The following is a 60,948-nucleotide window of genomic DNA, read 5'->3' as shown; positions in this document are numbered from 1 at the left end:
CATCTCATTGCCTGTCGACAGGCCTTCAGTAACTATGATGACCCGTTGTGGACATTCTACCATCATCATCAATCATGATCATTGACTGGTAATGTTGGTGACATCGTTTCAGAACGTACAGCTGTTTGTAGTGGGACCGTCTACGTTATTACACGACGCGACGCTGTGCTGCCGCAGCAGCGGCGCAGTGGTAGACGCATGCACATCTCAACCAAGGGAGAGAACCTCTATCTAGCTCTATAAAGGCATATTCTCTTTGGATACTTGGATTCATTTCTACGGTTGTCCATGTGTATTGAGGATGCTTATTTTCAGCATTCATCCATAGGCAGCTACTGCTTCCTAGACTCCTTATGGCGTACTACGAGTATTTATATGGGCCATTATGAGCAAGTACGGATCCAAGGCGAGAGCCAGCGGCACCTCGCTCCTGTCCTAAATCAGGTGCAGTTTGGGAATAACATTCATTGACAAGCTGTATCTGGCCTTGGGGGAAGAAATGGTATACGGTATAATCATAGAATTCGGTACCCAGGAAATATTAGTCTTTTGCCGGTTTGGTGCCTGTAAAGACGGATGGAGGATGTCCATAACTTTGTACTGAAAATGCTGAAGTTGATTTTGTTTACCATGGTGGATGAACTTTGACATGCGACACTGTCGCTAGTGTCGGTACTTTACTACTAAACTAGTCTACATTTAGTGAGCCAGTTAATCAGCCAACTGACCTGATGAGTGCTACTGAACATTTGTCCATTTTCCCTACTGGTAGTTGGTTCTAAGTTTGCATGATTTAGAAATGTGATAAAATTATATAAACTGTGGTGTGGATAAATATACTGTCAGTAGTTTAAAAGACATGCAAACTTACATAATCACGTACACTGTACATGTACTTTTGACCATGCAGCAGAAAATCAGCAGAGAACCATGGCATACTGCACATGCTCAAACGCTCCAGCCTGTCTGCTGATAAATGTTCAGCCCAGCTGTGTCTGTGTACATCTAGTGTGGTGAATTTTTAATTGAAAAATTCATGTAAGGAACAACGAAACTGGGCCCAAACTGTTGACAACCAGTCAATACATCTCAGTTCAGCTGGGCTTTTATTTACATCGCTTCTTACACAACCGCTGCACAGTCATCAACATGAGCATGCAAGGAGTGAACAGAATGGATTCACGGCAGATTCATCCTAACGAGGTAATGACCCAGAATAAATGTGCTCCAACAGAACAGCCATTCTGGCTTACTGACATTCATTTACAGTATATTGCATAATTACAATGTACAACATGTACATGTACAAGGTGCAGATTTTTGTATAGCAGCTTGTCATATGTTGTAACAGTCCCAGTAATGTACTACCATGACTGTAGTACATTTGTAGCGAGGTGTGGCCTTCGAGGTAAATTCAAAGTAAATGTTTCTTTATGAAGATTTCAGCTTTACTTTTCCTCTGCAGTCACGCCTGATCTATTTATTTTTTTCTCTTGCAGAATATAACAGCAAGTATCAAATACACACAAACAAGTGTATTCAGTATGATGTGAGTCTTTCATATTGCATGTGCGTAATTGACATTGGTATTTACTTACTGTACTTCTAAACATACAGTGTAATACCTGAGTGTATAAATGTCATGCAGTTGCAATCCCTGGTCAATTCTAACTCAGTTGAGCAACTCTAAGACTTTTTTATAGGTCATCTCACGAGCTCACATCAGGTTCTTTGTAGGACCATGTTCATCCTCTAAACAAGCACATACCAGTAAGCCAGATTTATCTTTATGATAGGCTGTGATAGTTTGTTCAGGATTACTGAAAAAGAAGATGCACATCAGCATCTCAGAAAGTGGGAAAATTATTCTATATTTCTTATCAAAGATAAGAAACTAAAAAAGGGGATTACAGTATTAGCTGCCAAAATCTTATTTTGTGCTATAAACAACATTCTAACTGTACTGTACAGTACACATGTACCCCCTCTAGTATTCTGACTTCGAAGAAATCTATTCAATGATTTACATTTGAACAAAACTGGCTTACCCATAGGGCAATCTGAGTTCCTTCTTGGACAGCCACAGAAAAATCTGAAATACTGCCTCTTGCCACATACAGTGTGTGTGTGCATCCTTGTTTTAAAAGCTAACAAGGGTAGGGCAGTGTGTGGCTATCCCAAAAGAAATTCTTTTTGCCCCCTGACATAAAAGTGTACATGTACAATTCTGTTCTTGTATCTACAGCTGTACACCTGTTTTAGATGATGACTCCTGCTAATGTGATAAGGCCTTTAGTGAAAAAGCCTTTACAGTTGTACATTACAGATTCAGGGATAGTTTGATTGAAATGTATGATATCAGTTCGATTTAAATAATCATATTACAATTTCATATTAATTTGTGAATACCAGCTTTTCTGCAGCATCTAGGCCTACAGTATGTTTGTTCAGCATACTGTTGTAAGCGCCATCCCTCAAAAATCTTTCTTGTCTACCGATATCAAATTTGTCATGTTATCAATGATGAAGTCGGCTGAAATAAGCATGTCCAAACTGCCAAATGGTACATGTATGCACCTTGCCATAGTGCGAGTGTAATGTTTTATGATAAGACATGTTTTGTGTGATAGTAATAATACAATTTCACACCTTTTCTGGCCATACTCCATATCTTTAAACATTTCCCACCTCACAGTACCGTAACTACAGTATCATACTTTCGTCAGGAAGAGTGAAGAGAGAACTCAAACCTCCCTGCTTATAATCTTATACTACCCGAGGTGTAAAATTTCAAATGTAAGATATGTCTTGCTATTGGAAGTTTGTACATCAGTTGAGGTACAATGTAAGGTGCATGACATTACATTGTTTATTAGGTATAGTCATGCTTGTCAATATGTCAGCTGACATGAAAGTTTTTTATATATGTTTTTCATGGGGATAGAGCTTATTGGGTACAAAAAAAAAAGAAAAAGAAATAGAAAAATGAAATTGTTGCAAGACTTTTTTTTTCACATTTGGTCTTATAGTTCCAGAATTTGTGATTAAAAATGTATTTACATCAGCAGAAGTCAATATGTAATGGGGGACCTTTTAAGTTTAGGTGTGGTCATATTTTTTAATTGCTTTGAAACATTATGCAATAATATCTGTTTACTCTTGCTATTGGTCTGCATTGCATCTGAATGTACCGAGTAGTGACATGACCAAGCCATAGCTCAGGAGATACAATATCACTGTTATGTACCTACAAAAATGTATGTGCATTGAGAATTGTTATGTTTTGTGGGATAGCAAAAGAACATCAAGGTTCGTTTGAGTTTCTTTTTGTGTGCATGCACTGCTTTATCAGGAGCATCGACTTCAATCAATCTGGTAAGATCGCTAATCAAAATGTGAAAGAATCAGTTCAGATTTATTATTGTTGCACAATCCCTGTAACCATTGTATAGTGCACCAGCAAATACTGTACCAGGTACAATGTAATATTGGCTTTGTATAGAACTTTGTTAATACTTGGTATTGTTGGTCTCTTTTGAATGGAAGGTTGTTCAGCAATATGACTGAAATGAGCCAGGTCTTCATTCGTCAAAAGAGATCTTTCAATCTCATTTTTTTTTTTCTTACAGACTATAAGAGTTGTGATGAAGAGAAATAAGGTGCTTGTTATATTCTTTCAGGGTAAAAGGTCATCAGTCATACAATACATTGTATGGCACAGTCATTGAATGACATTGATCGACTGTTACAGGCCATCGTCATTGATGTCTTTTGAATAGAAACACAAAAGCCTGTCCCATGGTGTCAGTTTCTGCCTTTCAGTGAATAGAAATAAGGGACATCAAGGATACCATTCACAGGCTTGTGAATGCTGCACAGTCAATAAAATATCCTAGGATTTTTATACTGTTGCAGAGATTGTTGAATAAATACATTGTATTGTTTCACATGCTTCGCTGACTTGAAGTTCAGGCCATGTTCAAGTGGGCTCTGATAGGCCTACAAATATCTTAAAGGTATTTTCTGAAATGAATAGTACGGAAAAAGATTAATCAAAATCTGACCTTGAATAAGAAAGTCATGGAATATTCACTGTCACATCCCCACCCCACCCCCCCCCCCAAAAAAAAAACCCTCAGTGTTATCAGGAGCAAACGCCTGCAGTGTATTATGCAAACTACAATCTTACATTGTAGAAGAGATAATGATTTGAAATCATTTGGCAACTCCCACATTGGTTAATAGTAAGAAACACAGTACATGTGTACAACATAGGCCTACTATGTTTTGTTTTTGTTTTTTGTGGTTGAAAATCTAATTGACTGTGATGAAACATGGCAAGTTTTGATTTTACTCTGTTCATCAAAGCCAACTTGAACATGGTGTGGAATTGCACTTTTAGATGTTCGAGTAAAAACAGACACTGCCAGCCTCAATGAATGTACTGTACAATGTACTGTACATTGTACAGTATGCAACCAAAATTTTGTATTTGTACTTCTCACATTGTTCAAGCATACAATAATACTTGTATGTTGCAAATTGGACCTGAGAGACGATGAACACAAGTGGTTAAAGTTGTAATGAAGAAAACATTGGAATATTAAAGAAATTATAAAATCGAATTTCAGTATCCTTTCACCATAAGCAAAGGTACAATGTAGTAAATTCCAAACTTGGAGACAGTTATGCAGTGCATTTTTGTCATGGGTGGCAGTATATTAGTGTTTTGCTAATTTTGTAATCAGTTGCCTGGCAAAATTAGCACAAATGCTAGACTAAAACAACCGTGTACATACACGTACATTGCAGTATACATGTACAACTGTACATACAGAATAACAAAAAGAAGAATGATTGAAAAGGAGAATATGATTGCCATGTCTTCCGATGATCAGTGATCAGTTTTTTTTTTGTTTTTTTTTTTAATTCTTTGAGTACCTCAGCATTGCATTAATTTTGAACAGGAATTTGAAGTCAAACTTCTGGCAACATATCAGTGAAAGGCAATGGTGAAGAAAAAAAAAAATACTGGTATGCACTCATCCTGACTTTGTGACTGGATGATGGAGATCAAAATGCCATTAGTGTGTCAAACATGGTATACCTACAGTACAATTATAACTACTACAGTGCATGCATCATGTATCAATGCATGAACATGCAGGACCCTATCCTGTACCTCAAGACAAAATAAATGCAACTCAACAGTCACTGTCATAATACTCCATGGACAAAGGTACCTTTGTCTGTTCTCTCAAATTTTGCAGATTATGTTGGGAAAGGGATAGTGTTCTCCAATGCAGTCCCCCCCCCCCCCTTTTTTTATCAGAGTGAGGTCCTACAAATGATACTGTAATGTCTTGACACACCCATGTTTCACATAATCTTTCCCTGCAGCTCCACCTGGCTGCGCTGGCATCATTAAAGGGGGAGATCCTCGAGCTCAGCGGCAGACTCCAAAAAGTAACCACAGAGAGGGATTCTTTTGAGAAGCGAGTCACTAAGGCCCAGGTGAGTTTCTGTGGGTTCACTTGATATATTGTGGACTTCGTGAAATGCAAATTTGTTTTCAAGGCTTGTTTCCCAGAAAACATTTTCATGTCAAATTATTGCTCTGTAGAATATTTGTGTATTTACAATTCAAATACAATCACTACAGGAGGAGGACCTCTGCAAAGTGCAGAGTAAATGTTGAGAAGTATTATTGTGGTAGCAATGAATTACTGTTTATATGCCGTGACTTTCTCCATGGTTTACCCGTTAACATCTATAGACATGACATGTACATGTATAAAGGTCTATTTACGAAGGAAATCATTCATGAACCTACAACATACAGTACATCATATATTGTTATCAAATGGGACCTTCTTGATAGTCTGTAATCCTCTGTAGAGGAATACAATTTGTATATATTACTTTAACTTTAGGAAGTCTGTTCTACTGCCCTATATACTGCCTGAATCATTATGTTTTTATTTTGTCACTCTGTCCATTGGTAACATACCATTACTTGTGTGAAGGTTGTTTACAAAACTGTAGAGTGATGATTTTTTTTTCCCCTGGGGGTGGGGGGGGGGGAACTATACATTTTGTATGAACAATCTTGAAAGATGGCCTTAATTGAAGTCACAAGTCATGGGTCATATCCAAAAGAAATGTATTTAACCAAAATAGCCAACTTTTCCACAAACAGAAGATACAATGTACCGTATAACACTTAACAGAGTGGTTTGTTGAAGTAATTCTGGTCTTTTTAAGGTCAGAAAATACATACGTGTGTGTCAAATTCTTGGAGGCTTATGACTGAGCTTATTCAAGACAATTTTGAAGAGAATTGTGTGGCATTCATGTGAACTTGGTTTTAAGAAGAATGACTAGTGTCTGACAGTGAGTTGGCTATCAAATGAATAATCGACTCAATTACCTTATAATGAGTTCAAAATATGAATTGAAGTGAAGAGACAGACAATAGAAAGAATATTTTATTCAGTGACAAATTTGAGTGGCAGTTTGTCTTGGTGCAAAAAAAAAAAAAAAAGAAAGAAAGAGGTATTATATCTCTTTTATGACCATATACAGTATAGTGCTCTGACAAACTTAAAATACATGTACAATGTACATTGTACAGTATATTGGTAAGTTACTGTGTATGTACAGTATAGGCATAAACTTAATCTTCAAAGCAAACTGACCACATCAATGATTGTTAAATGATCATAACAGTACCCTTTTCTTTGCATAGATCTGTGTTTATCCGTACAATGTATTTTCTTTGAATTTGGGGATTTACAAACTGTACATGTGTGCGAGTGGTTATGGAAGATGCATACATAGTATGTACTGTATGTCATGTGTGTACACAGTATACTTAGTCTTCTCTTTTATACAGTTAGCTCCCTCAAAAAGGACATTTGTACCCTTTACTGATTTTTTACTATTAACATGACACAGTGTGTGCACCACTCCTTTAAACTTGTGTTTGTACAGAACTTGCACAGTCAGATGGATTTCAATGCAGAGGGGACAACATTGTACGCATATTTTGGAATGCTTGTCGGTGACGACAGACAGCTCTTGCATTGCAGCCATTAATGTTTGTTCAAAGTCTAGAAAATTAAGAAGAAAAAGCAGAACTGGTTTTGAATGTAAGGCTGAAAGAGATACTTTTTGCATTGCAGTGGTTATCTCAATTACCTGTGAAGTAGCTTAGTGTCTAGACAGAAATGCTGCCATGCAAACAACTAAAGTATAACAATCAAGCTTTCCCACAGTCTGTCAAGCATACTAGTATTCAACATCTTTATTTGCCATTTGCCTCCCAATATGTGGCGCTCTTAATTTAATGATGTTCAATTACGGATATTGGAAAGCCCATTTGGCTTGCTATCTAGGGTAATTGAGGGAGAGACAGATGTCCTGTGTTGAAATTCTGTGGGGAAATCTTCTGTAAATTGGAAATTCTCAAATATCAAAATGCGCTGACTTGCCTCGGCTGAGTTCATTCTTCCTTTTTTTGTTAGCCGACTCTGATAAAGATATCAAAAGAGAACATTATGTTGGTTGTTAATGAGTGATTTCTCAGTTTGTGTAGATTGAGTTTATAGAAACTCTGGAAAATGATTTTTTGTTTAACATTTAAGGAATGGTGGAGGTCTGGTTTCTCTTTTCCTCCATACATACAGTAGCACACTTGCATTAATCGGAAGTAAAAATCTTGTTAGACATCACAACTGTCAGACAGGATAAAATTACCCAAATTTATGGTTCAGAAACTCAAACACAGGTAGTGATTTAAACCAAAACAAAGGCATTTACAAATACATACAATACATACATTGTATTGCAGTCCTTCATGTACATGAAAGTAATCATTCTTGGGAGTGACTTTTCAGAATGCAATTATTAGATTACATCTTATCATGGGAAGAAGAGTACAATTGTAAGTTAATAAAGCGTTCTAGTGGGTTTACACGTATTATCAGTAGCTTTCTACAGTTGGCTTTTGAAGAATTCAGGTCAAAATATGTGAATTTCAGATGAAGAGCAATTTTTGAGGAGAGGTGGGTCAACTGTGTTTGTTTTCATTTGTGTTGGTTTTTTGAAGCTGTAAAAGTAGATTAGTTTGAAATTGCATAAAATGGGTGGTAATGCCCTCTTTACTATTTTAGTGCACATACATGTGTACAAGCATGTATGTTACATAGTGATGTTTACATGTATGCAGTAATTGATATACAGTACCATTTTCATTGTGTACAGTATACATGTACAGTATACAGCCTCAGTAATTGCAAACCGGTCAGTTTTCCTGAAATGCACCTCTCCTCAATTTGTGGCACTAACAGTATTTTACACTCCAAGATATACATGTGTGTGTGTTTGTGTGAGTGTGTGTGTGCATGTATTTGTCAGTGTACATTTCAGGTTGGGGCGCAGTAGGGGTATGGCAATATGCCTCTTGATCAGTTGAACAAACAAGCAAGAGCATTTTCAAGCATCTAAGGATGCAGATACATCTCCACTCTGGTGATCTGAAGTCATGCAAATATGCGATGAGTGGCAGATGCTATCTTTTGACCCCCAGGATTGTGTTTACATCGTAGTCCCCACACACTGCAATGTATGATTATGGCCTAACCGTGTACATTGTAGATTAGCTGCTGGCAGTGTGAAGTATTACATGTAATTGAGATATGAATGGGAAGGAAGATTTTTTTTATAAAAACAAGACAAAGTATAGTTACACATAATTATGCAGGTTGACATGTTTCATTCAGAAAAAACAGAAAAAACTATTATCTCTAACACACAGACATATTTACTGATTTCGTGATTTCAAATGTTCTGTCTAGTTGGAGAAGGCGCGGTTGATGCAGGAGAATGATGACCGTCTGGATCAGCAAGCGGTGCGTTATGAGGAGCGGATTACTGAACTACACAGCGTTATTGCCGAACTCAACAAGAAGATTGACAGGACACATGGCAACACCATCAAGTAAGTCCTGTGGCACTTTTGGTAGTGCATTACCATCAAGGGCAGTCATATTGATAAGATCACTGTCCTTTTTCGTGCATGTTTTTTTTTTTTTTTTTTATCTTTCATCTTCACATTACAAAACTTTAACAGAAGGCTCATTCACGAACATTGACAAAGCATTAATTGAATCATGATTCAAATCACACTTTTTGCGCTCTGGTTCAAATGTCCTACACAGTGTGCACAGGCAAGTAAAAAAGGGTTACCTAAATTGCAACACAAGGAAAAATCAAGGCTCAAGTTGCGCTGGTTTGAGCGAGGCCAAAAACTGCACGTGGGTGAATCTCAGAGTTTTATCCAACTTTGACTTGACGGTCCTGTGCACCTTGCATTATGGGATATGAAAAAAAAAAAAAAAAACAGTGCAATTTTTCACTTCATGCTGCAAATAATTGTGACTATTTCAGAAATGTCGCTCTTATGTAGTAGTGTGCAGATCATGATTTGAATCTCCCTAACAGCCATATTATCATATCAACACACAACTAAATGGTCTTTGTGTCGTGATTCAAATGACCCAAATAAGCAAAAATATTGGTGACTGTGTGAGTGGGCCTAGAGTGTGTCTGACCAGAAGAATGGATTTATCCACACAGAGGGAGTAAATAGACTTCATTGTGACCTGATAAAATGCAATGACATAGACATTCAAATAATAAGCAGGATTCATCATCAGTCTTTGTTGGTATTCCCCTGCTCTTGTGTGTATATATATTCATCAACTCCATATCCTGAAGCTGCGGTAGCTGACTGGTGATGTCAACCTTTTATTCATCAGTTTACTTTACCACGTGCTGGGGCATTACATTTCCTAGTCATCCATTTCTTCTGTCTGTGCATAATTGTGTTTTGTTTCCATGGTGATGCAAGCATGACTTGCAGAAAGGTTAGCACACTTCTTTATAAACATACAAAGGTGAACTGCATATATATCATAGGCCATTTGGCTATTCAGGAGCATTCACCTGCAGAGTGTTATAGCTCATTCACTCTGCCTCTTGGTCTGGGTTGAGTCTGGGTCTAGTCTGGAGTTTTTCATGGCTTACAGTGCAGGATGCATTCTCAGGGATTGTAGCATCCATGTACGGTATGCATCAAAAGACAAGGCTCGTGCCATATATGTTACTGTATACATTAGAGACCTCCTTGCCATTGGCTTTGATGCTGTTGAACCCATATTGTGCTTTATGCACTGATTGGGGCACATCCTCTGGATCTTGTTCCTGGCCTATTGTCATGGATGTCTGAAACTGAACTGTCAAATGAATAGAGATTTCCTAATCCCCTAGAAGATCCCTTTGTATCTGCAATGGCTTTGCCCATTGGACTAGATGCATTGTTATGCCTGAGTGAGCTGCCTCACTAACAACAAGGTCAAGTTTGAGGGGATTAATTGAAAGCTAATAAAGAGCTTGGCAAGTACCTATTCACATAAAGGGTGGAGCATGAATTTGTACAAGCCCTGTATTCTGTTTGCTGTCTTCCAAGCTGTGGCAGTTGTAGGGATCTAAATGTACCCTGTAGTACACAGAGAAAATTACTGTACGAGCTGAAATTTTCGCGGTGGTGTTATTTTCGCGAATTTTGCGAATCGCCTTTGAACCGCGAAAATAACAACACGCGAAAATAACAATGCGCGAATAACTAAGTTCAGTTAGAGCCTCGCAACAACGAAATTAACAACACGCGAAAATGTTCTCCAAGTAGCAATTCGTGAAAATATCTGCACGCGAAAATTTCAGCTCGTACAGTATAGGCAATATTTAGCACTGCCACAAACATATTTCCAAAAAATCAGAATTGACCATTTCCACGTCATGTAAAGATATACAAATGTATGCCATTCAAATTTATGTGCTTTGTAATAAGCAGAAAAAAAGGGAAAGTCACATTACATGCAGGTTTACACCCTAATCCAATAGCACAAGCTTTATTGGACTGGCAGAGCAGGGGCAGAGGATGCAAGTTTCAGCTTGAGTTTAGCCAAAACAAAGCAGATTTGCAAACAAGCCTTGGCTTCTGATTGACAAATTGCCCTTCATTTGAACAAACCAGGCATGTTTTCCTATGTGGGTTCAATGTACGCTTCTCTGTGTCCAAGCTCAAATAGAACTGAGACTGAGCTTACAGTATTGCTCTAACCCAGATGGAGGCATCATGTTTGGACTAGGCCTGACTTTTAGTTCAGACTTACACTTTGTAGTGGCAGCAATTTCCTCTTTCTTCTGTTATGAGGATGACAAAAGTGGGAAGAGTGCATGTTTTATAAAGAGTTCTCTTCTAAAAGAGGCAAGATGTAACATGTCTTCTGCCCATTTATCTATAAGAATGACTGGATGAGGTTGATTTCTTTTAATATCATCAAGTACATTGTTTGTCAGTGAACATTCTTCCTTTATCCTAATTTTTTACTCTGGGTTCTGTTTAATCATAAACTGCAATTACAGGAGTTGATAAATTCATGAACAGTTTCAAATGACACTTACAGTTAAAGTTGAAACAGAATTTGGACATGTGTACGTACTCTCCTGTATGTTTGTTTGTCATATCATGTGATATCAGGGGGATATCACTAATTTTCTTAATAAACTGTGGTGACGACTTTTATTCTAGAAACAGTTTGTAATTTGTCATTCACATTTTGTATACTTAACAATAGTTTACAGTACATTGATTATACTGATTAACATTTTCTTGTTGGTCATATTTATCCCTACCTCACATTCTAGAACTATTTTGGAGCACTAAAGCTGTTTTGTTTTTGTTTTTTTCAATAGAGTGATCTGGAAATGTTAGCAAGGGTATGGAGGATTACCGGTAGTTGTTACTGCAATAGGTACAATCGGCAGATTTGGTGAAAAAGAGAATATTTATATACGTAATATGTGTATATTTTGCAGGTTATAGCTAGGAAAGCTAAGAAAGTTGGGATTCAAGTAGGAAACAGGTTGAGTAAAGAAAAGGGGAAAGTATTCAAGCCATGAGTCTGAGAGACTAGACTCCAAACAGCTGACTATAAGCAGTCCAAACAATAATTGTTCATTTCTGTCACTAAGGTAACAATGATGATAAATCTGTTGACCATCTTGGGAAAAGTCCGTATACAAATGTAAGTGCTGTTCATCTCTGAAAAAAAAGCTTCCCAGGTTCATTTGTCTATTTCCACAGTATGTGACTTGTGAGCAACACAGGATACAGATTGTAAACAATAGAAGTAGGAAGGATTTTGACTGGGAAGACAATTTGTGCTCTTGATTATATGTGGATGCAACGATAGGTGCATGGAGACTCCGGTAAAATCGCACTGTATTTTTTTTTTTCTTTTTTTTTTGGTGATATATCACAATGTCTGGTTTCAAAATTTCTGAAAAGGCTGTCTCTTAATGTAGCAAAAATGAAATATGAATTTTCATATTTCCTTTTATTTTGGGCCACTTTATTTCTTTTTGAGGCTACCAAAATGTCAAGTTTGAAGATTTTAGGAGCCCAAATGGGCCACTAGGGGGAAAAAATGTGTATGTATGGGGATAGAGGAAGTACACTGTACATGTAGCATTTTCAGATACAGAAATTATCATTTTAAGTGCATGTGTACAACTGTGAAGTCATGGCATTGAGAAGCATTTTGCAATGCTCTTCCTTCAATCTGAAATTTATGTTACTGTATGAGCTGAAATTTTCGTTGTGGTTTTATTTTCGCAAATTTCGTGAATCACCTTTGAACCGCGAAAATAACAACGCGCGAATAACTAAGCTCAGTTAGACCCTTGCAACCGCGAAATGAACAACACGCAAAAATGTCCTCCAAGTAGCAGTTCGCGAAAATATCTGTATGCAAAAATTTCAGCTCGTACAGTATACTAAATCCATTTTCCAATTTAAATCCACACTTGTACATTATATTAATTAGGCTTCCACAGGGCACTTTCAAATATAAATACAAATTTTATTCACCACTTCAGAGTTCTGGATAGCTTGTGTAATTGCAAATTGGTGAAGTTTACTTTAAGAATATCTTGTAGTACCAAATACATTCATTCACTTTGCCAGGTGAAGTTGAGAAGGAAGATTGTGTAAGTTACTTTATTGCATTGTACCAAAACAGTTGGAAGTAAGAACACATGACTGTTTTAGTGTATGGTTGAACACAGCATGTTTCCAATTTACTGTAGTTTGTATCTATTTTTTTTTCTTTTTTTGGCCACGATAAGAAAAGAGATGAAGATGCATGAAAACAAAGCCTAGGGAGGGAAGGAGAGAAGGGGAGATTTTCCTGCCAGTTTGAGGTTCACGTATTTGACATCAAGATGAATGATTAATGACAGTAGTACTCGATGTACAATCGCAGCCAAAGACACCAGGGATCGCTCCAGTGTATGTGAGAGAATAGACGAGGCGTTTTGCATGCCTGACATATCTTCTCACATACAGCTTCTGCCATTTGGTCCGCTATGCTTGTCTGTTTGTCCTGGACTCCAGATATGCCTTTGTCATTAAAGGGCCACTCTGATCTGGGCCCTCTACACCATGTAACTGAGAGCATGGTGGAGGCAGTCTTCTTTATCTGCAGCATGATTTGTCTTTCGCTGTCAAAAGTTTGAATGAGAAACAGCAACATGACCATAGTTAAGTGTATTAATGACTTCAGAGTTTTCAATCCTTGTCAATTAACCAAGGTTTTGCTATCATAGAAAAGTGAAACCCAAGGAGTCTGTGATGTTTAAAATGGGTGTCTTTATTGTTCAGACCCAAGGCACAAATTGCATATGGTGACAGTTGTATGTTGCATATTGTAGCCTCATGTTTCTAAATGAAATTGGTATGGAACTCCCCCCCGTGAGTAATCAATAAATTGATATGTCCTATGTGCACACAGTACAGATTTTGTGCAAGTAAATTCGACTATCTGCATTGTGATCCCCTCATATCAATGATGTGAGCCTGAACAGGGTTGCAAGAAGAGGGAGAAGCTAGGTGATGAAGAGTGACACAGGCCTTGATAACATTAGTGAACTTTGGATAGCCATGCTAAATGGATAGATCTGGAGGAATTGTGAACTTCGGTTCATGGAACCGAGATGACATAGGCTAAAGTCAATGAAGTCATGATGATGATGATGATGAAGAAGAAGAAGAAGAAGAAGAAGGAGGAGGAGGAGGAGGAGGAGGAGGAGGAGGAGGAGGAGGAGGAGATGATAATGATGATATTTCAATTTATAAAGTGCAGTATCTGTTGTCTAATATCTAAAAAAGCTGTAAGGTCATGACAAATGAGGAACTGCTTCTAACATCACTTCAACTAGAATTCAGTGTATTTCACAAGATCCACCGAGTGCAAGTCATTACAACATTAACACAAATAGAACATTAGTTTAGACTGAAAGTGATGTGTAGTTATAGATTGACAAATATGATTGTAAGTGATGAGATCATTAATCAGAATAATGAAAATGAATAGGGACAGCGAGGAATGAATAATGAGCATCTATTAGTCATTACCAGAATGGACTTTTGTAAGCAGACAAACTATAAAAAAAAACAATTATGTATGAGGGTCTCACCATGAAATTGCTATTAGTGGTGTCACTTTTGTGGCAAATGTAGATGATGTGTCTTACGTGGTGTAAGTATGCACATCAATTTATTTGTAGATGATGTGTTTTATAAGGTGTAAGTACGCACATTAGCTTACTTGTATCTGCAGATTTTTCGCATGAGATCAAATCCTTATCCTAGACATAATGGCATACCTCCAGATACAATATACCGCATTGCTCATATGTACCTTCCCAAAATGGGACGTGAAAAGTAATGACATTATCAAAATCTTCCAATACTTCATTAATTACCATCAATTGTATGGTCACACAGAATGAATAATGTTCTACAAGATACACATACTGTATGAGCTGTTATTTCGCGAGGGTTTAATTTTCGTGAATTTCGCGATTCACAGTTGGATCGCGAATTTAACAACACGCGAAAATGACTCCATGCGCTTTGTTGATAGAGCATTAATGTAAGCGTCGGCGTCAATTCGCGCAAACAACATCTCGCGAAAATGTCCGTGACCTTGTCATTCGCAAAAATATCTGTACGCAGAAATAACAGCGTATACAGTAGCATGTGGATTCAGGTTACACCAAAGGAACATTTTATTTTATGGCCGATAATAAAGATATTTGTTGAACTGCACTTGATATACACTGCTGTTTGATGATGCAGTACTCAAAAAATGTGTGTATCATGTACAGGATACTATATCTTATATATATATGTATATATATATATATATATATGAGATTAAAACCTAAAATGGCATTAAAACGCTTTATCCTGGCGAGGAAAGCGCATGTTTTTGAAACAAGACACCAAACAGGTTAGTCATCGCATTCTTCATCAGCGACCAGGATGCGATGTGATGTTAGATTAAAAATCCGTTTCTGAAGCAGAACATACACACAAGGGTATACGTCTGCTCCTGGTCGGACGGATTTCAAAACTAACCTGCTTGTGATGGAATGCGTCTAAACTGGTGGTAGTTGTTGCCACAGTGATGGTAACCGCGCAGTTTGTATGTGCGCGTTTGGCGTAGCAACGACGCATCCATGGACTGGTTCCCTCCACGAAGAGCCAAAGATGAAAGGATGAAATCAGTTTAAAAAACATGACAAACATGAATCCCTGATAGCTTTTCAATGGACTTACATTGCCAACGTCATGCTCCGATTTACTATCACGAAGATAAACGGTTCAGAGACCCACCTCATCTTGTCTTTCACTGACGCAAACTCACACCTCCGGCCCCCATAGAGACATCCCAGCCAGTAGTTGTGCCTTGTCCGTGATGGAATACTGTATCAGACTTTCCTGATAGTCAACGGTCTTTCCCGTAGTCAATCAGACTTTTCCTGATAGTCAATCAGACTTTACCTGATAGTCAACCAGCCTTTCCTGGTAGTCACTGATCAATAATGAACAGAAGTGAATGAGATTAAAACCTAAAATGGCATTAAAACGCTTTATCCTGGCGAGGAAAGCGCATGTTTTTGAAACAAGACACCAAACAGGTTAGTCATCGCATTCTTCATCAGCGACCAGGATGCGATGTGATGTTAGATTAAAAATCCGTTTCTGAAGCAGAACATACACACAAGGGTATACGTCTGCTCCTGGTCGGACGGATTTCAAAACTAACCTGCTTGTGATGGAATGCGTCTAAACTGGTGGTAGTTGTTGCCACAGTGATGGTAACCGCGCAGTTTGTATGTGCGCGTTTGGCGTAGCAACGACGCATCCATGGACTGGTTCCCTCCACGAAGAGCCAAAGATGAAAGGATGAAATCAGTTTAAAAAACATGACAAACATGAATCCCTGATAGCTTTTCAATGGACTTACATTGCCAACGTCATGCTCCGATTTACTATCACGAAGATAAACGGTTCAGAGACCCACCTCATCTTGTCTTTCACTGACGCAAACTCACACCTCCGGCCCCCATAGAGACATCCCAGCCAGTAGTTGTGCCTTGTCCGTGATGGAATACTGTATCAGACTTTCCTGATAGTCAACGGTCTTTCCCGTAGTCAATCAGACTTTTCCTGATAGTCAATCAGACTTTACCTGATAGTCAACCAGCCTTTCCTGGTAGTCACTGATCAATAATGAACAGAAGTGAATGAGATTAAAACCTAAAATGGCATTAAAACGCTTTATCCTGGCGAGGAAAGCGCATGTTTTTGAAACAAGACACCAAACAGGTTAGTCATCGCATTCTTCATCAGCGACCAGGATGCGATGTGATGTTAGATTAAAAATCCGTTTCTGAAGCAGAACATACACACAAGGGTATACGTCTGCTCCTGGTCGGACGGATTTCAAAACTAACCTGCTTGTGATGGAATGCGTCTAAACTGGTGGTAGTTGTTGCCACAGTGATGGTAACCGCGCAGTTTGTATGTGCGCGTTTGGCGTAGCAACGACGCATCCATGGACTGGTTCCCTCCACGAAGAGCCAAAGATGAAAGGATGAAATCAGTTTAAAAAACATGACAAACATGAATCCCTGATAGCTTTTCAATGGACTTACATTGCCAACGTCATGCTCCGATTTACTATCACGAAGATAAACGGTTCAGAGACCCACCTCATCTTGTCTTTCACTGACGCAAACTCACACCTCCGGCCCCCATAGAGACATCCCAGCCAGTAGTTGTGCCTTGTCCGTGATGGAATACTGTATCAGACTTTCCTGATAGTCAACGGTCTTTCCCGTAGTCAATCAGACTTTTCCTGATAGTCAATCAGACTTTACCTGATAGTCAACCAGCCTTTCCTGGTAGTCACTGATCAATAATGAACAGAAGTGAATGAGATTAAAACCTAAAATGGCATTAAAACGCTTTATCCTGGCGAGGAAAGCGCATGTTTTTGAAACAAGACACCAAACAGGTTAGTCATCGCATTCTTCATCAGCGACCAGGATGCGATGTGATGTTAGATTAAAAATCCGTTTCTGAAGCAGAACATACACACAAGGGTATACGTCTGCTCCTGGTCGGACGGATTTCAAAACTAACCTGCTTGTGATGGAATGCGTCTAAACTGGTGGTAGTTGTTGCCACAGTGATGGTAACCGCGCAGTTTGTATGTGCGCGTTTGGCGTAGCAACGACGCATCCATGGACTGGTTCCCTCCACGAAGAGCCAAAGATGAAAGGATGAAATCAGTTTAAAAAACATGACAAACATGAATCCCTGATAGCTTTTCAATGGACTTACATTGCCAACGTCATGCTCCGATTTACTATCACGAAGATAAACGGTTCAGAGACCCACCTCATCTTGTCTTTCACTGACGCAAACTCACACCTCCGGCCCCCATAGAGACAAGTGTGTATATATATATATATATATATATATATATATATATATATATATATATATATATATATATATATATATATATATATATATATATATATATATATATATATATATATATATATATATATATATGTTGATTAGGTAATCCACGTGTTGGCAAGATAAAAATATAAATAACAAAACTGGAACAAAGTTCATGCTGTATCACCAGGGTTTTTTTTATGTATGCTTTATACTCATTGTCATTTCCTTATGACGTAACATTGCACTGTTGCCAGGATGCGCGCTGAGTGCATAGGATGACTAGCATTGATGCGTTAAAGCGCGCATCCTTGGTAACACAGTTGCAATATATTGTTATGGCTTAATTTTGTTATTGTTCTCTCAGTATCAACACTTGAGAAAGGGCGGCGAGATGCTCGAAAATTTGTGTGCAGAAATAAACCGTTGGTGATACAGCTAAACTTTGTTCCAGTTTCGTTATTTATAATATACATGTATATATTTATTATTTTTATAAAGCAGAACTACAGTTACAAAGATGCAAGCTAAAAGGAAATTATAAAACAAAGGCAACAGATGCTAGGAAAGTTGATGGAATTCAATTATGAAGAAAACCCACACAAGCTTAATGTTAGTGGATTGATAAGACATGATGTCACTTTGGGCATCTTTCAAAAGCTGCATGATATTATTTGATTAAATTGCTCCTCAAAAATACTAGACACTGATGCTGTAGGAAAATACCAGTTTAACAAAATATGGAAGCATTTAGCTATTTCTCCAATTTTGAGATAATGAAGACCTACAAGCTCTAATATTCATTTTGCAATTTGCCAAATTCATCAGTAATTGAAGATGAAATACTGTATGAGCCCTGCCATTTTTGACAGCAACGTCCACAGAGGCAAATTTGTGTTAAATTGGGAATGCGTGAGGAAAGAGGAGTGTCCCCCTTTAAATCATCTCCTGGTCTAAGATGTTATCCTCCTGGTCATCCAGGGAGACAGAGATTGGGTCAGGGGATTGTGGGGACTGCATGCTTGAGATAGGTTCCTGTCTGCGGGTAACATTAAAAATGACGTGGCAGGCTGGAGGAAGTCAGTTACACCATCTTAAAAAAGTACTGCTAGCCCAAAAGGATTGCCTCATTGTATAGAAGCCAGTTGTCTTCCATAAAATCATGGTAGAACTCGGCCCTCCTGCCCATATTGCCCTGGAGTGCTTTTGAAGGGAGGAAGCTTTTGGAATTTTGTCTGTTTTTTGACCGTCCAAGTGATGCATGCTTTATTTGGTATCAATTTTTGATATAACAGCTTTAAGATGAAAATGCGATAGCATAGGTGTAGAATTTCTCTTCCCCTAGTATGATAGGCCTATGCTAGATAGTGCTGTATTTGAGCATATCTCTCTAATATCCAGCCAAATTGATTATCCGGATGCCCGCCAGTCCAGACGTGGCCGGATAATCGAGGTCCTACAGTACTGTATGGCTTAGGTACACATCATATAGCACACGCTCACTCATCCACAATGGAGGTTGCTGGGGACAGGGTTTTCTTCCCAGATATTTTTAGATTTATGAGGGTAGAGGTCAGGCTGCTTCAATTTTTGGTTCGAAATACAAGGTATGTGGCCATGAAATTGGTTGAGCTGGGGCAGAAGGTAGAGCAGGCGCAAAGGAGAATGCCCCAATATACGGCATCTTTGCAGTGTGCCCAGTTCTCAGTGTTTGTATTAATAATGGACCTTCCTTGATGCGAATTCGCATAATGAAACCTTTATGGGCTGCTGTTATATCCTCAATCAATCAAGCTTAATAAGTATTTCATACTCATAAATGGGGCCCTAGCAATTCGTTTTCATAATGGGAATCCATCACTTTTAAGGAAAGGGAAAGGATGAAAACATTGTTATATCAAAATGGATGCACAAACGATAGGCAGAACCTTAACAGTTTTCATGAAAGAATTAACAAAATTGACAAAGTTTGAATTGTATGTGCTTATGGACGTCTTTTTTTTCCTCCTGCTTTTACAAGACCTATGAGTGCAGGTAAAGTGTACAATGATTGCATTATATTGGCTGCATTATATTGGCCTTGGAATTGTATTGACAGGCAATTAAACATGATTGCATTGAAATTCTTTTGTATTTCAGATTAATGTTGTTAAACCTGAGACCCCCAATCATAAACACTTAGTGGAGATAGTAACTTTGAAGTGAGTTAACTATGCTCTGGATTTGTGTTATACTGTAACACTATGATAACATTGTATATGAACACTTGTCATTTAAAGGGAAGATAAACCCCAAGAACAATGTGGATTGAGTGAAAGCAGCAACATTAGTAGAACACATCAGTGAAAGTTTGAAGAAAATCGGACAATCGATGCAAAAGTTATGAATTTTTAAAGTTTTGGTGTTGGAACTGCTGGATGAGGAGACTACTAGAGGTTATGACGTATGAGTGGACAACAATGCCAAGAAAATATAGAGAAAATACTACAAAAATCCATTTTTCATGAAAATGACAAATTCCATCAACTTGATATTGACATATGTTAAGGGTAGCAATTATTCCCCCTGCTTTCTGAAAGCGGTTGGTCCACTGCTCTTTCATAATTCTAGAAAAGTGAATTTTTGTTGAATTTCCTTTATATTTTCTTTGTATTGTTGTCCACTCATACGTCATATCCTCTAGTAGTCTCCTCATCCAGCGGTTCCAACACTAAAACTTTAAAAATTCATAACTTTTGCATCGACTGTCCGATTTTCCTCAAACTTTCACTGATGTGTTCTACTAACGTTGCTGCTTTCACTCAATCCACATTGTTCTTGGGGTTTATCTTCCCTTTAAGGGCAATTCCATGGGAATGTGGACATGGCACTAAAATTTCAAGTTTATCATATTGCAAAAGAATTATTCATTATGTATTACCCATATATTGAAGTTAAAGATAATAAAAAGTTTTGGTACCTCAAAAGTGTCCTTGAATTTCCTTGTCTTAGTTTGTGTTTCAGGTTAAAGTACCTTTCATATAACTAACACTGTGAGACTTACTCGCCCCAAAGTGCTCTTCATGTCTTAGTAATCATGCAATTAACTGCGATCAGCAGCCCCATACGCATAGCGACCAGCAGTCCCATACGCATAGCGTAATCGGGCTTCGCATTGTAGCATTCAGGATCATGACAGATTTAGTATCGCAGGGTAAATGTCAACTTAAAATCCCATAAATTCTTCAATTTGAAGACTTACCAATTAAGTTAAAGTATTGAAAACAGGCTTCGAACAACGTTTGGTTCTGCCTATAGTCCCTTTCTGTTCGAATTGATGACTGAATGTGACTCGGTCGACAGGACCTTAGGAGAGCTACATACAGTACACTGAATACTACAGCCAGTGCATGCGAACACATCACATGCACACAAATTTCAAATCCATGAACGGATAAGATGTTTGTGTACGCATGCGCTGGCCATGGTATCCAGTGTATGTAGCTCTCCCAAGGTCCTCTCGACCGAGTCACATTCAGTCATCAATTCGAACAGAAAGGGACTATTGGCAGAACCAAACGTTGTTCGAAGCCTGTTTTCAATACTTTAACTTAATTGGTAAGTCTTCAAATCGAAGAAATTTTTGGATTTTAAGTTGACATTTACCCGCGATACTAATTCTGTCATGATCCTGAATGCTACAATGCGAAGCTCCATTACGCTATGCGTATGGGGCTGCTGGTCGCAGTTAGCTATGCGTACAATGGGCTGCACGCTGCTGGTCGCAGTCAGTGGTTTCGTACAATATTTATCGACGCTGGACAGCATCGGCTCTGGTACGAAACCATTATTGCATGATTACTAAGACATGAGAGCACTTTGGGGCGAGTAATTCTCACAGACAACGTACTTTAACCTGAAACACAAACCAAGACAAGGAAATTCAGGGAAGCTTTTGAGGTACCAAAACTTTTTATTATCTTTAAAGAAACTCAAAGAATTATATCAATCGGTCAAATATTTCCCGAGAAACAGCCACAAATGTTGATGACAATTTTTCAGTCATACAAATTGCTAAAATGCATGCTTAACTTAATATACATTTTTTTAATAGAAAAATTCTGCTAGCACTTCAATTAATTCATTTTAAAGAAGCAAATTGGTTCTACTTCAGTCTCCCTTGAGGAAATTTTTATGCCACCTTCAAAAAGTTTTAATCACCACATGAAAGTTCAGCCATTGAGCCATGTAACGCGAGTTACCGAAACAAGAAATATTTTTCATTCTGAAGGAAGCAGTGGAGGTAATTTGTTGGGAATCATAATTTTCTAAATTCATCATACCCTGATACTGTACACTGGATGTTGACTTGAATAAACACTGTCATCACATTAAAAAATGTCAATGAAAAGTGTAACGCGAGTTACCGACTATAAACACAAGTTTCCACCAACATAAGCAAATTTTAACTTTTAATTGAGCTAGATTGTGGTGAAAACAATCAAATGCAGTGTTATACACACTATGCTGGACTGAAACAAAGGAAGGCAGCCTAATAAACTGTGATTGTATAATACTAGCATCAAGGCCACTGATCACATGCCACATTGAAGAGTCTAGCCAGGCTTTCACTGCATGTGTACATGTACAAGTACATCCAGCAGTGAATGAGAACATAAAATCTATCTTCTGAATTTCCTGCATCAGTATTACAGAAGTTTTATTACAGAATGCTATAAAGCAGCAAGTGTTGGTTCTAATCCTTATTCTGTGGTCTAGTGAAGATGACGCCTGTCCGCAGATCAGGAGGTTGTGGGTTTGAATCCTGCTCGAGTACATTATGCCCATGATTTTTTATCATGGCTGCTACTAAAACACTGATCAATTCAGTGCTTATTTACGTTGATGTAGGGTAATTTGTCAATCAGTTGCAATGAAAACATCTCAATGAGATGAAAAGAGATGAAAAGAATTTTGTGAATTTGAATAATAAAATATGCAGTACCCGCTGCATGATATAAGGATTAGAACCAACGCTTCCTGTCAGGCGGAAGTTCGGTGGTGTAGTGGAGATGACGCCTGTCTGGAGATCAGGAGGTTGTGGGTTCGAATTCTGCTCAAGTATGTACGCCCATGACTTTTTTATCACGGCTACTACTAAAACACTGATCAATTCAGTGCTTACAACTGTATTTACGTCGATGTAGGGTAATAAGCCAGTTCCTAATTACATTGTAGCTCATGTACACATTGGTACAAATAACCTTTCTTTTTTTTTTCAGTTGGTTCGGCACTTCACTCATTTTCAAAGTGGCATAATGCATAAGCTTGCCCGATATAACAATTTATGGAATTCATGTTCAAAAAAGGAATGAACTTGCGTTTAGATCAGGGGATCAGAATACTCCCATCAGTTTATAATTTAGCAGCCTTCAACATTTTTCATCTTTACACTCTGAAAATTACAATGTACTTTAATATACACCTAAATCATCTGGGTATATATTCAAACATATTCAAGGTCTCTATGAGGAGTGAAGCCCTTATTAGTCTTAAACACATTCTTCTCTATCAATTGGGTTTATTAGTAAAATGTTTGTTTTACATTTATTCATTTTACTATCTATAAAACTAAGCATCTCTCAAAATATTCAACACAAGATTCAGTGCCATCAGAATAGTTGAATGTCATCAATTTGTGTCACCCTGTGTTAGTGGACATAATGTAACGCGAGTTACCGTAACGCGAGTTACCGACATAAAGGCTCCCTACATTTTACCAGGTCATTGTTACTCAACTTTGATAGTGTTATTTTATGAGTCCTAACCCTCTATCAATTCAAGGTAGGAAAACTTTTATCAAGATTGTCTAGTATGAGGAGACTTTCCAAAAAGAGGTCTTTATAGAATTGACCATGTCCTTTTTGTGTAACGCGAGTTACCAAAATTAAATGATTCAAGAATCCCAACATGTTTGTCCTTTATTTTTCTTTTTGGATTCATTTGGTTGGTGTATGTCTACTTAACCCATGATGAAAAAAGTAACTTGTAGATCCTACCAATTACAAAGACATTGGCACATTATCCCATAAATGTACCCATTATTTGTAACGCGAGTTACCGTGGAATTGCCCTTAAACATCCGCAGCTATTGAACATCATGTGAAATATGATGGAAATAGGGTTCTCTTTCTTTGCATACTTTTTTTTTCAGCATTTGGAGGGAGCTAACATCAAAAGCTTTGTTATTAGTACGTCAAGGTGCAGTGTGTTGTGTGTTGTGGTTGAGTTAAGCATTGATTTTGTCATTTGCAACGTGTTCATCAATTCAAGAATGTCTCCATTCTCTGTTAAAATGGAGTATTTAGGGCAACTTAGAGAGATTCAGGGCAAATAATGGTAGAGGTCAAAAGGAAAGGTCAGCACTCTTAAATTTCACTCCCTATTTTTGTAGCTGGTAATCAATAGGTTTCCATCAACTGTACATGTGGGATAGCTATGACAGGGTGTCATGCTGATGGCATTGACCTGCTTTCTGCTATTTTTATACCTTTTTCTATATTTTGCCTTGCACTGGCTGATGGATACCATCACTGTTTATGCTTGTCTGCCAACTGCCTCAGTATGAAGATGGAAAATGATAAAGAAATTATTCTATGTCAAGATCAGTCAGTACACAAGATCTATTATTACAGTATACACTACTCCATAAAAAATAGGCTTGATGCAATGTTGACATAAAGTCACTTTTGTCCTGTTTGTATTGTGTAGAAATCAAGTTCAAACAGCCTGATGATCTGGTTTCAGGCCAATAATCTTGAAGGCATATAAAAGCTTTTATTTGAAGCTACTTAACATGCCGGGTATTATTTTTAACAACTTAGACAAATGCCTAATCCATATAATGTTTTATACACTCAAGTTTTGTTTTGTTTTTAATATCGTATGTATGCGTGTTTGTTGTCAGCATTGATTTACTTTCTTCTGTTCTTGAAATGATTTCTGAGCAATTCTTTGTACAACATTGTATTAGCAGCTGCTTCAAACTGGAGGTGACTATCTTCAGTATGACCCCTCTTTCATCTTTTCCCTTTTCCTTTTTCTCCATCCTTCCTACAGAGAGGAGGATGAATTCTCCCAATCTGCCTCCAGTCCTCCAAGCAACATGAGTAACAGTGGAGGGAGCTGTAATGACAGCAGCTGTCCTGAGACTGATTCGGCAGCAAACATAGGTAAGACCAGGCCCTCAGCAGTCCTCACTTGACCCCTCTTATGATATTCTCTTGACCTTTTGATAAACACTCAGAATGTGGAATGTATCAGTTTGTTTTTTTTTCTGTTTAAAGCAGTATGTGAACAACCATACAGTACATTGGATAGAGCTTTCACTGTTTCAGAATGAATGTGACCAACATGAGTTATCTTTATAGGAGTACAATATAGGTAAAATAGTGAACTATAATAAATGTGTGCTGTTTAGTTTGTAGAAAAATACCCGGTAGTACATTGCAGTTGTAAATTTAACATTGCACCTGAATAGTGGAATTAATTGCAGAGATATGTCCAACAGTCACAAACGTTATGTGTTATCAATTCAGTGCTTTACATTGTGAAAGGAAAAACAAAATTCTGTCAAGTATTGCCAAGGATATGTATGAATGTACAGGGTAATCTCACACAGTGTGACTTTTCGTATTAACACATTTACCCAGGTACATATATGCCTGTCCATAGTAAGCATATCATACATAATGTAGTCAATGCAGTAGTGAGTAGCCCGAGATTCATGAAGCTCAGCTGGGTACTGCTGCATGATGGCATTTTGAGGTAATTGCCTCGTGAGTCTCAGGTGTAGATACGGGCTGATGTCATTTTGTTTCTTCAGCATTAATAAAGCACCAAAGGAAAAAAAAAGAAGAATACATATACCAACAGAAGTCCATGATTCAAGGAATGGTATAGTTTTGGTTGAGATGGGATTCAGCTTTTGAACTTTGCAAGGTAAGATAGAAACCGTGCATGAAAAATTAAAGAGCATACAATTGTAAGAGGAATTCAAAGTTTATTTCCTGAAAATCAATATTGAAATGGCTGAGACATCAAAAAACAAAGTGAAACAAAGTGATCCTAATAAAAGGTGGGTTCCGACTGTTGTCAGGATCACTTTGTTTTGGATATCATGGCCATTTCAAAACTGATTTTCATCAAATAAGCTTTGAATTCCTCCTAGAATTGTATGCTCTTTCAGTAGGTAAAAAGTTGTTTCTAATCATCTCACAAAAAAGCCCTATCTCAACCAAAACTGTATCACCCCTTTAAGATATGAAGAAAACAATGTGTCCTCCAATTGTATATCATGGAAATTTATGAATAGATTTCTCTTTTCCTACAAATACATGTCTTGCTCAGCTCAGTCTTGGACTTCAGTGCATTATATTTCCATTTCCCTCTTATCTGTAATACTGGCCCAAGCCCTACACAGGAACACTCAAAACTGCTTGTGTGTAAAATTACACAAATTATATTTCCCCTTATACACATGGCATGTATTACCACTGTAACTTAGGGCACTGATAATGGCCTAAGCAACTCTCATGACAAATCTGTATTTCTTCTAGATGCATTAAAGTTTATTCTGGATCCAATATTGAGTAGCTTTTGACTTCAAAGTAAAGATATATTTAAGTCATAATGGAAAAGAAAACTCAGAACTTGATTATATTTGTAGTGACAATACGTCCATGACAATATGTCCATGAAAGTTGGAGGTACATGTACCAGGTTTGTGGACATATATGGAGTCTGTTCAGTATTCTTGGTACAGTAGTAGTCTTACGGGAATTCAGCCACTCTTTGCTGTCAATCATTCAAAGCTAGCAAGCATCAAGTGTATGTGCAGGAAATTGCATTACGTTTGGCAAATTAAGCCTGATTTCTGGAGAATTTCCCACCAGTCATCAGAGAGACCATAACAGAGTGTAGACTTGCCATCCATAATGATGCATGTGTTGATTAGATTTAAAGGACCAGACACACATTTGCACCAGCTCACATTTCCCTGTAAGAAATGGAAAGTGATTAATGACAAAATGAGAACCATTTTAGTGATAATGAAATAATAGGAGAGCACCACTCCATTTGACATGACTCTAATTGAATGCAAGCCATTTGATATGTTTTGCTGCTTGTTTTCAAATGCAAACCTTCAAGCACAAATACAATGTGTTCAACATCTCTGAAGTATTTCATATATTGTGGTATAAATGGTTTCTGAAATGGGTACAAACATCAAATACAACATCTGCTCAATGCTGACATGGAAGCATTGGTGTTTCTAAGCTGCTGTTTTGTAAAGAGCAAGGTTTAGTATTGAGCTGAAAGCAGACAAAATGATTATAAAAAAGAACTGATTTCAAGGGGAACTCTTAATGTGCTCTCAAAAAGTCTTTGGAACCCCATTGAATTTAAGGTTAACGTGTTGATTTTCTGGCATTGACCCATTTTTACTGGTATTCAAGGGCGTAGATCACAAGTCACTAATGGTCAGGCAGGTTCTCTAGTAGAAAAAAAAATATATTTCTCTCTGAGCACTTGGCATTGAGGCCTTTTCAGTAGCCTTTTCTTCTTTTTTTAAATTCTCCAATCAACCTGGGGGGCATATCATGAAGCATTTTGTCAGATTTTTTTTTTTTTTCTGACATACTGTTGTGAGCTACTGAAACTCTTGCATCTGATCGGCTGAGAGCAAATATGTAAGAAAAAAATATCTGACAAAACGCTTCATAAAATGCCCACCTCCCCCCCCCCCCCTACTGTAGCTGTTCCTTCCGTGATTGGAAAGCATGTGATATGCCTGTCATATACATCCATCAGAGTTTTCTTTTTCTGGTGTTCCCCATGGATTGAAAGTTTGTGTCTGAAATTATGGTGCAAACAGGAAGACAGGAGATGGGAGTGTATCAGGGTAGATGGGGACATCCTTACTGTAACTATGTAATCATTCTTACCCCACCTCCTCGTGTTCATTCTACATTGCAGATCAGTGCAATGACCTTGGAGCAGAGCTCTCCCGCGTGGTAGGGGAGTTAGAATGTGCAATGGAGGGGCGCAAGGTGGCCGACACGTACCGCAAGCACATCGAGTCGGCGGAGCAAGAAGTTGAGAAACTCACTTCTGCCTCAGAAGAAATTAAACAAAGAACGTTACAGGTGAGATAATCAAGTTTCTCTATTCGTATGTTTAACAATTTGTACTTCAAAATGAAACTACAGTGTATGTAGAAATGGCTGCAAGTTTTGTTTCTCTGTCAACAAAGTTAGAGTTTAGGCATAGTCTCATCCCCATATAGTTTACTACATATCAGAGAGGAGTGACAGAAAGACTAATAATAAATTATATTCATTTCTGGTCAGTTTTCTTCTGTTTCTATTTGTTACTTTTTCAAAAAGCTGCATTACTTCGGTGATCCCTCGCATTTATCCCCAAGTTGAATTATCCTTTGGGTTTATGCCAGGTTCAAGTGTGTATGTGTGTGTCACACACAAACACACTGCTATAGCTTCTGACCATTCGAGCATTGAGAATTTAGGGTTTCTGGGACGAACACTGAACTAGGGCTTTCTATATCTCAGTCGGTAGAGCACTGGGCTAGCAGTCCGGAGGTGTCGGGTTCAAATCCCGATGGAATCCCATTTTCTTTCCTCATTTTTCCACTGATAGATAATCTGTTAGATATTAATTTGTGTTGTGGAGGAAGGTAGATATTGCCCAAAACTGTGAGATTTGGCATCAAACAGGATCATAATAGAAGTACCCCTCTTTGTGGGACATTTTATCAAGTGTTTTGTCAGTGATAATTTTCACTGACAAATTTGCTCTCAGCCAATCAGATGCAAGGATTTCTATAACTTTAAAACAGTTGTCAGTGACTGACAAATTTCATGAAATGCTGCCCAGGTTCGTCAGCAATATAATATCATTACCAGTATGATGCATGTACTTTGTGTATCAGAATGTGATGCTTCTATAAGTTATCAGCACTGAAGGCAATTTCCCCCCACCCACCACGCTGTCATCTGTCTCTGTAAGCATCCATATATCCTAGTTCTTGCCTCAGAGAATATCATTGTAACCTCAATAATTTGGGAATGATGTCAAGTGTCAAAGGTCATATGGTCAAAGTTGAAGGCCTATCTAACTACTCAGTAAGATATTACTCCCCTTAATCTAATATTTAGAATATTAAAAAGATGTTAAAGTATGCGGTTAAACCACTCTTGCTGAATATGAGAAAGGTCAAGCTGAAAGATGAAGACTATTATGCCATAAAGAGAAAATAATTGTGGACAGAAGGCATACCAGTGGACTCTAAAATGCCTCTGAAACATGGAGCATAAATTCCTTCTCTGATTGCTAGTGTGAGTCTCACATAAATTTTCCTATGGCTCATGTGTGGGTTTTTTTTTTTTTTATGAAATTGTGGTGTTCATGCAAAATCTTACTATAAGCATGGCCAAAGGTATGAAATCAACTGCTTTATTCTACTCTGTTATATATATATTTTTTGTGCATAGAAATAGTAGGGGTTATTATAATGTTAAATGCTATGATGTCAAAAGTTTTGATATTGTTGTCAAATTGATACACAGCTGAAGTTTAACTGCCGGGCCAGGGGTACACAAGGCTCTGTAATTTTATAGTGTACAAAGAAAAGACCCTTTACAGTCAATATTGTGCTTTGTGTTCTTTGAAACCCATTATTTCTTCCCAAGTCTGTGTACACCTTAATGGGGTCAAATGCTATGCATAACTGCGCAAGCCTTAGTTCACCCTATTGTAAAATACTACAGGTACATTTCCCCTGGTGTGTGTCATACATGTAATGGTGTAATATAAAGATTTTATCTCACGCATCAATTCTATCAATACTGCCTATCCCACTCTGAACTACTACTTCAAAAGTTCCAATGACATCATTGTGAATATGACTCACAACCATGTTACCCTCATAAAGAGTTAAACATTGTAAATGACAAAAATGTCAGGAATGATTTTTTTAAAAGATAAATCTTTCGTTTAAAATTAAAATCTTGGGTCTAGGGCAATTACCCCCTGGGCAATTACCCAAGACCCTTCCCCTGACCCTAACCCTAATCCTAAATCCTGAACCTAAACCTATCGCTAGCCCAAACTCTAACCCTAAATCAAACCCTAACCCTAATGTTTACTCTAGCCTTATCACTAACCAGCTTTTAGCTGGGGGGGGGGGGGGGGGGGGGGGGGAGGTACATGTAATTGTCCTGATACAAAAATCTTATCTACTGGGTACCTGCTCTTTTTATACATTTTGTATGTATCAAGTCTAGGATTGTTTTCTGAAGACTGTCGCAGAAGTGTTTTTGGAAGTGACCTATTGTACTTGAATGTCTGCATGCCTGACTGCACTCTTTCAAAGCTTATTTGCTCTGAGTTATTTATTTGCTGGCCAGCTTTCGTGCCATTGCTGTGGTAGGTGTTTGGAAATAGAGATGGAAATATTATACATCATTGGGCAGCTTATAGTCTGAAGAAATGAGACATTCCAAAATCAGTAAATTGATGTTTGGTGACTCTGTTTATGGCTGTTATGGTGATACTCACACACAGGACATACATGTTACATTGTGAGTGTGTATATGTATAGTATAGTGATACTGAGAGGGATTAGGGTGTAGCACACTATGCTTTGCAAGATCTGGTTTATGGAAACCTGCTCACATGTATCTGTCATATTGTGTCAGGATTTTTTGGTTTTGGACACACCTCATACTTCATGCAGCATGCGCCTTGCCATATACATTATATACTGATCAATTCATTTCAGGTCAGAGTCAATAAGGAGGTTAGTGACTGCAGTGTTGGTCAATGAACACTCCTAATATCATTCTCCTAAAAATGCTCACCATCAGAATGGAAATGACTTGTCTAGACTAGAATTAATGAGTAAATCAAGGTGGCCCAGTGTTAAGGGCATCAAATGCAAAAATGTAGGATGTCTGAATTGATTTCAAAGAAATTTATTGATAATGTCAAATGCAGCATGTGATTGGTAATTTGAAGGTTATTATCATTAATATATTTATTCAATATATGTCAAGGTTGTAATTTTCAATTGTTTTCGATTTGTTTGTATATTGAAATGTATACATATTGTACACTTGTCGGAAATATATTGATTTTTGTGAATTTTTGTGTCTATTTGACATTAGTTTCCAACAAACATACAGTGTAGCTGTACTGCAAATTGATATTTTCTTTTTATATCACTTCCTTGCTACAACTTTAGATGACAGTGTAGAATAAACCAAGATATAATAAACTGTGAATATAAACAGGCACTTTTTTTTAATGAAATAAAGGCTTGTCCACGAAAGCGCACATACGGTATGGTGATAACTTACATCATGTCAACTTGCCAATGGCCAGCCTATAATATCATTCATTGCACATTTGTAGTCTGTGCAAATGATAAGCTTCTGCTGTTAATTCCCCTGTAGGCAGTCCAAGAGGTAGAGAGCCTGGACCTAGACAGTGTGGAGGCCCAGTCCCCGCAGAGCCACCGCACCACGCCCAATGGCCACCACAGCCACCGGCAGCTGCACCTGGAGACGCGGAGGCGGAGCAGCCTGGAGCAGGAGGTCAGCCTGCTGCGGGAGGAGAATGAGACGTTGAACTCATCTCTCAGCCTCAAGGAGGAAGAGATGCACAAACTCAAGGCCAGCTTCATGGGCATGAGGGACGAGAGAGACAAGCTGAGAAAGAAGGTGGGTGTATTCAAAACTGAGCACTCTTGCGCCCTCGCTGAAATTTCAAAAGACAGTACTGGTTGAGGTGGGGATTCCAGTTTATAACATTCCTAAGTGAGATAATGAGAAACCTGTTATGAAATATGAAAGAGCATGTAATTTTAAGAAGGATTCAACATTTATTTGATGAAAATTGGTTTTCAAATGGCCGAGATATTCAACAAAGTGATAATAATAAAAGGCGACAGGCCACGCCTTTTATAGGGATCTCTTTGTTTCACCTTGCTTTTGGATATCTCGGCCATTTCAAAACTGATTTTCATCAAATAAACTTTCGATACTCCTATAAATGCATGCTCTTTGACACCTCATAGAGTGGTTTCTGAATATCTCGCAAAACATTAAAAGCTAAATCCTCACGTCAACCAGAACTGTACAGTCCCTTTAAAGTACAATTCTACGCTCTGTTCAAGTTGACTTTAATAGAGTAAATCAGATAATGACAGGAGTTTCAGTGAAATCAGACACAGAATAGAAAATTTCTTGAAGTTTTACATATTTTCACAGAATACTCTCAGATTGGAGGAGGCAATCACATCACACCTCTCCCAGTGATATGTACTCACACAAATAAGCAAAAACTAAACTCACCAATGCTTCTAGACAGTGATTTCACAACTGCGACCTCTTTCTTACTAATTGTCATCATTGCTACATTTGTTAGAAAACCAATAATTTGATGCAAAGGATTCATTGTATTTTTACTGATTAAATGTCCAAAAGGGAGATGAGCAAAGAATTGGGCGCAGTTCAATAAGGCACTTATGACAATTTCCTTTGTGTGCTTGCTACTAATATCACTAAATTGTAAGAACAATGAGAAACATTTGAGTTTCAAAACTTTCATATTTTAGGTGTGAGTTAGCTTGAGTAATATCCTCTCCTGTTCATCTGAAGTACAATTCACCACCACGCTGAAGTTTGATATGTGTATGGTAAAATTGGGCAAACAGGGGCCCGTTGCATAAAATTACTATTATGGTAACTTTGCCAACCAATGGTTAACCAATGGTTACTACCATGGCAACAATACTCAACAGCCAATCAAAATCAACAATTCTATGGAAATTACCATTGGATGGCAAAGTTACCATAATAGTAATTTTGTGCAACAGGCCCCCTGTTTCCCCAATTTTACCATACACATATTAAACTTCCGCGTGGTGGTGAATTGCATTTCAGATGCAGATACAATGTAACTATCCCATACTTTTCTTTGGCAGATATTAGTCAGTCATATGTGTATGACCCTGTGTAATGTCTTCTCCAGGCAGGGTGGGCTGGCTCAATTGCTAAACACTCTTTTCTCTAGGGCAGGACTGTATGTGGACATGCCATGAGCGGGTACAAGATTATTCGAGATAAGATCCCACTGTGTTTTGCAAAGAGTAGGAGTAAACCCAGTTAAATCATTTATTGCTATCGATCAGTTGAAAGATGGGACATACCGTTTTCCTCTCCAGGAAACTGCCAGGCACAAGATATTTCTTGAAGAGTTGAAAAGCTTGAGCTTGCTGCCTGCAGTGATCTTACATTAGGTTTGTGAATAAAAGTAAGTCACTGTACCTTATATCGTTGGTTAAAGTAAAATTGTCTGTGCTTTTCTTTTTGCTGTGGCCAGGTACGAGAACTCCAGAGCATCCTTCATGCCAACAACCAGAAACTTGGTGGTTACACGTCTTCCTCATCAGCCGAGCAACTCAACTCCCCCAACCTTCGCCACTCTCCGGGCCCTTCACCTTCCCCCTCGCCTTCTCCATCCCCCTCCCCCTCGGCCCACAACGTCAACCCCAGCACGGGGGAAATGAGCCTGAGCGGGACCGACCGGCGAACCGACCAGCCGGTGGCGAAAGTTGCAGAGAGGGTGAGGTTAAAGCCGGCACGGAATGTGAGCACCAACAGCGTCAGGAACAATCGTGATCGCTGTGTGTTGGGATCAGATATCAATAACATTGGGGTGAGTTTTCACTTGCAACATGTGCAGATTATCTTTCAGATGTGCTAGCATCTTTGTAAGTTGCTTATAAGCCCAAAGCACATGTAGTAGCATTTGGTAGCAAAATCTTTGCTTTCTTCAGACTATACAATTAGTTATCGAGGGATATCAATCTCACCTTTTTACTAGATTAACTGCATGATTACCACTTATGACTGATACACTGTGGATGCAGCTTTCCTCTATGAGTTCTTTAAAATGATCACATGGGCATTCAGAGTTGCCCCATTTTACAGTTATTATCTCAACTTGAGAATTACAGAGATTCTATGCAATCAAGGCAAAGTACATGGCTTACTGTAAAACGAGGAATATTCGTGTGCATTTTAATTTCGCGAATTTTGTGAGCACCAGGATTCGCGAAATTAAAATGCACATGAAAGTTCTTGTCTACACTATGTGCATTGAATGCTAGTAGCAGTTCGCGAAAATTTCATGCCGCAAAAAAGGCCGTCGGCTCCAATTCGCGAAAAATTCATGCCGCGAATATATCATGTTTTACAGTATATGTGAGGATATGTAAAATACAGTGTACTTTGGGACATAACTGTTAACTTCATATGTAACCCTGCATCACAAAACAAACAGAAAGTCACCAGACATGAAATTTTAGTTAAGAGCATATTCTGAAAGAGCAGACTCTAAGCTTTAAAATGATGTAAAACTCAAATCAAAGGAACTCTCCTAACATATCTAAATATTGGAAAGAAAGCACACACTCAGGAAAAGTGTGAACTGAGAAAAGAGGCTTTGAAGTACAGTGTCTATTCAAGCGCTTAATCTTCACCAAGCCGTGCTGGCTGTGCGATGAATGGGGCAAAAAACAGGATGTAAACCGCCAGAGTAACAACAATGAAGGGATTATCAGATTAAACTGAAATTGAGCATGCCTTATCAACACATTCTGTCCATAACTAATGCCAACTTTCAAAGCAGTAGCATCATCCTTTCAAAAGTTATTAAGAGTTGAAAGTGAAGAGTGTGTACAAGGTTTTTAAGAAATGAAAAGTGGTCTCTTAAGACACACCTAATTGCACTATTCTACCAAAAAATGTTTGAGATAAGCTGCTGAAAAACACACTTTCCTGCCCATTTTATGATCCCAAATTTTAGTATAATGTAGAAGACTTGCTATTTCAGAAAGTATGAAAAAGTCAAGATCGGCTAGGTTGACCCATTTCACCTATTTTCAGTCCTCACACAAAATCAGTGTGTGTGACTTTTTGTTCGTTTTGTGATGCACGGTCACATATTGTGATGTTTCTTTCAGTCAGACTGTAATTACAGATCAGAGGAGAGATATGTTTCTCTCAAACACTGATAACATTGTATCGTAAAAATTCAGATCAGCAACCCCAAGGTGGCAGAGCACCTGGCACACTCGCTGCAGTCCTGCTCGAGTATCCAGGAGATCCTACAGACACTGTCCAGCTACGGGCTGGCCGTGCCCGAGAGCAAGGCCCGGGAGATCGAGGTGGAGTTGGAGCGGCTGGCCAGCAAGATCGAGCACCTGCAGTGCCAGAACGACCTGCTGCAGCTCTCGCTGGAGGAGAGCAAGGCCAACGCTGACCGCCTCACCATGCTGGTGGGCAAGTACGAGTCCAACAACACCGCCCTCCAGCTGGCCCTGAACTACAGCGAGCAGACCATTGAGGCGCTGGAGGTGCTCATGGCCCTGAAAGACAGTGAGCAGTCAGTCCTTCTGGCCAACTGTAAGGCAGCAGGGGTCGGCATGGGTATGGGTGAGTTTAGTCATGCACTTAGCTTTGCTGGTGTTGTGGGAAAAATCCAGGCCAATGTTTCCAATTTGGTGTGAACAAGTTTACAGAAATGTTATGCATCAGTAGCTTGTCTCATGCTTCAACATGTTGACGTAAAGAGAACTTTTACTCACTTTATTCATTTTGGAGTGCTCCATGGACTGCTGGGCCAGTTATCCCGCATTTTGTAAGTCAAGCAGTTGCTGCAGATGAAAACAAGACATAGCCCAAGGATGAATTCCTTTGGCACCCTAGAATGGCAGTGTCCAAGCTTTAACTGGGATCCTTCAAATACCTAATCTATAAAGCAGGAATTTCAAGGATTCATTTGTTGTTCTTACCCAATACTAGCAGAGGGGCATATGTATTATACAGTTCCCCCTAGATCGCGATCACGGGCGATCAGTGATCGCATACGCGATATGTCGCAATCAATTGATTGTATGCCGAATTGCATACAATCAATGATCGCGTATGTGATCACTGATCGCCCGTGATCGCGATCTAGGGGGAACTTGATCGCTGGCTGAACTGTATATTCATATTATACTATAGGTTGATGCCAATGTATTTCTTTGTACTAGTGCATATTCTAAGTGTAGCATGGTCAGTATAAATCTTTGAACTATGCTATGTTCAATGTTCCACTTCATATTCTTTTCCCCTTTATGTACAGAGAGCTCAGAAGGGTCGGGGGAAGATTCAGAGGAAACGACGTCGATGCTGAAACGTGTCCATGACAACCGGAAGACATCTGAGAACATTGCCAAAGCTTTGCTGCAGAGGTTAGACAGGAGTTGTGGCACGATGATCTGCCACGTGCCGCTGCAGCCCTGGGAAGACGTCTCTTCACATAGTCACACAAGGTGAGTGCCATGGTGCATCCCAGCTTTCTTCCTGGTGGTCATGCATTCTAGCCAGTCATTTTTTCTGCATGCTTTCTTGGCAGATGTTCTTGAGACTACCCAAAATCTGACATAAATCCTGTCCATCATGATTTTATCCAAACACCATCATTCATGTATGTAAAAATCCAGCACTGAATTTCCTGTAGTGTTCTTATTGGAGGATTAAATGAACTGTATTGCATTGCCTTGCATTACCATACAAGAACCTCTCAATAGATTTGAAGACATCCCATTTCTAGTGGGGTAGTTAATAGAAAAGTCGTTTGTCATCTAGTTCGACTTAAAATCAAGATTCATTTCAAAGCTTTGCCTCTAGCAAGAGTTATGATTTCTGGAGCAGTTATGGAAAAGGAATATTGCATTCATTCCATCTTACATAATGTACCTACCTTACAGACCTATGGACATATGAGTTTGAATATAAAAGTGGAGGTATTTGAATAAGAAAAAAAATGGATATTATGCAACAGCGCCATTGTCTGAAATTGTGACAGTTAAAAGAGATGACTTAACAACAATTACATGCTCAACTAGAAAAGCACTTAAAGAGTGCAGACCTCTGCCAAGCAGCTCATTTCCACCCATATACACATGCTGAAAAGCGCCCTATTTCCCAATGATAACGAAGCCTTTTTTTAGTGTCTCAGAGTCTACCTCATCAGCTTCCTGCATGCTGCGCCTGGAACGCGCACTCAGGGCACGTATGCATACCTCAAATACATGCAGCTTGCCAATGGTACTCCTGCAAAAAAAAAAAAAAAAATCCTGGATCGCAAAGGTGGTCTGGATTACTGCCAGTATGTAAACATCTGATCCTTGTGTCATAATCAACTTTTCCTGTAGGTTTTATTCAAATATGCCTTTTTTCGGCTTCACATAACCAAGCATGCCTTCTGCTAGTTTGGTACAATTTTATGGAGATTGTTGGAAAGACAGCTCCAATGCAGCTTGCATCCAATGAAAAGAAAATTGACCCAGTCCTTTTTATCTTATGGGAATTTGCCAACATTGATGTAAAATGATAAGTCTGTTCCTTGGCTTTATTGTGTATTCATAAAAGGAAGCTTAACACTTCTCTTTCTTGGTGTTTGTACAGCACTACTAGTTCCACGGCGAGCAGCTGCGACACAGAATTCTCTCGGGAGGACGAGCAGCGTTTGCGTGACTACATCCAGCAGCTGAAGAACGACCGGGCCGCCGTCCGCCTCACTGTCATGGAGCTGGAGTCGGTCCACGTGGACCCCATGAGCCAGGAGTCCACGCCCAGCTGTGACAGCCAGCGTCTAGACCTGGAGAATGCTGTGCTCATGCAGGAACTGACAGCATTAAAGGTGGGCCAGTTAAAGTGGCAGTCTGCAATCAATGTAGCCAAGACACAAAATATTCAAAACAATTTTGGTATATGAAAGAAGGATATTATTCAGAGGGGTGAAGGTTCAGGTGTGAGTTTCTTCAGTTTGTCTCCCTCTACAAATTAAATTTGTTAAGATCGCAACTGCTGATCTGTAAATTAACAAACACGTCAGAAAAAAGGAAAAGGTTTGAGTCCCACTGGTTCCTTTTTTCTGACATGTTTGTTAATTTACAGATCAGCAGTTGCGATCTTAACAAATTTAATTTGTAGAGGGAGACAAACTGAAGAAACTCACATCTGAATTTTGGTATTCTCTGAAAACTGCAAATTGTTTTTGTGATTCACTTTCTCATAAATTCTCAGCTCCTTTACATAGACGTTTCCATTTTTACAGAGGCCATTTGTTGACTCATTCATTCTCGGCGTATTTTTGTAAAACTGTCTTTCCTTGGAGCCTTTTTGTTTGTCATTCCTTTTTCAGTTTTTTTGTAACTCGTTGACAGTGCATTTTTGTGAATCTCTGAAAAACCCATGGTAGGACTCAATCAAACTTAGCATCAGTGTTTCTTTTGAGACGTGGAATTCCAAGTTGTTAAGATGGAACTGGAAGGCCTAATGGGGATCCATGGCTAGAGAGGTATGCATGCAATCATTACCAGTCATCATGTTGTGCTATGCTGAATGTCATCCATTGTCACCCACATCTGTGCTTCAGGAGGAGAAAGCAGAGCTGAAGGCCCAGTACTACCTGCTGGAGAAGGAGAAGAAGACCCTTGAGCTGAAGCTGAGCTCCCGAGAGGCACAGGAACAGGCCTACCGGGTGCAGATCGACCACCTCAAGTCGGAGGTGAAGGACTCCATTGGCTCCTCGTGGGAGGAGCAGTCGTCATCTCCCAGCAAGAACAGGAAGGAAAACATGGTGAAGAATGGGAAGGTAAGATATGCTTCTTCCAGACTCCCTGTCACAGCGACTTTAGATTCTATGGCTTGAGTGGCCTCCTATCATCATATCAATCCTCAAGGGAGATTGTGTTCACATTCCCTTGGCAAATTTATTCTCTGGTTAAAGAATGGATGGGAAAATCATTTTGTGTTGTCTTACATGAATATAGAATGAACATTATGTCGTGACCAAAGATTTTATGTGATTGTGAATATTCAGGCACTGTCAATATGATAAACTTCAACCAATTTCCCTGTAGCATAATGAGATGTCGGGTGTCGTAACGCAGCATTTGTCATTGATGATGTTACTCTTATAGTGCAGATCGCCCAGAAACGTATTGCATGCACATGACCAAGATCAGTGTTTCATCTGACAATAGGTATTTAGAGAGGTTTTGGGAAACTTCTGTGGAAGGTATTTATGTGGAATTATCCATCAAGGCCATGATTTGTTCTTGTCTCAAGTTATGTTCGAATGACTCGGTCCTTTTGGTGTCGGTGCCACCAAACTCATCCCCCATCTCATGTCTCCATCCCACCACTCAGCACGATGCTGACCACCAATCTCGCCAGGGCTCTACCAGCAGCAGCGGGGGTGGCGGCCCTGTGACCACACCTGCCATCACCCTGGCAGAGCTGAGCATGCTGGAGGACCCAGCCTTCCCTGTCAACGCAGCGGAGATGCTACGGCGGGAGAAGCGGCTGAAGGCCCGCATCCAGGAGCTGGTGATGACCCTGGAGAAACTGCAGAAGAACTCGGAGATGCGGCACCAGCAGTCAGCTGAGTTTGTGGCCGACCTCAAGAGAGCAAACAGGTTGGTCAATGTGTTTCACAGCTGCTTGTTTATAATCTGAAACAGCTATCCTCATCTTACCTCAGGGTGAGAGCTCCAGAGTGAATTCCTTCTTCACTGTTAGAAAAATATGGAAAATAGTGACAAGGAGAAGAAAAAATAGTCACATTGCAATGTTTTTAAACACTGCATAAATTATGCATTGTGTAAAACAGTTTGTATGTTCATTCGTGTTTTTTCATTGATAGGGAATGTTATGTACTATTCCAACAAAATGTACAGTATGTAATATCCCCCCCCCCCCTTCAAAAAAGCAAAAAAGAGAAAATCTAAGAAATTTGTGTTTACTCTCAATGACCTAGGACTGGCATTTCATAGTTAAGAAATAATTTTGTATATTGATATTCTGGTCCGACGGATCACTTGATGAAATTGATAAAATGTAAAGTGAAATATCTTTGGCCCCTGTATGCACCCAGTCATAGTAACCACCATGGGAGTGTGCAGCATATTATAGCTGACGGATCACTTGATGAAATTGATAAAATGTGAAGTGAAATATCGTTGGCCCCTGTATGCACCCAGTCATAGTCACCACCATGGGAGTGTGCAGCATATTATAGCTGGTCTATTCCCACAAACACATGCCTGTGTGCAACCTTTGCTATACTGTATATTGTTGGTACAGTGGTCATAGAAATGTATTAGCAATAAGGATTGAATGTGCACATGCATGCATTATCAAAATGCACAGACAGATAAAAGTCATGCACGGAGACTGAATACTTGATGAATTCCATATGAACTATGAATTATTTTGTGGTTTTCACAGAAATCATAGCCATGCTATAAGTATCTCATTGCCATGAGTTTTCAAAGTGATAACAGATAAAGAAAAGTCTTCCTAGCCTGGCAATCCCCTTTAACCCTTTTGCGGACGAGTCCCGAGTATACTCGGGCATGTGTCTACTGGAAATGCGTGTTGTTGCAAAATCAGCCTGTCCTCAACGGGTAAACTTCTTCAAAGAATCAAGAGCTTGATATCTACTAAGTACTGCACTTGTGTGACAAGAAAGTTGCTTCAAGAGGTAGACAGAACATGCCAACGATGAAGGGACAGAAAACACACCCTCCTTTACAGCTATTCTATGTGTAACATATTCCAGCAAAGCTTCAAACAACTATAGTCATCTATGATTGCATAGACACAATTGCCAGGATTTACAGAATTGTGAACCAGCTCATTTTACATGTCTTTCAAATTTTGCTTTGAAAGAAAGAATTATTTGGGAGAGAGTAGGTAATAGTGAGTAGATGTTTTTCTCCTAATTCATTTGTGTTCTTGTTTTTGTGTATTGCTGTAACTCTCTGTAAGTAAGATCCTTTTTTTGCAATCTGTATGAAAATATATGAGGCGAATAAGAAGGAACCATCCATTGATATGAACCCATCATCTACTCCTTACGGGGCAGCAGCACTATAAACTGAGCTCAAGCCAATTCATGACAGTGGTACAGAGTATGATGAATTTGGAACAAATACCCAAGTGCTTCACTTTGTTTCTTTCTCTTTGTTCTTATCTAGAATTCACAAGTATCAAGGGAGACGTGTTACGTGATTGAAGAATGATTCAAAACTCCAGGCTAGTCCCTTTTACACATTGTCCGTTATGATACAGATGAAATTGCATTCTTTCTTATTTGCAGCTACAGCACAAACAAACGAAGAAACAAATGTATTAAGTTTTGTTTGTGTTGTCATGGTATTGCCATTTCTCTGCAGTGCATTGGTGACGGCTTATGAGAAGGCCAAGAAGAAGCACCAGAGCAGACTGAAGAAGTTGGAAGCACAGATGATGGCGATGGTAGAAAGACACGACACACAGGTAAATTATGAACAGAGTTTAGATCTGTGTCTACTTTTTACTGGTTTGCTAGAAAGAAATCCAATATTTTTTTAATCTCCCTGTCAGTATTTACAACTGTGAGCATTCATGGAAGTGTGTTAATGAGGTCAAGTTTCATTAGATACTTAGATTTGCCTGTTGGCTTTAGTCCAATTTTGCTTTGTGTACGTATCTACTTACCAGCTTACCAGCAAAAAAAGTCAAACATTTTTGCTGTTCCTATTTCCAGTGTTTTTGGAATTTAAAGCAGTTATGTGGTGTTTGTGAGAATGGTTAGAAATAAAGAGAGAATATAAGGAAGAAGAGAAAAATGCTTTTCCATACCCTTTTCATTCATGTTGATGTTTATAAACAGTATGTGGTGTTTGTGAGAATGGTTAGAAATAAAGAGAGAATATAAGGAAGAAGAGAAAAATGCTATTCCATACCCTTTTCATTCATGTTGATGTTTATAAACAGAGAATAATTTTGTGAACAAGGTGAAGAAAATTCCATCAAAAACATAAATAAAGAAACAAAATTGTGGGTTTTTAAAGTTTAATTTGTTTTCTGTTAATAAGGATATCGGTGGCAACCACCTATACAAATTAGCTGACAGATGATGTCATCAACTCCTAACTCTCCCAATGGTTTGTGCACAGGAATGCAAATATCATTGCGGGGATATTACAACGTTTAGAAAACTTTCTTTCTGATTTTATGTTCAAAAAGAAAATGTAGTAGTAAAGAAGTAGAAGTTATGAAATCAGATGCAATGCATCTGATATCTGATTTGTATTATATGTGATTGTTTCTTCTTATTTTTTTGTATATATTGTGCAAAAGCAAACAGTAGCTAATTCAGATGGTTCTGCCTAAGAGAGCTCCAAATTGGACTAATCAAATGGTTCGCTGCTGCTGAGAAAAATGTCACCATTGTGTGAAATCATGTAATATTTTGAAATTTCATAACTTTTTATATGAAGTCCAATTTTGATATAATACTTGCCATTCTGTGAGACTGATGTAGCTCTATTAACTGAAGTCCACGTGAAGATATTATGGAATTACACTAGACAGCAATGATTCAGGATCTCTCTGTGTGCACTGGTTTGCTGTTTCAGGTGCGGATGCTGAAGCAAAGAATAGCTCTGCTGGAGGAAGAAAACCATGCATCGAGACCGCCTCACAATGAGACGTCGTTATGAAGGACCACTCCTGGGTTTGCAAAGGACTCAGCGTAGCCCCTTTCACCTTCCGCGATGGTATTCTTTCACTGCTTTCATCATCTCATGTTAAGGATCATACACTACACCCTGTTTTGTTGCTGCCTTCTGCCCAACGTTCAAATTGTGTACATATCAATGTAGGGAAACATCGCAGAGAGAGAGGGAAATTGAAGACAGTGCTAATGCAAACACATATTTTGAAAAGAATGAAAGTGGAGGAGTGTGATTGGCCAAGAGCAGCGGGACACAAAGAAATAGCAGCTAAAGAAATAGAGGAGCAAAGGACAAATAAGGAGAGATTATAGTGCACATAGACTGATTGAATGGAACAGTGTACAGAGAATTGACGTACACATATGGCTTGTTGTATTGGACTATCCATATTTTTTATACTATATATTTATAGATTTCACGATGATGATGATGATGATTAGATGGCATGGTGCAGTAAATGTTTTGGACAAATTGCGGGACTCCTTTCTCTGTTCTCTGTATTTCTGTTTTGTTTCTGTTTGTTTAAGAGGATTGCAAATAATGAGAATTGTCTGAATGAGGCATTTTATAAAGTGGTTTTAGAGTAGAGCCGTATTTCACAGCCAAACAACTCTAGCTTAACTATTGTCTGATCAAAACAGTGATCTGTGATGGCAGTGCTTATCAGTTGTGACAAATTCTGACATTATTCTGGATGACAGGAAAATTGTTCAGATACTCAAGTAGCTTGCAGGTGTTAGATCTGTGGATAGACACTTTTCATACAACGGATTCAACTATACGTTGCTAGGATATTCACTCATTTTATGTCTTGTAGGGTGAAGGTGAAAGGTCAACATTAAATATTGCATGAGCACTCTTTGTGAGGTAGTGAATGGAGTATGTCACAATTTTCAGCCAGGGTTTTGCAAGAAGCAGTGTGCTTTTACACCCGCTAGTCACAAAAGTCTGGTATTGCAAAGTTTTATCTATTAAAGCTCTGAAATGCTTCATCTTCAACTACTATTGGGCAAATTATCCACAAAACAGACACCCCCCCCCCCCAGAAAAAACAAACAAACAAACAAACAAACAAAAAACACCAGATTAACTGGTCAGATAGTTCAAACTAAGTGAAATAATTGAAGAGTGCATCTAAGGAGCCAAATTGTAGCTCTAATCATATATATATCTTTTAACCAATTTACAGACCATGCAAATGCTTCTGGTTTGTTACAGGCAATATTTTGTATTGTTTTGTATGTTTTGTTCTATGAAGACAAATATCTGGCAAAATGAGAAGTCTACATGTACATCATTATCAAACTATTTATATGCAGGGGGAGTTTAGGTTCATTAACACATTTAGCTTGTGTAACGAAGATGACAGATGTAAGATCATATTTTCTTAAACAAGGTGCTATTGCGTTCAGATTACGGCAGAGCTTTGCAGTGTTCTCTGCATAATTCAGTGACATGAATAAAGAGGAAGGCTTGTATCATTTTATTATTTATTTATAAATATTTCTTTGTACAGTACATTAATTGCATTGCATATTTACTCTATTCTCATCTTTGTGCTTGTGGGTTGAAGGACTCCCAATCATTGCTCTGTTGGGATGTAGGTTTGAACATGAGAATGACCCTGCTTCTTCCATGTTCCGCGCAAGTGAGGAGAAATTATTCTAATTGTCAAAATGAAAGCTTGTGATTGATAAATGAAAACGTATCATATCTCCTGAGGGGCAAAGCCTTAATCATGCATTTTTACTTATTGTCTTGTGCTTTAGTCTCTTGTGTTTAGGTGGAGACTGATGTCTCTTATTGCAAACTAATAGGAAAAAGTGCCATACTTTGATTTTCATCGAGCTGTACATTCAAATCATATAGCTAAAGTAGGAATGTTAATTGTAGCGGTATCATGCTCTCCATGTACATTTTTTTTAAATTTTTTTTTATAACTCTCTGTGTTACCTGCCAGGTACTTACAATGTATCTATCATGGTGCTCTATAAGAACAAAATTAGATGACTCTATTGTACACCAATTATGCAGCTTCAGTAATGCCAGTGCATACATTAAGTGTGCTTCTTGATTTGCAGTAGTGGCATATCAGTGTGTAGTCATTTCATCTACTCAGCGTCAGTTGGAATCTTGTGTAAAATCTCCGTAGCCTACATCTAGAGTAACATGATATTTCCATCATGTTTACAATTATGACTACAGTCACTTTAATGCATTTTACAGCCTGTGCAAGGATGTTTACTGGAAGGATAAGTGGTTTACAGTGTGATAGTAAATGACAATGTACCTTACAAGAGCGGGTCCAGGGAATGCACATTTGTCGTAAGAAACAACATATTGGGAAAATCTTGTTCTTCTTTTTTCTTTTTTTTTTTTGTATTATTGTACTATTCTGAACTCACAAATTGTTAGTACAGTCTCCATCAGAAATGCTAGCATGTAAATATGGGACTTTACCAATACTTGATGCCACAACTTTTGAATTAACCATTCAGATATCCTCAAACTTTCACCAAGTATTTTTATTTACTCATCTTTGTGCATTCACTGAATCCACATGCATGTATGGGGGGAGTCTGTCCCTTTAACCCATTGAGGACGAGTCCCGAATATACTTGGGCAAGCGTCTGTGGGAAATGCATGTTGTAGCAAAATCAAACCGTCCTCAATGGGTTAAGAATATCTCATCCAAGACTTGGCAGGGTTCGAAATTGGCGATGGTCCGCTGGCCATTGGCCACCCAAAATCACATCGGACTAGCTAAAAATCATAAAATTCTGAAGTTACTAGTCCGTCTGGCTAGCCAAAATATTGCGTCAGTGTCAAAATTGATTCTAAGTAGTCCGCCTGGCTAGTTAAAAAAAAAGTTAAGTGCGACCCCTGCTTGGTCTTGTTAATATGTCAGGAACAACGTGGACAATTAAAAAAAAAAATCCTCCTCAGAGTCTCCATCAAATGGAAACCCAGTCAATAGGGAAATGAAATAGATGCAGATAAGACCTTTTTTTTATACGTAATTGATAATACATACACTATTTCCTTCTTATAATATAAGCCTTGGTTACATGATTTCAGTATTTACACTAATGTAATTCACCTGATTGTGGATTTACACCTGTAATTTGCTGTATCGATTGAAAACTGTCTTCCTTTTCTACTGTAAGAATGAAAGACTTGTAATCATTTATTTTTTTTTTTCTTGTCAACTATTGTCATTCTGTAATTCTGTAATCCATTTTTCATGTTTTTCCCCTGGTCTCAGCTTTTCATAATTTTGTCACCTTGATTTTAATGGAAACTATGTTTAACATTTCCTGGAAGCCTTTTTTTTTGTTAAGTATTTTGAAAAGCCATGATCAAATTCTTTTGTAATGCTTAATCTATGCTTTCATGTTGACTAGGTACATGTCTCCTTGTAGAGCAGAAATACAAATGTAACTTGCTAATTTTGCACTCTTGGTGCTACAGTTTTCTTGAGTTTTATTGTTGATGTGAGTTTTGCCAGTACATGTATTTCAGAGGTTCTTAACTTATTGAAGACTAAATACATTTGACCTTTGATTGAAATGACTATAGAAATCTTTCACATGTTGTAAACCTGATTGTGAAAAGTGTATTTAGTGTTCACAGTAGTATTCATACCACTGCTACTTAAGTTATGAAAGGCATTTTATATTTATGCTATGTCATGAAGCCATCCATCAAATTTCCCTCACACACTGCTGCCATGTCTAATTATCAGGTTATCTTTGATTTCGTTGGAAATCCATCATAATCCATCTGTACAGATGATGTGAGAATGATGCAATAAAAATACCCACAAAAATTGGTCTTAGTATGCAAGACTCTTGTGGAATTAGTTTAGACAGTGAGTCTTATGGTGTAGCTGTGCATGTGGGATTACAGGGAACAACACAGTGAATACCATAACACTCGCTTGGAATACATTTTTTTGACAGGGCAGATTTACTAGGTTACTATGTGAGAAGATTATGGAGAAGGTTACAAGGTCATCTGTTCTGGATACATTCATAGAAGTAAGGACTAACTTGGGCTATTTTGGGAGGAATTTTAGTGACCTTTGCCTCAGCACAAACTTTAACACAACAATCCGTGGGGGTGATGTCAGGATTTGATTTGTTAGAGGTCAGAGTCAATTCTAGGGCTGCATTGCTTATGAGAGTAATCCCCAGTTCTGATCTCATTCAATGAAGCTTGAGGATAGGATGGCTTATAGAATGGGAGGAAAGATTTTTGTCTGTAGTCGCAGAAGTAAGGTCTAATCAGATAGTTTGTTAGTGCTCAAACCAAACATTTTCCTTGTTTTTTTTTATTTAATTATTTAAGAGAATTTTATATTGGTACATAATTTTTGAGATGTGTTTGGTTGGGTAAGAAACAAACACCTGTGGGATGTAGTGATGAAAATAAATATTTCATTAAAATAATTGTCCAGCCAAGGTTAAAGGGATGGTACAGTGGAGATGAGAATTGGGCTTTTAACTTTTTGCGAGATACCTAGAAAACTCTAATGATATAGTACAGAGCATACCATTTTAAGAGTAATTCAAAGTTTATTTGATGAAAATCGGATTTGGAATGACTGAAACATCCAAAAACAAAGAAACACAAAGCGATCGTAATAAAGTGTGGGTCACACACTTTATTAGAATCACTCTTTTTTTGATATCTCAGCCATTTCAAAACCAATTTTCATCAAATAAATGTTCAATTCCTCATAGAATTACATGCTCTTTCATATTTCATAAGAGGTTTCTCATTATTTCACCAAAAAAATGTTAGAAACCTGAAATTAGGTCTCAACCAAAACTGTACGATACCTTTAATGTGCTATGCTTCATTTTACTTTCACTCTGTGCCACTCATAATGCTTCTACACTGTATGTCCATGAAATGCTCTTCCAAACTGTGTCATGAACATTTTGATGAATTCTACTGTGGTGGATAGTATTCAGTGTGCCATTATTTATAAGAAAGTTAACACGATGGATTGTATGCGTGTCTACATGTGTGTGGTATGAGGTATGTGTTCAGTTTATGAATGTGCATATGAGTAGGTGTGTTAAGACTGCACACTGTATTCATGATGATTTTTTTTTTTCTTAGAGGAACTCGTGTTTTGACGTCTTCCTTTTCTATTTAATTTGCTTTCTGACTGCATTTTTGTATTTCAGCTCCTTGTGTGATGCAGGAAAATGCCATTGAATGATTAAGAACCGTTTGCTTTTCTTCTGGTTTTGGGAATGTACAATGTATCAAGAATTATTAGACTGGTTTTCTAACAAATACAGATTTACGCATTCCTGTACAATGAGGTTGTTCCTTACAACAAGATAGCTTCGCTGAAAGACTGCCCAACGTAGCATCAACTAATTCATCCAAAGTAGATTCAGGTAGTGAAACCTCATGAGTATGCACAGATGGATGAAACAGCTCGGCACTTTGTTCTCAGAGGAAATGCATGTATAAAATGTGAATGCAATAGTAAATTTGCCTGTTGTGATATTGAGTACATAATCATGTATTTGAAAAATTGCCTCAAGTTTTTGTCACGAATGACTCCTTTAATCAGGGGCATTCCAAACTTATCTTGCAAAGAGGGACAAGTTTGCTCAGTGTGGAAATGCACAAAATATGGAAATCATACTGTACCCTCTGAGAAGAAGAAAAAATACACCTTCCCGTGAATGGAGCAGTCCATTCACCAAGGTCTTGTATGTAGGAGATGCAGAAACTATTCATGTCAGGGAACCTACTTCATATTTTTAGTTGTGTGACAAATATGAATTTTTGGGATCCTGCTCATAGTGAGCTAAACAACAGTGATAATTTGAGAAATTACCAGGGCATATAAATTTACACCTCAATTTATGTGGGCAATTAGTGATCTCAAACACAAATGACTTGTAATATTTATTTTCCTATTTTCTTGTTTATACATTCACTGTCATCTGTGCGCAAATTGTTTGAGTTATATTCATCGTTCCTCCGGTTACTCTGCTCCTCTAGTAATTCATGCTAATGTGTTCCGTAATTATGATATAATGTATTTGTCCAAGTGATTTAATTTGTTGTTTTTGTTTAATAAGAGTGATGGAGTTGTTGAAGTATAGGTATTCTTACATTTGTTGAGAAGATATATCCCTGTGTCTCTTCTCCAGCATGCTGTATCTCCATCAGGTCAACTTGTCGATACAATCGTACTCTGTGGGATGACCCCAACCCAGGTACTGTATGTAGGGCAAGATACTGTGGAGAAGTCGCCTTCTCCATTTGAATCCTGTGGGTCTTTCATTTTTCCAAAGTCTACAGCAGCCAAAGTGATTTGCTGAGCCAGCCAGCAAACAGTCTTATGTGGAAATTTCATGGTAACTTATTCTAATTTATCAAAGCTATTTGCCTGATATGTCAGTGGAGACTAACATACTTGGTGCAGTGTATTCATAAATTTCTGTGTAATTGTATGATATATATATATATATATATATTAATAAACATAATTATGCATATTGTTGATTATGCATATTGTCAACATGCATGTTCCATGTAAGTATGACTGTCTTTGTGTGCATGCTCATAAGAATATTAAGTGTTTGTTAGTACAACTACTGTATGCAAAAAATAAAATCAAGTACATAACATGAGGGAGAGATGAAGCTATTTGTTATGGCAGAGAAGTGTCATTAAACATGAAATAATTTTATACTTGAAGTATCACCATTCTGTATATGTGTATGTGTGTTTTTTCACTCGTCTTTTCCAAGTTGATACTCCGTGATGTCGCAGCGTTTCAGAGCCATTGTGAATAGGGGGGCTCATTAGTGATAATGATCACTGTGGAAGTACAAGTAGTAGTAATAATACATGTGATCTAGGGTTCCACTATCGAGGATGATGACGATGATGATAATGATAATGATAATGATGATAATGATGATGATGATGATGATAATGATAATAATAATAGTAATAGTAATAGTAGTAGTAATAATAATAATAATAATAATAATAATAATAATAATAATAATAATAATAATAATAATAATAATAATAGTTGCATTCATATGGCACTTTATACTGGTTTTTCTAAGCACACTGGTGCTATTTATACAAAAAGATTAGAAAACAATAACAGGACATGGCAAAACCAAAATTACAGTCACAAAAGAAGAAGAATAAAAAACGATACCTGTGATTCAGTGATTCAATAATGATAATGATGATTATGATAATAATGATATTAATGTCACTGTTATTATTATCATCATCATCATCATTATTATCATAATGAAAATGACACTAATTTATCAGTAGTAGTAGTAGTAATGGTAGTAGTATCATCATTAATATTAGTGATGAAAGCATGGGGCTGCAATGAAATGCCCTGGGGATTACATGAGTCCTTCTATAGCTTCCTGTTTGACCCCGCTGTTCTCTAGTGGGTTACAGTGCAATTTTGCTTCGTGCTCAGTTTGACATCAGTGTCGTCAGATCAAACTGGAACAGTGATTTCATCAAATAGCAGACATAATCTCATATACAATATAGATAGTTTGTCAGACTTTCACATGCTTTCATGAACCAGTGATATCAGTCACAAACACAATTATGCAAATGAGATTGTGATGATGTCATGACCTTACAAATCTACCACAGACCTACGTATTTTAGTCTTCACTTACATATCATTTTTCATTATAGTTTAGTATTATCATTATTAGAATTGTTATTGAGCATTATTTATTACTATTAGAGTCATTATCTTTATCATCACCATTATTATCGCAGACCGGTGAGGTGCACCTTTAAGAGCTGTATTGATTCAGAAAATGTAATCCTTACAACAGAAGCTGAAGTGATGAATTCATCATAACACTGTACTCAGTGGTGTGGGATACCTTCTTGTGATGTGATGTGACAGGGCCGGCGCACTGTTTTCAAAAGTGTGGGGGCCCACTTCCGGGTTTCATGAGCTAACAAGCAAAAAAAAAAAAAAAAAAAAAGGTCCTCAGCTCATCTCTACCCGTCCACTTCCGGGTTTCTTCAGCTGACAAAAAAAAAAAGAAAAAAGAAAAAAGAAGGTCCTCACCTCAGCTCATTCTCTCCCCTCCCATTGTAGTGCCTCTTACGTACTTCCGGGTTAAAAAAAGTGTGGGGGCCCAAAGTGATGACACCTTATCTATTCCTTTGTATGGTGTGGGGGCCCGAGCCCCCACGGCCCCCACGGCTGCGCCGCCCCTGTGTGATGCATTGTGACATCCACATTTATTTATTTGTGTGTGTGTGTGTGTGTGTGTGTGTGTGTGTGTGTGTGTGCATAGAGAATCGACTCAAGGAATCTGATAGGAAAATGATGAATGCAGTCATAGGGTCCCAGATGTGGTAAGATAGGTCTATTTCGTCGTGGGGCAAAGGGTGTTAGGACCCAAGATCAAGACTACATGTTATAAATTCTTTTTAAAAAAACATACACGTTAAAACACTCCCATATTGCAACTCAAAAAATTAAAAGCGGTACAAGGAGAAACTGTGATAAGTTAAAATGAAGGTTGTGGGTCCTCTTCCTAAAAACACCTAAAGGAAGTCGAAAGTCAGGATTTTTGTTTTTTGAAATTTTTTACAACCCAGAATATACAACCCCTCCACAACAACAAAAAACTTGACAAAAATCTCAAAAACATCTGGGGTATCTTAAGCATGATAATCAATTGTGGTGATTTTCGGGATAAAGTTTGATGGTTATGTCTCGGGTAGCAGATCAAAGTTAACAACTAGAATCATGACAGAAGTTGTAGTATGTCTGTAACTAATTTCTGATTCTGACCTGACACGAGAATAGTACATTCTTAAAGGTAAACATTAACATCAAAATCAGTGAATATTTTTTTTTCAATATTATAATGAAAAACAACAACAAATAATAATAATTGGTAAGAATCTCGCTCCTGGTAGCATGACAAAACTGCCCCTCTTTTCATATCATTTTCCCTTCATGCAACACCCTGTACAAATACATATTTGAAATATAGATGGCGCTGTTCAAATAGTCACAATCTCGCGCTCGACTGCGTGACGAAAGTGCCCCCTCCAATATGCTATTTTTTTCTTTATATCAGTCATGCAACACCCTATACATTCTTACTTGGTTTCACAAATCCCGGCTCCAAAGGCCTTACTCTCCCAATGTCGGACTCACGGGCGTTATGACTCGTGGGCTGAATGACCTATGAACCTTTTTTTTTTTTTTTTTTTTGGTTTTGTTTGTTTGTTTTTTTGTTTTTTTCAATGTCGAACACGTGGGCCGTATATGACTTGTGGGTCTCGTGGAATGACCCCGAAGATGTGGGAGGGGGATACTCCCTCTCCGGGTCCGTCACCCACCGAGGAGCTTTTTCAGTTTTAGAATTGAAATTCAGCGATCTGCACACTATATTATTGGTGAAATAGAAAAAGTGAGCAAAATGAATATTCAGGGAAAATGTGATCTGTCATCACTTTATTGTTCTGTGTGTGCGTTTTCATTATGTACTGTGACTATGGAGGTGGATGCAGCGCTCGCCGGCAATGACAAAAATAGTATAAACGGCAGTGAATGGAGTGGTGACAGATATCACGATAATGCAAAGTGCATTCCCACAATAGGATAACGAGAACTGTAATTGGTCAATAGAAGAAAAAAACAAACAAACAAATTAGATTCTCTAATGGTTGCGGGATTTTCTTTTTTACTAATGAAAATTATTTGAAAATCAAACATCTGAGTCTAAATAAATCGTGGATTTGTAAGTTATACCCTTCCTCAGAGCTGCATTATACGGCCACGGTCGAGTTTGGGTTATACTGTCTCTCAAGATGTATCATCTCGCTCAGCCATTCACTCGGAGTCAAGACTCTGAACAATAAACCATAAATGCAACCACTTCAACACTACCCACTTAGCTCTTGGGTGTAATAGAGAAGCATGTGTCTGTATTCAACAGCTCAAGGACGTAAATGCCGCGCTTTATAATAAAAGATGGCCCTGCGTCAATGTAACTACTTCAGATTTTAGTACATCAAGTGTTTAAGAGTTTCGTATTTCTGTCAAGTAATGAGTTCTAAGCACATAAGACCCGTGTTCGAGTTTGATTTACGTGATAAAGAGACAAAACACTGTTGCTAGAACATTGTCAGCATGAGGAAGGAACTTCGCATTCTATATAGGTTATACTAGTAGTCCTATACAGCCAACTGGCACGAGACAGTGAAAGCACCACAGGGGTTGAATACAAAGAGAGGGAAAAGATGATAAAATAAAATGATAATGATAAAATAAAATGATTATGACCACAGTGATGATGATGATGATGATGATGATGAAAATGATGATGATGAAAATGAAGATAATGAAAATTACAACAAAAGTAAGTTTGATTTTGGTAATATTTATGAGAAGAACATGGACTTTGATATATATTGCTACTAGGCTACTCCTGATAATAACAATTATTATTGATAATAATGATAACATGGATGATGATATTGAGAATGCTTGATATACAGTAATTATTAGGTGTTTGATGTGTCAAAAATACAACCAAAGAATAACTAATGTGTACGTTGGGCCAATTGCAAAGTCTAGGGTAAAGAGGTGCTATTTTAACAGTGAGAAAAACCCCCAACAAATTTGAGACAATATCTAAAGATACACGGCCCTATACAAGTATACACGGCCCTATGTGATGTTAGCAATGTTACATAAACAGTATAGTAAATATATATATATATATATATATATATATATATATATATATATATATATATATATATATGTTGATTAGGTTGTCCACGTGTTGGCAAGATAAAAAGATAAGTAACAAAACTGGAACAAAGTTCATGCTGTATTCACCAACGGTTTATTTCTGCACACAAATTTTCGAGCGTCTCGCCGCCCTTTCTCAACACTTGAGAAAGGGCGGCGAGACGCTCGAAAATTTGTGTGCAGAAATAAACCGTTGGTGAATATAGCATGAACTTTGGTGAATACAGCATGAACTTTGTTCCAATTTTGTTACTCATCTATATATATATATATATATATATATATATATATCATAGATAAGTAAATATATATATATATATATCATAGATAAGTAAATATAATATAATATATGTATATATATATATCATAGATAAGTATATATAATATAATATATAATATATGTATATGTGTATATATATATATATATATATATATATATATATGTATTGCCTTGAGAGTTTCTGGTTAAAAACTATATAGGCAAAAGTGACTTCAATAGAATTATTCACCAAGGGGTGCAGCCCCGAAGTGAATAAGTTAATAGTACTTTTGGAAGCACCTAGCCCTATAGTTTTATCCAGAAACTCGAAATAATTCAGTGCATAATTGTTTTACATTTTGGATCAAAATGTACACAAAAGAAGGGGAAATTAGAGGCGAAACGTCGTGTTGTGGATACGATGTTGTGGAGGGACCCTACACTGACCGTAAGAAGCAGCATTATCATCAGAATTGCTTTGTGATGTCACAATATTGTTTTGTTAGAAATTATTGTTTGCGCGAAACCGCGCAAACCTATCGTTACATTTCACAAAGTGACGGAACGAGGCAGTGCGCGAAGTCACAATTGCTTTATGATGTCACAATTGTTTCGTTAGAAATATGATTGTTACATTTCACGGAGTGGCGGAAAGAAGCAGTGCGCGAAGTCACAATTGCTTTATGATGTCACAATTGTTTTGTGAGGAATTGGAGTGACGGAAAGAAGCAGTGCGCGATGTCACAATTGCTTTGTGATGTCATAATTGTTTTGTTAGAAATAAATTGTTACATTTCACTGAGTGACGGAACGAAGAGCGCGATGTCACAATTGCTTAGTGATGTCACAATCGTTTTGGTAGAATCATCTCAATGAGTGACGGGACGAAGCAGTGCGCGATGTCACAATTGTCTTGTTAGAAACTTAATTTCACAGAGTGACCGTAAGAAGCAGTGCGCGATGTCAGCTTTGTGGGTCAGAATTGCTTTGACACCATGTCACAAATAGCATACTACATGTATTTTGGAAACTGTGTTTGAGGGATCGAAAGCTTATTTGATGAAAATCGGTTTTGAAATGGCTAAATCCAAAATAAAAAGTAAAACAAAGTGAAAGACGGGACCCACCTTTTATTAGGACCACTTTGGATATCACAGCCATTTCAAAAATGATTTTCATCAAATTGAATTTTAATTCCTCTTAATCATGTTTTTAATATTTCATATAAGTGGCTTCTAATTATCTCACCAATAGTTAAAACCTCAAATCCCCATCTCAACCAGAACATTTGGGTAGTATTTTTCGTTTTTACACAAAACATATTCATTAACTTTACCTTTCTTTTTCACATCATTTTAAATCAATTTGGAATAGGGCCTAATATTCTTTATCCGCACAGCGCAAAAGAGTAACCAAAACATTTTATAAGTATCCTGTTTTTTCTTAAACTTTGGAGTGGGACTGGATCTATATTCTTTCGGTTTACACTGAAAGCGACTGAAACTACACCCAAGGAGATCTTAATTGCTTCTTTGCATAACTGGAATTACTCGATCTTACCAGGGCCTACTTATGGGAGCCGTGCTAATGTTCGTAATCACAGGACCTGTTGTTTCTAGAAAACGATCGTGTTTTTAATATGCAGTATCAACATCATTAATTTCAAGTATGTGTGTCCAATCATGTATACTCAGTAGGCCCTGTACCTCCTTCACCAAATTCAGTCTGGCACCAATCAGCTTCCACTGATGGCATTTTTAAAGGAGAGTGATATTTTTCATACATGCTCATATAAGGCTGTAGGCCTAAAGGGCCCTCTCGTGTGGATCCTAGGAAACACCGGCTAAAGTGGTCTGCTACATGTCAGAAACGGTTATAAATCTCTGCTTTGGGGGTCGGATTAATGTTTGTAGATATATCATCAGTGATCAATAAGAGTAGGCCTAAGTGACTGATCTAACTCGAATTGGCTTGGTAACGGAAAGAAGGAATACGATTGGCAAGAATCAAGAAATTCTTGACAGTAAGGACATCCTGCGAGATCAGAGTAGATCATTCAGTGTTATAGTCTCCAACCAAAACACAATACTTATTGTACCTCTATACCTCACTGGAGGAAAATATAAATTGTTATTATTCAAAGCAATCATAAAATTCTCTTGTTTAGCATGGGAGGCTCTGTAAAGAACCCCAACTAAAATACTTTTACCATCCGAGGAGATTCGATTTCAATGCCAGACGTTTCAATGAAATCTGTCATATCCTTCTTGACACGTTTCAAGTAGCTATATAAAACATGATAAATGCCTAGGTCCTACACCACCACCAGTCCTGTTTGGCCAATGAATGTACCTATAAGATTGTACCTGTAGAATAAATTGCGAACCCAATTGTCTCAGTCATACTCTGAACTCATAGCAATTACTGAAGGGGACCCTGGAAGGGTGTGAAGCATAATACATGTTTAAGAATCGAAGTGTTTACCCAGACTCCTTATTTTAAAGTGTAATACGGAAAAAAAAAAATCTGCCTAAGATTCGAAAGTGCATCATAAAAGTGTCGAGCTGTTGGCCTCCAGTACATAGACTCAACACAAGAGACACTTCTATCATCAAAACTGAGTTCAATTAAGATTTAGCACATTATTTGTGTTCAGGTCAACCACACTGATTTCATCAGAAGCACTGTGTAGTGAACTCGAAGAGTTATTCGATGCTTCTAGTTTCAGTTATACATGTATAGTTTGCGCATTTGAAAAGTGCTTATCATCATGTTTGTTTGTTTTCTCCCTTGTGTTTTCCTATTTTTCTTCCTCGTTTTCTCATCACCATCGCGGTGTCATCCTTTTACTCTTGCAAAGCATTTTCATCTATGATATAAAAATGTATATACATCGACTGAGATGATTGCCGTACTCTTCCAAGCGGAGGATGCTATCATGCGCTTCCCGTGCCGTGTCTGTCTCATATCTATACAGTATACATGTACTCCCGTATTTCCCACATACTGTAAAAGTGGATATTTTCGCGCGACTAATTTTTCGCGCTAGGCCGGGTCAGAAGAGTTTCGCGTGTTTTTAATTCCGCGGAATCAAGACCTCACGCACAGAAACGTATGGCAAGCAAAAATATTCGCATGTTTTTATTTTCTACTGTAATGCATGCGTTCGTCCTGACGCAGAACGTACGAGTCGTCGGGGTATACACTTGCGTCGTTGTACCCAGACTGTGTACTGATCGCCAAACCTCAACAAGCGGTAGCAATAGCAATCGCACTGTACTGAGCTAGCTAGCTGCATATTCGTTCTATACTACGACCCCAATACCTTACCCACGTCCACGCTCATAAAACCTACACTATACTCATTTACCATGCGATAGTTATAGACGGGATCGCACGAATTGATGCTCTCACGAAAACCAACGCGGAGTACCAACATGCACTGCAAAATACAACGGGAAAAGTGCACTGATTGTCATAATGGAACGATATGGTCTAATCTGGCACTTTGTGATACTATTTATCTATCAATTGCAGTGCAGTCTTGGTAAGAAGTTTAGATTTGATTCTTAATATTTTGATCACATCGGTGCGTAACGTACCTGGATAGCAGAAAATTGCTGTCATGTCTTTACTAATAGAAGTGCATTAACTCATTGTACGCAGTCGTATATGTATGGGATCTCGTTAGCTTAGTTAGGCTTCTTAGCTAGATGGGTGCTACCGGAGTCTGTAATCTGTATTTTATTGCTTAGTTACATATAGATCTAACGTTAGATATGCTATATTGTGTCTTAACGCCTCTAGATATCTACCTGTTTCCTGAATAGACCAGAAACAAATGAAATGACAAATGAGTGTAAATATTACCAAATATTATGCAGTTCAGTTTCGGCACAAATCCCGTCCCGGGGCGCTCCACTGCACTGCAGGCAGGAGTGCAGCTCTGTGGAGCTGTCTACACAACTATGCAGGGTGGGAGGTTCATGTTAGGGCTGATCGCAGATATTTAGGCACTATTAACAAATTGTTAACGTTAGATCTTGGTTTCTACAACTTCATTAAGTTCAGGTTTAGGTAGTTCTGTTCAATCATAGATAACGTTGTCGTCAATCTCAATGTCAGTGATGAAGCCCCATCCTCGCCTGAAGCTGGATACTTGTCTTTAGCATGTTAGGGTGGTATAGAATATAGAAATAGATCTAGTGAAAGGCATTCTTCCTTGGATTTTTTTTTTCTTTTTGCGATCCAAGAGTTTAGTAGCCCAACCAGCATCCAGATGCCGTGCTAAGTGACGGGGCTGTGTGTAGTTACAGGGTTTGGAGGCCATACATGTAGTTATGTACACTCTTTTGACCTCAAAATAACTCTGGATTTTATTGTTTTTTTGGATTATAGAATTATAATTTATATTCTTACTTGTTTCAGTTTCTCTTTGTTGTCATATTTACGATTCAACTATGGCCATTTAGGAGTTATTGTAATATTCGCATTGCCTTGCCCTAGGGCATGCAGAAATAATGAGTAGAACAGTTCTAACATTACCACACCAATTTGAGATTTGCCCGCTGGAGGCGTACATGTATGTTCTGCTGAAATTAGCCAGCAAACACGATGAATTGATACATGTATGCTGGCTTTTACTACTGGTATGGTCCCTGTTGCTAGAAATTTGACATGTGATCAAAGGCAAGTTTCACCAGCAACTTTGCATTTGATGAAAATCAAGTGCAAAGTCGTGTTTGATAACAATATTTGCGTGCAAAATCAAACGCAATTCCTTTCAGCAGCGGACTTGCGTTTAGATACAAAGTTGTTATGATTTTGGTGACTTGTGTTTGATTTTAAAGGTCTTGTTTACCTTTGGGAGCAGTGATTTTAAAAATGTTCAAGATATCACTTTTGATGCATCCAAGGGTAGGTCAGTTGTATCACAAAGCATCATGTATTATAAATTTTTTGCAGTAAAGCCTAAAATATAAGGAGATATCACTATTTTTCTCATTAAACCATAACTGTATACGGTTTAGTCTGGAAACATTTTTATTATAACTATTGTTCACATTTTGTATATTTAACAATACTTAACATCGATCGATTATACTGGTTCAAATTTTTACATTGGTTGTTTCTATCCCTAACTCACATTTTAGAACTATTTTGAAGCACTAATGCTGATTTTTGTTTCATCTGCAAATGGTAAATTATGCCCTTAATATCGACACGCAGTTTACTGGCAATAGTGCCGTCCAAGGAGCATTAACCTATTAGATGCCAGGTTTCCACCAGAGTGGCCCACTAATATCAGCTCAGATGATGTGTGTAAGCTAGGTATATGCGCATTCAAATACATCAGGGAGTAGCGAACGAGTGATAGCAAATCGGTAGCAGCTTGATTTCTGTGGGCATGCACCAATACAGGTGCATTTATGCCACTTATTTCATGAACCCTACAATGCACTGGTCCAACCGTCCAGGACAAGTAAAAATCACTGTTGAACCATAACTTTTTCCAGGAATGAAGTGTCAGGAGAAAATGAAAAATTTGGTACCTACTAGTCCGACAGACAGGTTGGACCAGTAGAAAAAATGGGTTGGTGTGCAGCCCTGACTAAGGAATTGATTTTAGGAAGATTATTAGAAAATCTCCACCCAACCCTGTCCTATTTATAAGTACAGACTTACGTTGTTTACTAGCAATATCATGGCAGCTCTGCTTCTTGCACACGCTTTGAATCGGAATATCGCAAACAGAGACATCCAACAGGAAAGACTGCACTGGAAGAATGTGAAAGAACTTTACTGCCTCCACTCAGAGATTTAAGGCTCTGAAGCTGTGGGATTGTGTGACACAACCAGATTTGAGAATGATACCTTTCCTGCCTGGTGAAATTCTCCAGTTTTGTCGTTGGCTCCGTTTTGTACAAATGGTATGATGGCAATGTTTTGCATTATTATTACAGTGCACTCCTGTTATACTGAACACAATTTGAAGTAAAAATTCAGGCCCCAACATTATCAGTTTTATATTCTATATATACATATATTTTTTTTGTTCGGTTACAACAAAATTTTGATATAACGAAAGAAAACTGCCAGTACCGAGGACTTCATTATAATGGGAGTCACTGTACTATAATCTGTTCGCGTTGTTAATTTGAATAACGATGGGCTCTTAACTGCATGCAATGAGCATTTATTTGCGTGAAATGGGCATGAAAAATCGAACATGCCACGCCACACACATAACATTTGAGCACAACACATTTTCATACGACTGTCATTGGTTGATTCCTTATAATACACCATTTTATATACATGAGTTAAGAAAAAACAGTAGGCACGGATGAGAATGACCTAAATGTGCATTCATTAGAAGTTTTTAGGAAGGAATTTCAGAATACCAATTGTGTCTTTCCTGGCGGTAATATGAAGTCCACTTGGAAGCACTCTTGTGAAATAATAGAAAATATTAAAAACGTTTACCATGTAATAGATATCTGGAGAGACAAGAACCCGTTATTAAGACGATTTACTTGGAGACGCTCCAATCCTTGTGTTCAGTCAAGACTGGATTTCTGGTTAATCCATGAGTCTGTACAAAATATGGTGACAGATTGTGATATGGTCCCCTGTGTTTTGTCAGATCATGATTTTGTGAATTTACATCTGAGAATTAAAGAGTACACTGTGGGCCCATCTTATTGGAAGTTTAATAACAGCTTACTTAATGATGTCGAGTATGTTGAAAATTTAAAGGGACATTATGAGATGTGGGTAAATGAATGGGAAGATAAAAATGATAAAGGAAAATTATGGGATTGGTTAAAATTCAAAATACGAGAATTTACAATCACATTTTCTAAAAGGAAGAAAAATATAAAAGAAATTAGAAGAAAAGAATTAGAACAAGAATTGAAAATAATAAATGACATGGACCCGACAGAAATGAATGAGCAAAAATGGGAAAAGAAAGAGAAAATTGAACAGGAACTTAACTGCATGTACAACTATTTAGCAGAGGGGGCCATATTACGTTCAAGATGTACCTGGTACGAGAAAGGAGAGAAGAGTACAAAATATTTTTTATCATTGGAAAAGACACAAGCACAGAGTACAAACATAGATGTATTAGATACAGGTGAGGAACTTCTTGAACATCCCCATCATATACGAAATTTTGTGATGAAATCTTTTGGTAAACAGTTTGAAAATAGGGATACAGT

At 38.0% G+C, this 60,948-nt stretch overlaps 2 protein-coding genes across 2 annotated transcripts in view; both read left to right on the top strand.

Moving 5' to 3' along the window:
* The first annotated feature begins 1,101 nt into the window (after positions 1–1,101).
* Positions 1,102–42,968, top strand: LOC140237692 (colorectal mutant cancer protein-like). Its single transcript, XM_072317619.1, has 14 exons — positions 1,102–1,203; positions 5,401–5,514; positions 8,859–9,001; positions 25,049–25,161; positions 27,968–28,137; positions 31,465–31,731; positions 33,395–33,730; positions 35,115–35,505; positions 36,206–36,395; positions 37,534–37,768; positions 38,507–38,725; positions 39,283–39,551; positions 41,313–41,415; positions 42,540–42,968. Exons 1-14 carry the CDS (start codon positions 1,150–1,152, stop codon positions 42,621–42,623), a joined length of 2,688 nt encoding a protein of 895 aa, XP_072173720.1. The 5' UTR covers positions 1,102–1,149; the 3' UTR covers positions 42,624–42,968.
* Positions 42,969–57,155: 14,187 nt separating this feature from the next.
* The window catches only part of LOC140237929 (protogenin B-like), a 79,477-nt gene continuing 75,684 nt past the window's right edge, over positions 57,156–60,948 (top strand). The window contains exon 1 of the mRNA XM_072317859.1: positions 57,156–57,269. Within this exon, the coding sequence (XP_072173960.1) occupies positions 57,203–57,269 (67 nt within the window). The 5' untranslated portion in view covers positions 57,156–57,202. The remainder of the gene's footprint in view (positions 57,270–60,948) is intronic.

This window comes from Diadema setosum, chromosome 14 (assembly GCF_964275005.1).
Source record: "Diadema setosum chromosome 14, eeDiaSeto1, whole genome shotgun sequence".
NCBI lineage: Eukaryota > Metazoa > Echinodermata > Echinoidea > Diadematoida > Diadematidae > Diadema > Diadema setosum.
Note: the sequence above shows the minus strand (reverse complement) of the source record. Positions and strands in the feature narration are given on the sequence as shown.

What these genes read in the sequence shown, in the direction of transcription:
- LOC140237692 (XM_072317619.1), top strand. Translation starts at nt 1,150, where the DNA reads ATGAGCATGCAAGGAGTGAACAGAATGGATTCACGGCAGATTCATCCT. An exon ending in GGCAGATTCATCCTAACGAG is followed by an intron (nt 1,204 to 5,400) that starts GTAATGACCCAG and finishes CTTTCCCTGCAG; the next exon opens with CTCCACCTGGCTGCGCTGGC. An exon ending in CAGATATCAATAACATTGGG is followed by an intron (nt 33,731 to 35,114) that starts GTGAGTTTTCAC and finishes GTAAAAATTCAG; the next exon opens with ATCAGCAACCCCAAGGTGGC.